The sequence below is a fragment of the Haematobia irritans genome, chromosome 3, assembly GCF_050003625.1.
Source record: "Haematobia irritans isolate KBUSLIRL chromosome 3, ASM5000362v1, whole genome shotgun sequence".
NCBI lineage: Eukaryota > Metazoa > Arthropoda > Insecta > Diptera > Muscidae > Haematobia > Haematobia irritans.
The window spans coordinates 229,639,884-229,690,714 of record NC_134399.1 but is presented as its reverse complement, the minus strand read 5'-3'; the positions used below and the strand labels follow the sequence as shown (position 1 = coordinate 229,690,714).

Genomic DNA, 50,831 nt, shown 5'->3' with positions numbered 1-50,831 from the left:
ATCGGTCGTTACACGAAAAATTGCCATATCTGTGGACATCCATATATATGCACTGAAAAAACAGTGAATCCACCAGAAAGTAAAGTTTTGGTTAATCCTCTAATGCCCAAGCCTGCCTTTAGGCAGGCTTCGTTAAATTAGAAAGCTTTTAGTAAAACACAACTTAAGACAACAAAACTGGGCAAAATAAAAAGAAAACTTATTTGAAACTATTTAAGAGGCTTTGCAGCATATGCTGAATTTTACGGTATAAATTTTTCTTGCTTAGTTCTCTTGCTTTTGTGTCGTTAACATTGAAAATTTAATCAGCTGGCAAAAAATGGGGCATTAGAGGGTTAATTTTAGAAAATTTAGATCATTTTTAGTAAATTTTAATGCTGACATCACCCCGATATCACAAAATAAGTAATTATTTTTCGATAAATTTAAAAAAAAAAAATTATTGGATATAAATAATTTTTTTCATTTGTTAAATAAAATTTTGTAGTTTTAAGGAAAAAATTGGAAGAATGTCTTTGCCATACGAAGTTCAAGATGGACGCATTTGTAGTAAAATGTACAAATTTAAAGAAATCATGAACTATTTTGTGAGAAGTACGAATTTAGTAAATCTTTATGCTTCATTTGGGTATAATTTTTTTTTGTCATATTTTTTAGTTAATTTAACTAACGTACACATGGGAGCCACCGTGGTGCAATGGTTAGCAAGTCCGCCGTGCATACAAACGGTCGTGGGTTCGAACCCAGGTTCGACCAAACACCAAAATGTTTTTCAGCCGTGGACTATCCCCCCTCAGTAATGCTGGTGACATTCCTGAGTGGTTCAAAGTGGTTTCACTGCAATGTGGAACGCCGTTCAGAATCGGTCCCTTGTCATTGAACATAGCATAGAACTCAGTGATAATAGAGAAGTTCACCACTGTGGTAACACAATGGACTGAATGGTCCAAGTGCGCCTGAAATATCGGGCTGCCACTATACCTAACCTAACCTAACGTACGCAAAAAAAAATATTAGAGTAAAAGAAATTTTCTCCAAACATAATAATTCCGTGAACTAGTTCGCTTTTTTTTTGAGTGTGTGTATAGAAACTATAACTAAATCTGAATCGGTATGATTGATATTTTACAAATATTAAATATCAAAGCTTGAAGACCGTGCATAAATAGCACTTTAGTATATAATACGGAGAATTTTAACATCCTCTTCATAATTAGATTTCGTCTTTGAATGAAAAACTCGAATAATTAGGAAAAATAAACATAACTGCACGTTCATATTCTAATAGCCCAAAATGGTCAGGAAAAAATGATAATTTAAGTAGCCACCAAACAAACAAGACAAGAATCGAATGATCACTACAAGACCATTTTCCAGATCTAAAATTCATACCGTGCACGGCATACAGAAGTTTACATTGAAATGCAAGACACCCGCCCTCTTGAAGAATATTACACATGTCCAATAAAGTGTTGGACGTGAGTCACACAAAGTCCGTTCATTTCTCTCCCTTTCTACATTCAAATACAAACCCAGCCCATGTGAGTTTGTAGAGTATTTGGTATTCCCTTATCCCCGATTATTGCTCAGATGAAGAAGAAAGAAGGAATATTTCCATGATATAATTTATAAACGAAATTAATTTCAATGAATTGGTGTACAACAGGCAGTCGTTTATACCACCATACATCACACAATTGCCGGAGGCTACTGAGTTATTGGTTTGTATGGCAAACACTTTAATTTATGTGGACTTGAGTCTTTGTTTGAAATAGATTGTGGAGAAAAATCGTATATTCAAAAAAATGGGAGTTTTTTTTTTATAAACGTCAACTATTCCTTATGTATATTGGTAATTTTAAATCGATGCCCTTTCTTAAAGGGATTTTGTAACATAATTTCGTTTCACCGTCTTTGCTTGCTTAAAAATGCCATATTTTGTTTATGTCTACATATACACCAAAAAGTTAGATTAATTGCTAGCCAATATCTTTCTTTCAGATTCAATTTAAGTCTTAGTTTAAAAATAATTTATTTTACTTTTAAAGACTAATGTATAGTATTAATGTTATATATACGTGGATCTAGGTTACATAATCTCATTAGCGTAGCTAGACAATTTTCCTAGGGGGGGCTATAGCCCCCCTAGCTAAATATTTATAGACTGAACTTATAGGTTCAATTAATGTTTTATTTCATAAAATTGAATAAAAAATTGGACATCAAAATAACTCGACAATTAATTTATAATAAAGCAACTAAAAGTAGTTCCACACTTTTCCCAGCAAGAAAATTGTGAGTTGTTCTAAAGGCACAACTTTAAAAGTACTTCCAAAAATGTCCTCAATTATTTTAACTACTTCATTTTTTTTCATATTTTAATGTATAATTTTTTGTTTTATTTTTTTTTTTTTTAAATAGTTTAAAAAAAGAGTAAGAATAAATAAATTGGTACAAATTATTCAAATTTTGCCACAAAACTGCTAAATCCATTATAGAAAAATCGATAAGTTTGGAAATTATTCGAGGAAAAACGTTTCAAACAAGCGTCAGAATGCATTAAAAATCATAAAATCTATATAAAAATTATTTATTTGGGAAAATATCACAAAATTTTTTAATTCACATTCAAAACACTGAATTCGGATCTCACCTTAAGAAGTGATGCAAATTCATTGCAACGCCTGTTGAAACCGTGAACATTTGCCCTATGACAAGCTCATATTACATTCATTGCTTTTCCGCCAATTTTGCACCACTTCTAGACCCAAAAAGAACAGTTTCAAATTCTGGGGGGGGCTAAAATTTTTCTGGGGGGGTCTAAGCCCCCTCCCCAGAGGCCTTCCTACGCTTATGCATAATCTTTATTTTTACAGTATTCCCGCTTACATACTTTCACGTTTAATTCCCAAAATTCCTGTATCCCTACACCCTCAAAAAAAATCGCTTCTTTAACATATGTTCCAAACATATTTTGCAGGAAGCACATATATTATTGCATACTGCCGAAACATTAATATGTTTGTTTTATGTGAACATATTATATGTTTGGAAGCATTTTGAGCCAAAAATATTATATGCTTGGAAGAATTTTTCCCAAACACGATTGTGCTCATTCCCTAACATACTCGTAATTTTCACTTCCACGAAATTTTTTAGTTATTGGCACCTTTTTCTGTAATACAAATAATGTTGAAGAAATTATTCACTTTTATAAATTTTTTAAATTTTACCTTTCGCCTGCACGGAGAATCGAACCGAGGACCATACAGTTTGTAAGCCAACACACTATCCACTGGGCTACGTAGCTGTTATAGTCACCAGTAGATAATTATCGTTTTAAGTTACATTTATATAGCATAGTTTGCAGCGCCCACGAGCCCATGCAAACATAACATTATTTAACAGAAACATACATTTGTTTGCCACGTGGAGCAGTGGTTAGCATGTCTGCCTTGCATGCAAAGGGTCGTGGGTTCAATCCCTGCTCCGACCGAACATTTTTTTGTTTTTTTGTTTTTTTTTTTAATTTACACATTTATATTTATACTATATTATTTTTTTTTTAATGAAACTTCGAAATATGCGTTATTAAAGATTTATAGTCAGTAACAGTGCTTGATATAAACGAAATTTACTGATTTTTGGATAAAATATTATTTTTTATTGAAAAAATAACAATCTTGTAATAAAAAACTGTTTTTGTACAAAACTTTAAAATTTGGAAGGAATTCAAAAACTAACAAAAGAAGAACGTGGAGTCGAGTATAAACATACATACATAATTTTATAATATAAACATAAATTTATTTAGGAGTGAACAGTTTTTTACTAGCATTTAACACCATCGCTCTAAAATTCCTTTTATTTTTCTTTAATAATTCATTTTAAAGAAAATAAACTTTTTAAATTGTTTTAGCTATAAAACTCGAACTTAATGCCCGCTTTTATATTTGATGGTGTCCGTCAACTCCTCGTGGACTACTTTTTAATAAAGAAGAACTAAAGTTTGTTTTTTTACATTTTACTGTTTAATTTTTCACTATTTCCTCCTTATTTCATTTTACTGTCACTAAAGGGCACTATACTCTAAAAGGAGTATAGTGCCCTTTCGTTATTTTTATGAAGACCCCTGATTTCTTTTAACGAACCAAGAAAAAAATTGTGCCCATAATGCCAAAATGATAAACAAAACACATGTCCACACATACATAAAATGCTGCTCTCAAGGCGAAAACATAAGCTGTTTGTTTTTCAAATGTCTATTCTCTTGGTTCAGAATGTATATTCTCTTTATTCAAATTAAATAATATTTAGACTTAAACACATCAAATTTTTGGCCTTATCATAAAACAGTTTTCCGAAACAACATACAAGCGGTTTCACAGAAATTGTTCTCTTTTGACTCTTTTGCTGTGTTATATTGATATCTTTCGTCAACTCTCCCGGTTTCCATCTCTATTTCTTTCTCTATACTCTCTCTGTCACTTTGAATAAAATATCACAACATATGTATGTTTAGTCGAAATTTGTAAATTTATATATGTTTGTATTCACACATATGATTTTTATGAAACATTCATACCCCAAACATAATATATTCTAACATATTAACATAGATGTCCCAAACATTTAGTGTTAGTTTAGGAACATTACATGTTTGCACTTAAATATATTGTGGTTTAAAATCGTGCCCGAAACACATTTTGTTTAAATCGGAACATATGAAAAACATATTTTTCTAACAGTGTATTTATTTTCCATATTATTTATTAATACAAAAATACACGATTAATTAACGTCCATTAATTTTTAACCTCGATCAACTTCTTAAAGAATTTTATTCCCAGAAGTAAAATACCTTAGGTTTTCATTCGCATAATTGCCCCCTTAATACATAACATTTTTACAAATGTATGGCATGCAAATTTTTGTCTGGTGTACTCGTAATAATTGTTCAAAAAAATTTGGCAACTACAAAAAACTACATTTTGAGTTCAATGTAATTGCCCAAGTATTATGTGCAATATGCTACACTGGAAAAAATATTGTCGTGAGGTCAAAGATTTCATGTCTTTAAAATACGAATACAAATTTTGCTTAGCATAGAAGACGCATTTCTCTAAAATAAAGTTATTTTCCTTGTCCAAAAGTCGATAAACTTTTCAACGAAGTCGTATTGTCCTTATAATTAAGTGATTTGACTTAAAAATGGGTATGTTAACATGAAAGAAAAAAATTATAGGCTAAGGTCAACTTGTCTTTAATAATTCAGAAAAATTCTTTAAATTTAATGAAATTGTCTATAAATTTGTTGTCTTTTTGCATCTTGACTACAAAGCAAAAAATCATTCAAATATAGGACATGTTTTTCAAAACTTTATTTTAAAGAAGTTTTTTACTTCAAACATAGCATAATTTCTACTGGAAGTCGAATCCTAATTCGGAAAATAAAGTTGCCGTTAACTCGTTTTTAAAGGACTTTGATAGCATATGAAGAAAAAAAGCTGAGAAAGCGAAAAATTAAAATTTGCTTCCTAGAAGCAAGTGCACAAAACCTAAATTTAAAAGAGAATTGCGTCTTAAAAGTATCCTTACTTGTATTCTCCGCTTCTTTGGCTCGGAATCAATACCAAATTTTTTAAAGTAAAGACAAAATCTTTGGAACCGAGTATGCTTTTTTTATCAGTGTAATCGATTATGAAATCTTTGAAGAATTGTTCGGTTAAAAGAATTTACTTAAGATAATTGAATTACTGATAGAAATGTCAATGTCGGTTTACAACGGTTACAGACATTTTATGGATTTTAATACCAAAATTCTGAGAACCGAAATCTCAAATACGAATCAAACTAAAATTAAAGATTACTTTAAATAAGACCAAACAATGCAATGTTTCTATATGTTTTTAAGCATCGTTTACTTACCCATGCATACGTTTATTTACCTCTTGAAGATAATAAAGCTAAGATGACTACATACCTCACTCGGAAAATTACCCAAAAGGTTGGAGGTAATTAAACAGGGATTACTGTAAATGTTATTCGTCTTTATTATTATGTCGTGTAGTGTAGGTCTACTAATTGTCGTCAAATAGTACAGAAAACAAACATTTTTCATTCATGAGCACTATTCACCAGATGAAAAGCTCTTCTGTAGTGACATGGATGAAAGCGGTAACTTTAGGTCTTAATATTTTCCTAGAGTAAGGAGACAAACAAAATGACCGATAAAGAAACTGCTCGTAATGGGATTACGTAAAATACACCTCATTGCGAAAATATTTACGGATTGCGTGGACAAAATCCATAATGCAGGACCAAAAAACAAAATCCCCTACAAAACCACCTCAAATGGTTCGAATTGAAAACATCTCCGGGATAGTCCATTTTTAAAATTTTTAGTTTTGTTTGTTTTTTTTTTTAGGGTGCCCGTTTAAAAATTGAAGGGTCTAATGACTGTATTTGATCGGATCCGAAAAATCGCTATACCTGGTTACATGTAACTTAAAGGGAATTGGATTTTATTAGATCTCAAAAATTAGACAGTTCTAATTATATAGATAGTATTAGATATAACATCATATATCGCCAGATCTTATATACGCAGACAAATTTTCCAATTAAAGGTTAGTACTAAGTTCGAGTTTAGTGAAAACTAAATCAATAAAAATGGCATAAAATTATAAATATATGTGGCAAATTGTATTATAAATTGCACTGAAAAAAATATTGTCGTGAGGACAAAGGTTTCATGTCTTAAAAATACGAATGCAAATTTTGCTTAGCATAGAAGACGCATTTCTCTATGTTTTTCAACACTTTATTTTAAAGATGTTTTTTACTTGAAACTGGAAGTCTAGACTTAATTTGGAAAATAAAGTTGTCGTTAACTAGTTTTTAAAGCACTTTGATAGCATATGAAGAAACAAAGCTGAAAAAGCGAAAAATTAAAATTTGCTTCCTAGAAGCAAGTACACAAAACCCAAATTTAAAAAGAGAATTGTGTCTTAAAAGCACCTTTACTTGTATTCTCCGCTTCTTTGGCTCGGAATCAGTACCAAATTTTTTAAAGTAAAGACCAAATCTTTGAAACCGGGCATGCTTTTTTTTCGGTGTGATGAGAATAGCTCAAAGCAATTTTTCACAAAGTTTGCATTCCTTAAAATGGATTATTAAAGAAAAGTAGTCGTGAAAAAATCACTTTCTATTAAAAATTTAATTTAATTCAATCATTTTTTTTAATTAAAACAAAAATCAATAACAAAAATTTTAAATAAATTTTTTAATTGACTTTCAATTTACGTTTTAATTGGTACTATAATTTCTGTGATTGAAGACATTTCAATTAAAATTAATTGCATAAATTAATTTCGTGATTGAAGACAGAAAATGTTTTTTGTGAGTATAGTTATAATGATTTACTTTCACAAATTTTCTATTTTGCCTTAAAGAGGCCCGAAGTAACACTTATTTTTATGCTCTCGCATGCAGAGTGCGTGTGTTCATGAAATTGATCGGTCTGTTTTGGTCACAACGCCAGTTAAATTGAAATTAATTGATTGTGAAACGCCAAACAATGATAGAGCAAAAATAACAATAAAAGTGGAAAAATGAATTAATTAAGAATTTTTTAATAATCAAATTGCATTCAAATGATACGGGGAACACTTACACAAACAAATGTATTCCTATATACATACATGCACTTGTCCCTATTTTCCATAAGACATCAGAATCATCCTCAAATCATGAAATGTTTCAAGTGGCCTCTGATTGCATTTAAGGGTCATAACAGGTTAGACAATATCGAATGCCAATAAAGGGGAGAACTGTTTGTCTACTTCATGCTCAAGAGGTACGACTTTGTTTTTATTTTCAGAACTACATCTCAAGAATATTGAACCAAGTTTATCTGATCAATTTGTGCTTCGCATGAATGTTCATAGTTTCAAGTATCCCATTAGTGCTGGGCCCTTTATTGGGGCCATCTATTTCCAATTACAAATTCATGGATCGATTTTCATTAAGCAACGCCAAGGTAACCTTTATGAAATTTAAAATCAATGTCAGCATCTGAGATATTGTAAGAATAAGTGCTAAATTTAACTAAAATTGACTGAACATTTTTCGTCTTGTAACAATTTCTCCATATCTACTACAACATATAAATGGTAAAGTTCACTTCTTTACATCAATTAAGAGTGTGCAAAAGGAATCCGGAAGTAGTGTAAATGCCATGCACTGAAAAAAATATTGTCGTGTGGTCAAAGATTTCATGTCTTTAAAATAGGAATACAAATTTTGCTTAGCATAGAAGACGCATTTCTATAAAATAAAGTCATTTTCCTTGTCCAAAAGTCGATAAACTTTTCAATGAAGTCGTATTGTCCTTATAATTAAGTGATTTGACTTAAAAATGGGTATCTTAACATGAAAGAAAAAAATTATAGGCTAAGGTCAACTTGACTTTAATAATTCAGAAAAATTCTTTAAATTTACTGAAATTGTCTTTAAATTTGTTGTCTTTTTGCATCTTGACTACAAAGCAAAAAAATCGTTCAAATATAGGACATGTTTTTCAAAACTTTATTTTAAAGAAGTTTTTTACTTCAAACATAGCATAATTTCTACTGAAAGTCGAGTCCTAATTTGGAAAATAAAGTTGCCGTTAACTCGTTTTTAAAGGACTTTGATAGCATATGAAGAAAAAAAGCTGAGAAAGCGAAAAATTAAAATTTGCTTCCTAGACAAAACAAAACCTAAATTTAAAAGAGAATTGTGTCTTAAAAGTATCCTTACTTGTATTCTCCGCTTCTTTGGCTCGGAATCAATACCAAATTTTTTAAAGTAAAGACAAAATCTTTGGAACCGAGTATGCTTTTTTTCAGTGTGGATTGTCATAGGGCATAATAAAATTATATTAGAATAGTTTGCCTTATTTAAATGGGAAGAAAACATTTTCGCTACCCGTTTTTTTTCTTTTTGTGACATGCGAACTTCTTTCCGTGACCCGGATACTTAGGGAATCCTCAAAACACTCTGAAATATCACCAGCAATACTGGGGGGGGAGATAATCAAGTAAAATAAGTTGGTTTCTAGTAAATTTCAAATTGGAATGAGGATCTCTTTCGGAATAGACATTTAAATATAACTCATAATAACCTTGGATAATAAAGTATCTAAATATAAATATCATAATCACTTAAAATCTTTGATTGACTATACTTGAACTCTGTATAACATTGAAATAAAAATTGTAGCAAGCACTTTTCTTACAAGTGTTTAACCGAAGTTTTCAAATAATATCTTGGTATCGGATGAATTGATAAAAATTCGTCAGTGCATATGAACGTCCCTCTTCTGGCATTTACTTTATTCGATGATAATATTGTTCAACGAGATTTGCAAATAATATTATATCACTGGCAATAATTTGTTGCACTTATCCATCGCACAATATTTGTTATATGTGATAAGAAAATATTGAAAATTTACCGCAAACAACAATAAATTATTTCTGTACTCCAACCCAAAACGATATATTCAAGGTGAAGGATATCAGCGTAGAGTTGATGCAATAATTTGTGTTGTACTACCATAGTCGAAAAACTATAATGGAATATAACAATGTTGTTACTCGTATATTACGAGTTTTGATTTTTTTTTTATACCCTTCACCATAGAATGGGCGGTATACTAACTTTGTCATTCCGTTTGTAACGCATCGAAATATTTGGATTCTGATCCCATAAACCGACTCCCAGATCTATCTTACAGAGCTTCTTGGAAGAGCAAATTTCATCCAATCCGTGTGATATTTGGTACGTGAAGTTAGTATATGCCCTCACTGAAAAAAAAGTGATCCCTCTATGAAAGAAAATTTTAGTTAATTTACCAATAATGATGGGCGCATTATTGGTAAAATTTACAAATTTTAAGAAATTCTAAATTATTTTGTAGGAGACGCGAATTTAGTTTATCTTTATGATTCATTTGTGTATAATTTTTTCCTCTGTTTTAGTTAATTTAACTAACGTAGGCAAAAAATTATTAAAGTCATGGAAACCTTGTCAAAACATAATAATTCCATGAACTAAAATGAAATTAAATCGGCTTTAGTGAAATATAGGGTTCACCTTTTTGAGTACTCCAGCAAATATGCACAAATTTGTCCCTATCGGTCCATATATGTTTACAGTGCCTCCTTGAAGGCAAAATCTCATCCGATCCGATTGAAATTCGGTCCATGATGTTAGTATATGCCCTATAACAACCGTGCGAACTTTTATCCATATTGGTCCATATATTTAACTTGTATAGAACGAATTATTTTATGAATGAGAAAATATAGCGATATTTTCGAGAATTCATTTCAATGAATAAATAAGACTATAGCTATGGTGTTTATACGAGTAGGTATTTCCATCGCACACTACTCTTCCTAGTATTTGGTAATCGTCTTTATGAGTTAATTAAATAAGCAATAAAATAGAGAAAAACTTCAAACAAAAAAATATATAACGAACGGCATCAATTACTCGTACCTGTTGCCGCTAAGTACTCTTGTATTTGCTAAGATTTTACGTTTATGGTTTTATAAACTCTCGTCCTACCCTATTCACCAAATTAAGATAAGGAGACAACAAATTTTAACATCAAATATAAAGCTACTTTCGTTTAAAGAAAATAACCTTCCAAATGATGTACATACAACTAACTGTGTTTGCTCTTATCATCTCAATGAATCATTTCTACCTGTCATAAATGACTGGCAATAATTTGGTACTTGGTAGCACTCGCCTGGTGGCTGATAGCGTCATAAATACTCTTTTTTTGGTGAAAATATTTCATAACTATTGTGTGTATGGAATGACATCTGATACTCAATATCAGGATGTTGTGCATATTTATCATAGATTCAAAATTGGTTCAATGGCCCATTCTATTCGAAAGGGATATCTTATCATACGAACGTTGGGGTTTACTCTTAGTTTTTCCTTCCAACGTCATCGTTATCTCTTATAATGATAAAAAACAAATAAACTAAAAGTCAATGTCATTAGTGTCGCGTATGCTCATTGATTGATTGAAAAGTTCAAGTACAAGAGAAAGAGGAGAATATCCCATAATGGGCTATTAAGGATTACATGATACAATATTAGAATATCAGGCAGAATTTTATAGAGCTCATACATTTTAGTTTTAAAGCAAATGCTACATACTATCATATACCATATAATAAAACTGATGAAGATCAATGGCCGCAATGATTGATAATCATGGTTGCTTGAATATCATGCATATATTTACAATATAAGTGATTAAATTGTAATCGAGTTTTAGTGAATACACTGGGAATCGCAGTCACCATCGGTCGTTGCAACTTCCGGAGAATACCCTTGAAATATGTAAACGACAAGAAGTATGTAAAAGAGACGAAGTTATGTTAGGTTAGAGTACTTGGTCTATTCCAATACTAGAAAGAATGTTCTCAGATTCTGTGGAAAACATAAAACAGGGTATAGTTTAATAACAAAAACTCTCGAACTTGGGCAATATTCTTTTGATGTAATAATATAATGGTAATAATATACATGGGAAAATGATGTAATAATAACATATACATGGGAAAATATTAATTAAAAAATTTATTGAAGTTGAAATCGAAATCAATTAAAAAAATTATTGACAAAATTAAATTGTTAAACAAATCAAATTAAATTCTGCAATTAACATTTAAATTAAATAAAAAACATTTAAATTAAATGGGCTACTGAGTCGATATAGCCATGTCCGTCTGTCCGTGAACACAGTTTTAGTCCAATCGACTTCAAATTTGGCACAAGTATGTGTTTTGGCTCAGAATAGAACCCTATTGATTTTGGAAGAAACCGGTTCAGATTTAGATATAGCTCCCATATATATTTCGCCCGATATGGACTTATATGGCCCCAGAAGCCAGAGTTGTACCCTAATTTGCTTACAATTTTGCACAAGAAGAACAATTAGTACTATAGTCAAGTGTGCCAAATTTTATTGAAATCGGTTCAGATTTGGATATAGCTCCCATATATATCTTTACCCCGATATGGACTAATACGGTCCCAGAAGCCAGTGTTGTCCCTAATTTGCTTAAAATTTTGCACTAGGAGTACAATTAGTAGTATTGTCAAGTGTGCCAAATTTTATTGAAATCGGTTCAGATTTAGATATAGCTCCCATATATATCGTTCGCCCGATTTACATTCATATGACCACAGTGGCCAATCTTTTACTCCGATTTAATTGAAATTTTGCACAGGGAGTAGAATTAGCATTGTAGCTATGCGTGCCGAATTTGGTTGAAATCGGTTCAGATTTAGATATAGCTCCCATATATAGCTTTCGCCCGATTTACACTCATATGAGCACAGAGGCCAAATTTTAACTCCGATTTAGTTGAAATTTTGCACAGGGAGTAGAATTAGCATTGTAGCTATGCGTGCCAAATTTGGTTCAAATCGGTTCAGATTTAGATATAACTCCCATATATATGTTTTTCTGATTTCGACAAAAATGGTCAAAATACCAACATTTTCCTTGTAAAATCGCTACTGCTTAGTCGAAAAGTTGTAAAAATGACTCTAATTTTCCTAAACTTCTAATACATATATATCGAGCGATAAATCATAAAAAAACTTTTGCGAAGTTTCCTTAAAATTGCTTCAGATTTAAATGTTTCCCATATATTTTTATTAACATTATGTTCCACCCTGGTGCATTAGCCGACATAAATTTTGAGTCTATAGATTTTGTAGACGTCTATCAAATTCTGTCCAGATCGAATGATATTTAAATGTATGTATTTGGGACAAACCTTTATATATAGCCCCCAACACATTTGACGGATGTGATATGGTATCGAAAATTTAGATCTACAAAGTGGTGCAGGGTATAATATAGTCGGCCCCGCCCGACTTTAGACTTTCCTTACTTGTTGTTGCTCAAAAAATACAAATTGTTTGTTAGTTTTCCAACTTAAATTAAACATATATTTTTCCACCTCACAGGATATCCTCAAACGAGAAATGGTCTACTGTTTGGTTTTTACTTTCAGATATGTTACAAAAATATCTCCTCATCTGACGGCCAGCGACTTGAAGAGCTGATAATCAAATGCATGATTTGAATTTCAATATTTAAAAATTATTAAAATTTTTGTACATAAAATAAAAAAGTTAAGACTTTTGTATATATTCCAATTATAAGAAACTAAAAATATAATAAGATTACATAATTTAACAATTGTTTTTTAAAATAAAATTTTAATTTAATTTAAATTTCACATAATTTCCTAAAAATGAAAAAGCATAGAATTCTTAAAATAAATATAAATTTAAAGCATAATCACATTAATGTTGGTCTACAATTCTATAAAAGAACCTTATAAAAATAAAGATTTAATTCAACTCTACACACAAAAAAATAACCGCAAATAAATATTAACAACTTTATTTGTATGTAAAATCTGCTGATGCTCAACAAATTTGTCTATTGAATATGAGGCATTTGTTGTTGAAATGTGTTTGTAGATGCTTGACAGAGGAAATAATAGAAATATTCTGAATTTTCAACAAATTGGTTTGTTGCGAAATTAGTTGACTGCTATCGATAAGAAAACAAAAACAAAAATACAAGACTGGTTACGCCAAAGACAATAAACTCTAGGAAGATAGGAAATTGGCTACTGAGGAGATTAAACCATTTACCGTGTTAGTTTCATACTCGAGCCAAACGCGTATACGACAAGTATTGACATAGCATTAAAATGCAAATAAAAATAAATTAAGTGCACGAAATAAATTTCCATAAAGGGGAAAATGTAATTTTTTTGTTGTAGCCTAAAATGTAACATTGTTTCATTAAGAAAATTAAGTTTTTCATTTAAAAAATAAAAACGAAAAATATATAAAAAAATTACAAACATGTATGGAACTAACATGGTAAGTGCAACATTTGTTATGACGCAAGCCAATTTCCTATCTTCCTCAAGTTTATTTTCTTTGGGTTACGCGCCCATCGCCTGAAATATGTACGAAAGCTAAAAGAAGTATGCGAAGAATACCGTTAGAACAAAATGAGTATGATCACATGCACGTGCATGATAGCACGCAAAGAGCTCACTCATCAGAGAATACAGAAAAGCATGTATAAATGTTTGCAAAAAATTTATATTTTTCAATTTGGTAGTTTCTTAAATGTGTTTGTTGTATGAGATAATTAATAAAACCATATTAATATCCGGATTAGAGTTAGTACAATTCTAATTAACTAGAATATATAGCACTGGGCAAATAGTTGTCAAAATGCTTGCTAGATCCTGGACTACACAAATTTAAAATCGTCATACATTTACAAAACTGAGTATAGGATTTTCGACACAAAAATGTTACATGTTCCCCGTCCAAAAATAACATTTTGGTCATATTCCTTCTCTGTGTGTACTTAACAAAATATCTCCAAATTATTTACGGCATTTTTGCAATTTGGGTGCAATTCATAGCATAATTCTGTCAATTTTAATTTCAATTTAATTTTTTGTCAATACACCAATAAATTTGTTGCAGGTCATTGATAAACTCCAACAAACCACATACAATTTTTTTCGTTCAAATTCAAAAATATTTGTTGAGGATTAAACGTAGCGTTCAACAACAAATATTTTGTACTGTTGGATGCTCAACAAATAACTTACAAATTATGTTATTGAGAACACAAATTATTTGTTGCATTCTGATGGTAACGATTGGTAACAACTTTTTTGTAATAATGGTTATTAAAAGTACAAATTAGTTTGTTGCAGGAAAATTAACAAATTTTGTTATTGGTTTTCCAACAAAAGTTATTGGTTCTCAAACTTATTTTTATCTGTGTATGAAGAGACAAAAATGCATATTTATTACAAACAGGCTGGGTGGTAGAAAAAATTTACTATACGGTAGTACATCGATTTTGATATTTGAACTTAATATGAGCAAATGTTCTACCTATTGATATTACCAAAAGTATTTCCGAGGGTACAATTGGACTTTAATCAAATATGTTCTTATTGAATTTGTAAACTCCGTACCATGATATATTAACTCATGCACGAGTAAATACTATTTGATGTAACTACATCCCGGGGAAGGAATATAATAAACTCAAATATATTTCAAGAGTGTAATATTGCCTTTTCACGGGAAACATGTACAAAAATTGCAACCGATCTCACGAAATTTGGTACGCTTTATTAACAAATCCATGACCTTCACGAATTTTCGGGCTAATATGTATTAAACAAGTTTTAGCTTTTCCACTGCCTGCGATGTAGGGTATAATACAATCGGCTATAATCGATTTCAATCTTCCTTTATTGAGTTTTTTAGTTTGTGTGGTCCAAAGTAATTTCAACTTTATACTTAGTTGACTTATGATAACAACGCAAACATCAATGGTACCTCAGTATCACGCCCACTTACAAAAAGGCTAACACGTGGCCTATACAGGTAAACAGGACTGTAACGGCGTCTATTATTACGCCCAAGTTCTTAATTAAAGGACTTCCCCACTCTTAAGGATTTACCGCCATCGATCATGGATAACAGCATCGCAAATTTTTCCATTGGCATGCACACGTAGCCGAATCATAATCCAGTCTTCAAGATTTACGGTTTGTGATGGTATCGTCCTCAGTGTTGCCAACTCCCCAAGGCCAAAAAGCACCAAAAATATATTATAAATTCTAACATACCACCTTCCACCACAAAATCGAAAATTAAATGCTCTACTAAAAAAAAAAAAAAAAAAAAAAAAAAAAAAAAAAAAACTTCCAAATATGCTTTATAGAACTGTTGTGAATTGAATTTTAAGAAGTTAAGGTGGGTATTAAGATCGAGTTTAGCTGCTAAAATAGTCATTTTTTCACAATTACAACTTCTTTAATAATTCATTTTAAGGAATACAAACTTTGTGAAAATTTGCTTTTGGCTATAGTTATAATAAAATTTGGAGCAACTCGAACTTAGTACTCACCATTATGAACCGCTATTCAAGTATACACTTTGATCAGTTTTAATGCTTTCGTCCAATTCATTTTGATCAGTGATGTTTTTCAACTTTCAAAATATTAACATATGGAAGGAGTCTATTGCTTATTTCAGTTGTGCGTGCTTTTGTGAATTTAATACAAAGGTTTTTAATGACATCTTTACCAAATTCAAAAATTCGACACTCATCGCTGGACTTTCCTACAGAATACCCTAAATAACAATATTAATTAAAAAATAATCAATACCAACTTCATAACAATCAAATTCTATATTTGGCAATAAATTTGAGTTTCTTCGGCTCTTGAAAGTCTAATCAAAATTTTTGTATCAATTAAACTTAATACTGTTCAAAATAAAAAAGCACCAAAAGCACTAAATGAAAATGACAGAAAGCACCAAGTTGGTGCTTTTTTTGAAAAGGCACCAAAAAGGCAATTTGGTGCTTTTTAGAAATCAAAAAGCACTAAATTTGGTGCTAAAAGCACCAAATTGGCAACACTGATCGTCCTAATCAGTTAACAGAAACAGGCAATGTTAACATATGTTGGTTTACCCATGCACACACTTACACACAATACAGCCTGCCAGCACCGAGTGTCGAGCATAAACTGTGAGTATTTCTCTCCCAGTAGAGAGCGTTAATTTGAGAACAATTCGATTCTTTATCGAAATTCTATAAAACAAACAACCGCTCGCCGTGACTGTTAAGTTGAGCAGTGGGTGCGTAGCAGTAAACATCTCGTGTAGCGCAACGGTAATTTTTGTGATCGCAAAAGAAATTCGAACGACGAATAATTAACAACGAAGAGTGAGATAATCTCGAAACGAGTTTTTCTATCATTGAGTGTGCAAATGTGAAAATATTAATAAAAGCAAATACAATAAATAAGCTTTGCTTTTCGGTTAATTGCGATAGTAAGTCCCAAAAAATTTAATAATGTGTTTTAAATAAATATGTACACGAACAACAAAGCGTCACAGTACTTGAATCAGAGGTTGGACACTTAAAATAACTACAAGAATTTTCGAACACGAATTGGAAATTTTACATATTGGCCCCCGTCGTACTATCTGCTTAATCATTCCGTTTATGTATTGGCATATGTTAAAATCAGTGCTTTAATGAAGAGAAGTGATATCAGAATAATACATTTGAAAAATATGTGTATAACGTTTAAAAGATAATTGTAGTGATTCGAAAAAAACATTACTTTGTGACGACAGCAGTTAGAACATACATTAGGAGAAAATTAAATATTACACAACAACATCCATTTAGAATTCTCCACCCATAGATATCACCCATTAGACAATACGTATTTGGTGGTGAATGTGAGATTATTGTATTGCCAGCCGGAGACTGATTACTAACTAAAATACTCGACATAGCTATCTCCTTACAAAAATACTCTGGTGCCGGCAACGGAAGCGGATTTGGACGGTAATATAAAACGCATATGTTCTTATTAATTGTGAACACGCAAACCTTGGCAATGATCTTTTTGAGATATTATCAGCAACTAGTGTACGACAATAACTGCAACGACACTCTGCATCGACGGCATAGCTTGTACAACAGTGGAATTGATTGCAGATAGGTGAATGAGAAACTTGTTTTTTAATATCGTTTTTTTTTTTGGATATTTATTTTTTATTGTGGATGAATTGCAAATTTTGCTAAAACACATGGGTATCATGACAACAAATCCATCTGAATCTTCTTAAAACGACGAAAAAGCTCGATTGCCGCCAATTCGATTTAGATTTAGCAAAGAAATATCACTACAACATTCAATAGGTTGAGCATGAATACTAGATTTCAGCGACTATATTAATATAGTGGGATAACGGAAATGCTTTTTAATGGTGTCTTAAAATTATCGCCACGCTGTAGTGTAGTTTGCATTAAAAAAATATCACCAATTAAGAACTTAATTGGGATTCAAAAAGGGATTGAATGAAAATATTAATTTATACAATTAATTATTTAGTCAAATATAAAATTTCAATTTATAAAACAATTGAAATAATTTCATATTATATGGTAAGAATGAACTACTAGTGCAAAAATTTAACTAAATTTTACTCCAGTTTTTGTGATTTCTTAATGTGTTATTAAAGTAACAAAAATTTACTGATTTTTAATTACCATATACGAAATTCTTCCTTCTCATAAACATGAACTATTTTTGAGAAGTGTGGGAAAATTTTCTTCTGGTTTACTACACATTGAACTTATTTGTTCGGTCATTGAAATATATACCCACGTTTAATTCATAAAATTTTTGAGGCATAATTAGAGAAGAAAAAAATTTTATTGGGCTTGGTTCAATTTCTTAAAACATTTAAAAATTAGCTAAAACTAAATATATTTTTGTAAATTAATTTAAGCATTAGTTTAATATCGAATTTTTTTTCTCTGCGCTCAAAAAACAGTGAACCCACAAGGAAGGAAATTTTGGTTAATTTTAGAAAATTTTAACTAAAATTTTAATATTTGTTTTACAAACGCCAATATCACAACATTAAGTTTTTTTCGACATTTTACTTTGTAGTTTGAAGGAAAAATTGTAATTCAAAATTGCAGGAATGTCTTTAGAGCCCTACGAAGTTCAAAATGGGTGCAATTGTGGTAAAAATTAAAAATTTTAAGAAATTCTGAATTATATATATAGGAAATACGAATTTAGCAAACCTTTATTTGTGTATAATTTTTCCCCTTTGTTAGTTAATTTAACTACACAAAATATTACTAAAATCAAGGAAAGTCTCAAAACAAAATAATTCCATGAACTAAAATACAGTTAAATTGGCTTTAGTTCCATAGAGGGTTCCCTTTTTTGAATGTGCTGGCGGAAAAAAGCCAATCTCATGCTAAAATTAACTTTTTTTATTTTACGGAGGAATTTATTTTGCTGTAGTAAACTTTTGTATTTTTTGAAGAAATTAAATTTTCCTGAAGAATTTCATGAATGACATTGAACAAATAAGTTCAATAAGTTAACTAAAGCAAACGAAAATTTTCTTTAATTTCTTGAAAATAGTAAGAAAGAACTAAAAGATACATAATAATATGATCATGTTTTTTTTCTTTACTTTTAGTTAGTTTTTTATGAGAAGGGCGAAATTTCTGAATAGCAAATGAGGTCAGTTAATTTTAATTTAACAACCTGTTATTGATATCTCCTCGCGTCATTCATAGGAAGTCAATACCAAAGTCAGCTAAAATATTTTGCTAAACTTGTTTCACTGAAAAACTGTTGGTTGTAATTTTTAAAAGTTTTGAACTTTTTTACTTAACAAGGGGTACTCTACAATGGTTTAAAATTACGAAGAAAGCGTTTTTTTTCTTGTACATATTAAAACATGTTTTTATAGCAGTTTTATAAAAATTATTGATTTTTTCCTAAATGGTCCTCCCGACTGTTGTGTGATGAACTAAACTGAAGTTCAATACTTATTATAAATTGCAAGCTGCACGTAGTATCAATAAAAATAATTACTGAAAATTGTTTAAACCAACACTCATTAAAATTGTATTGTAAATATAAAAAGTTTTGTTACAATAATGAATATAGTTTCTATTGCTGTTTTTACATGAGACAAAAAAAATTGTTAATAGTGTCATGATGGATTTTTCTACCTATAAAGATACAGTGAATTTATTTAGAGGAATTCAGTAGAATTGGAGAATGAATACAATAGTAATGATTTACTTTCGAAGAAATTATAACGCTCTATCCAGAATATAGTGCAACGAATTAGAGTAAGCTCATAGATTATTAGTTTTTGTGTGTTAATATTTTAATGGTGCTGCATTTGTGGGCTATTAAACAAATTTAATTTTATGGATTATAAAAGTGTCTTCTTTACACCCTAAGAAAGTTAAAAAAAAGAAACTTTCACCATAACATCGGTGAGAAGCGTATATTTTAATTGAGACATTCCATTAAATATATTACACCAATTTTTATTAATGATATTTGGAACACATAGTAGTTCCCAAACGTTATAGAAAGCTATAACTTTTACTGGGGTAGTAAAAACCAGGTCAGTTCCAAATGGACATAAAACGTAATATTTGAATTATAAAATTTCACACGAGTTATAAAACTTGAGCAGAATTTAATAATTGTTGATAAAAACAATAAAAAGTAATAAAATCACTTAAGGGAACCCCGCACACAGAAATATATGATAGTTAATTGCTTAATTTGTTTGTTTTATATTTCTGACAATAAGAGTATATAGATAGGATTTTTCGATACTGGTATTTTATTTCAAAATGTATTGCGTATCATACCAAACAGTATCACCATACAAGGGTGCTTCACTTTCTTTTGCTTTTTAGTTGTGGAGAAAATAGGAATGACATTTCGGAAACTAAGCGTAAATTTAAATACACTAAAAAAACATAATTGTTTCGATTCGATTGAGGGGACTTGAAACAATTTGTCGTGTTTCGAATATCAAAAATCGGCTGCAATTTTAATCCAAATGTTATTGGCATCATTTAAATTAGTATATTTTATTATTTGTATTGGAAAATTGTACCATTTCTACTCAGAAAAACGTAGCTCGAAATCTATTAGTTAGTCGCACTTCTTGCACGAAATGTTTACCAATGTTTAAGAAATTTTCTAAGATTAAGTAAAATCATTAACTTAATGTCTACAGTATGGATACTATACCTTTGGTCCTTCCAAATTTATTTTTTTTACTGGGACTGTTCACTTTGCTGTTTGAAAGAAACTTGTGTGTTTAAAACAAAAAATTTAGTCATGATGATTAGCAATTCACTGACAACTACTACTATTTGCCAAAAATGCTTTGGAATGGCCCATACATTGATTTTTGTTTGTATTAAAATCCCATTGATGACGAATTAAATATTTCTATAGATAGAATAGCAAATCAATGACAAAGCATTTCTCATAATTAAAAAACGGGTAGATAATTATAGTATATACTCTACTGTTTGAAATTCTTTTTATAACCACGTTACTTTGCCCCCTTCAGTGTTAACTTAAGCTGAGAAGCCACAAATAAATTTGAAATTGCTTGTTTTTACCTATATTGAAAAACTTGATTTTAATTGGAGCATTCAAAAGAAATTTCAAATTCTATTTGCATGTTTCTACTTAGACTTTAATAGTTATACACGAGTGTTTGTTCAGATGTAGGGTCAATATTTTTCAGTTAATTGAGGTATAGTCACTAGCTAGAAATTAGGAAATTATTTAACAATAGTTGCGTGTTGAACTTGGGCAAATTGTGGAAAATAGAGAACAATGAACGGTAGGTATTATAATTTTAAAATTATGGGTAATGTAAATATCATTTAAATATTTATTTAGCATTAGTCTTAATATTTTACTTAGAATATCGTTTGAAATATTTCCAAATAAAATATTCTTAATATTTTACTAATTCGACTTGTTTAAATGTCTAGCGTTTTCCATGTTTGAAATAACTTCCAAATTAAACAATAGAGAGAAACACTTAAATATGGACCCCATGTAGTTAACACAAATCCCAGTGTTTATTGTTCGAGACACACCCACGAAGAGTGGGTTTCAAACAAAATTTCAAAAATGTCAACTCGCGCCTTGCTGCGACAAACCATTCACAAAGACCATCTCTAAAATGTGTTCCTTATCACCGATAAAATATTCCCCTCACTAATCCATGTTGATTGTGAAACAAATGCAATCTATTTCTCCACTGGCCTTTGCATGTTTATGAAATAGAAAACCTTATGTATGTTTTCAGCATTCCCATTTCTCTTAAACCTCTTAACATCAGTCGTCAATTGACAAAATTTCAACTCCCAAAAACCACACTCCTTTTCCAGACCACCATACAATGGGCATCATCTAAGGGCTACATGAAAATTATATGTCGCCGGGATTAGCGACAACATGACAAAGACACTTATAGTGGTCTGGGGATTAGGTTTCATGTTCCATGGAATCCGCAGTTCACAGTACGTGATAAATTTCATTTTCCACCGATACAACTTGAACATGACCGAAAAAAACATGGCACAAATATAAACAATCGCCACAAAAGAAAAAATATATCCCATCGAATCACCAAAGGAACTCGATGATAATAATACACTACTCCACTACGACGCGAAAGTTAATTACAAAAATATATAAGATCACAGAGCGAATATTTGATTTACTTTAATTAAAAAACAGAACTATTCTGAACTAATGCAGTGAAGCCTCTGAATGGTGGACACAGACTGCCGCCTAAATTTTGTCCACATTTGAGAGGTGTCCAGTTTTCATGTGTTTATATAACAAACGTCCCTACACAACTGTCCACTTTTGGGAGGTGTCCGGTTTTCAGAGTGTCCAAGTATATTACTTCCTATGTTTGTGATTTTTTTTTTGTATTTATTCGGTGGGAGCCCAGAAAATTTAGCTGAGTCATTGAGTGGACTTATACATACAGCACAATATTTGAAGAATTTATATTGATCTGTATGATTTTTCGTTTAGCATTCTCAAACATCGTATTATTTGTGATAATATTCAATGTCAAATCCAGCGATCAGTTTTACATTCCTGGAAATCATCATATTATAAATAATTTTTTCGTTCGAAACCTATAATAAATCGAAGTTTTCCGAATGCATAAAATGAAATTCTAGGAAACGAATGATAATATGACCCAATTGTTTTTAAGCCATAAAATGTTGCATAAAGTTCACATCGGCCGTTGATATATCGTTTCACAATGGGTTTTCGTAGTATTTCATTGTTTTAAAATCTTTGTTCATTCAAACACAAAAAAAACAAACAATGCAAACCGTTATCACTCTTTACATTACAGATTAATTCATTAAATACTCTTCATATATATAATTTTTGTATGACTATTCTAACTGGGCTTTTAGTCAGTCAATTTAGACATGAATTAAATAGAAATAATTTATTTCATATTTTACATGAAAACGCTAAATTGAAGAATTTTAGAATTTTCTATAACAATAATATTTTGAATAAATTTTTACTCAAAAGCAATTTGCAATTTTTTCTACAGAAACAAGCATTGGAAAACAGTCTGATTGCAACTCGTTTTTAAATTGTTGTAGCAAATTAAATGGAAAATACAAATAAATAAATAAAAATCGGATTAGATGACAGAGTTTTCTTTTGACGCTTAACAAAATTTTTAACAGCAAATAAAAAATATGCAAGACAAAGGTTTCATATTTAATCCGGAAATCGGGGTTATTTGCTCATAAAGAAAATACACTAAAGACTATGGAAACTTGCATTAACCAGCAAAGAAACATATGTGTAGTCAGTCTTGTTCGATTGGCATCAGGCGTTTTCTTTTCAATAGCTTCATAATCAATCAATTCCTCAATCTTTCATGTCCAAAAAGCTCGTATTAAAATTGTGAAAATACTTTACATTAAAGGGACATTTTATTTGTCCACAAATTTCGTTTTAGAGAAGAGTATTTTTTCTTTGGGTGTAGAGATGAATAGGGGTTATATTGATTGATGTATTCAAAGGAGAAAAGTTAAAAGTCAGCAATTCTTCTTATGATCGTTTTTTTGACTCAACATAAGTATTATTAACGATATTTTATATATAGATTTATGTAAATTTGGTATCAAAACATTATTTATCAATTAATCTTAATTTATAACAACCGTAGTCATGGTTATATTCAACGAATTTTGTTAGCCACAAAGTTTTTGAGCCAATGTGATTTTTTTGTTATAAATCAATTTATCTCAATTTATGTAAAAACTATATCGAACACTGTTCATTAACCACCACTTGTGGTGATTACATTTATGTGTTACCAATGGCCGGTCAAAATTTAAGGCATTTTACATTATACATCAACTTTCTAGAATCTAGATGCTTATAAAGACTAAAGGAAAATTCGATCAATATGGATTCAATAAATGTGAATGGTCCATCAGAGTATTCAATTAACGTGCTCCATCATCATTACTCACACCTGGCCAAATAACCAATTTTCGCCAAATCCCTTTGTTATTCATGTAAGACTTGCGGCCGTCTGAGGAATGTATATCAAAGAGAGAGAGAGAGCTTTTAATCGAAATCGTTATCGATTGGCGAAGAAGAGGACGCCTCAGTTGACAATGATCGACGTTCCTCATTGATATTCAAACAAGGTGCGAATATTATCATACCGTTGTTAGTTGTTGTTGTGTAAATACAAAATGTGAGAGAACACACTAAGTACATAAGCTCCAATTAGTCTACCCGCAGACACCTTTGGGCATGTGAAATTTAATGTGGTTTTTTCACGATTTTAGAGATGCCGATCTAGATTGTTATTGTAACTATGTAGGGCATAAACACCCTTTAGAGGTGATTCGGGCTTAGGGATTTGTGTAGAAAAAGGTGGAAATGTCATTGAAAACTTAATTGGGTCTGATCGATTATACACAGAAAAAAATTTTTTCAATTAAAATCAATTAAAAAATTAATTACATCGATTAATTTCGCGATTGAATCAGAAAAACATTTTTTGTGTGTATATCAGAATAGAAGCAAAGTAGAATTTTCACTGAAATTTCTTTTGATTAACTGTCTAAAACTTGCATTGAGCACGATCATATTTCTTTAAATCAATAATGGTTGTTTTTAATATTTGAGAATAGCACAATAGTCTACTCAAATCTATGCCAAAAGTTCCTTTTGAAGACCGTTTCAGTGAGGGTAAACTTATTGATTTATTCAAATATTGAAATACAAAAAGTGCAAATAATTTCTAACTATACATTCTTCATACCTTACATTTCCTGAGAATCACTTCCTGTACCGATCTAGGTCTGACTGCTGCTTCTTATATTGGTCTTCTGGTAAATATCGTTGTTCTTTACAAGTAATAAAATCATAAATATTTAACATATTACATAACTCGATTTATAAATATAATATACGAGTATATTTATATAAAATATTTTGCAATATTTTATATAAATATACTCGTATATAAATATTTTTCTGCTTCAATTACGATTATTTTATAAAATTATTATAAATTAAAACAGCTGGTGATAACTCGGTTAATATAGTTGGTTGGTCACCCTAACATAGATATAATCATGGCTGAACAAGAAGGTTAAATCATGGGCCCATATGATTACAATTTTTTTATTTCGACAAAATTTTAAGATGTCAAAATCATATGTTTGGTGATTGCAGCTCTCCAAATGACACAGCATAGCAAATGCATCTTAAACAAACTCGCGCATTCATAGCTGGAGAATTGTTCAAAGATGACTTGAGTATCTTGATAACATATTCCAGACCCAAAATACCAAGCACATCAGTTTTTAAACTGCATCATAAACTGGTTTTGTTAATAGATGGCGAAGATCCATTTTACTGACTTTCATTCTTAACTTTGGTGGGTATTATAGTCTTATTTGTCTCATATCGGCGTTCCTGGGATGAATTATCCACTTCACAATCACTCATAGGTGACACAATTAAATTTGAACCTTTATTTTTCTCTGGATTTGAATTATTTTTTCATAATTGCCACTTTTACCAATGCCATACGATTCTTTTATCAGCTGATTTTGACTTCTTAAAATTGTAAACAACATATTGAAATTTGTTGTTTTTGTTATCGTGATTCAACCTCCTTATTCAGCCATGTATATAATATAGAGATGTACACGTGAGTAATATTTTACTCACGTAAAATCACGTACGAAATGAAAATCCGCACTGACGCACACTCATACACGAGAACTTTTTTAGGGCTCAAACTCCCGAATGGAGAAATGTCGTACTGATGAAAACTCGTCTTACTTAAGACAATTACCGCGACTCATCATTGAGTGTTGCGTTTGAAATTTACTTTTTGAGAGTACCTAGATGCAAATAAGAGGTAAAAAAATTTCGCCGGCAAGAAGAACGTATGTCATATGGTGATAACATGAAAATATGTTATGATTAAAATTGTAATTGAGAGTGGTTAGTTTCGTATTTTTTCGAAATTTGTTTGGTACGCGAACGGACTATTTTCGTAACTAATACACGTAATTTGTTTGGTCACTCACCCTGTGCGACTCACAAGTGAATCATGAAAATTTACGACAATTACATGTCACGTGCACACCTCCAATATGCGGTGTGCACGCGTTTGGCATGGATGATAAAGTTTCTGCTTTTATACTTTTTTTGGTATCTTATGGAATATAAAAGTACCATGGATATTTGGTATTATTGTACATTTCAGTTTAAATCAGGGAGGCGTTTAATATTTTTCGTTCGTCTCTATAGGATATTAAATTATTATTGGTCACAATTTCAGGTTTCTTAATATTTCCTTTTCGAAGTTGGAATTGGTTTGTATTCATTTGCAACTTCCCGTGCGAAGTATTATAACATTATTTTAAATTGAACGAAGAAATTTCTTTTGAAGGAATTGAACCATACATGTACATGGTCCGAAATAGTTTATTTCAAAAGTTTTTGTTTTTTGAAAATTAGTTATTTTGATATGATCAAGGAATTAGAAAAAAACGTACCTGTTTGACTATTTTATCATCCCTGCCACAAAACAATTGTATCGATTTGGATTTTTAAGGAGTTGAGTCTATTGAAAGAGATTAATTTCTTGCACAAAGATCGACACGTTATCGACTTGGTATAGTATAATTATGATGATTATCCCCCATTATTTGGTCATATTATCTCTTTCCCATTCACATTTTCTACAATCCCCACACAAAGACCAGTCACTTCGGTTGTGACCATGTGCTGCGGTTGTGTGGTGCGATAACATGAATATTGGAAATCGCTTGTCATTATGATGTCGCATAGACAAAGCCCAGTGCTATTTTGCTTGGATCTATTCCCACTTTCGTATCTAGAGAATTTACTGTCAAGTCATTCATGATGTGTCATCATCAGTGATCGATGATCTGTGTTCATGCAAAAATGGAAGAATAAAAATTGCTGAAACTAAATCGCATGTCTTGATTTAAGAATAAACATCACCCAGTAAAGGAAGGGAGGGAGGGCTACCTAAGCTCAGACATGTTAACGCATTGTCGTTGGATGGAGCCAACAAGAATTATGGTCCCTGCGGAATGTAAATCGTAAGATTATTATACAAAGAACTTTTAGGGCGTAGTGAACAAATTTTAATTGACAAAACGTCTTCAAGCCCCTTTTCATGCCTGTCTCTCTCTTCATCATGCCGAGTATAACTCCATAGATTAACGTTGCCATTTTTCTTATCATGGAGTTTTAAAATTATATTCTTTTCTATTTTCAGGACTATAAATTAAGACCTCGTTAAGAATGGTGGAGGAGAAATCATCATTGACATCGCCGAACAACACAGTTGTCTACAAAGAAACTACGAAGCCAATAAAGAAAAAGAGGCGCGACAAAAGTGATTTAGGCCCGGACTTTGTAGCCCCCGATGGTGGTTGGGGTTGGGTGGTATGCTTAGCTGCAGGATTTAGCAATGTAAGTAAGACATACGAATATCCGGGGGATAATAACAAAATATTATTGAGCTAGACCAGAATGTAAGCAAATATATAAACAAGAATAGGTGAAGTACACAAAAAATAATAAATTGCCGTTAAGTACAATGGACAGTTGATGTTAAAAATAAACTGCCTATCATAATTTCTTGTATCTATGGCTATGTGTGGTCCAAAATAGATGTCCATACATAATGATTATTATTACTGATTCTGATTACTGATATTTTATTTAGAGAGAGAGAGAGTATAGAGAAAGAAATAGAGATGGAAACCGAGAGGGTTGACGAAAGATATCAACATAACACAGCGAGAGAATCAAAAGAGAGCAATTTCAGTGAAACTGCTTGTATGCTGTTTCGGAACGCTGTTTTATAATAAGGCCAAAAATTTGATATGGTTAAGTCTAAATATTATTTAATTTGAATATTAGAATGAGTATACATTTGATAAAAAAAGCATGTGTTTTCATCTTGAGAGCAGAATTTTATGTATGTGTGGACATGTGTTTTGTTTATCATTTTGGCAATATGGACACAATTTTTTTCTTGGATCGTTAAAAGAAATCGGAACGTACGAGGAGTAAGTCAAAATATTCAGGCAAAGGAAATTAACAAAAACGGCGAAAAATATACAAAAATTACAAAGAGATCATCATAAAAATAACGAAAGGGAACTATACTCCTTTTATAGTTGGGACAGTAAAATGAAAAAAGGAGGAAACAATGAAAAATTAAACAGTAAAATGTATAAAAACAAAGTTTAGTTCCTCTTTATTTCCTCTTTGGTAGTCCAAGAGGAGTTGACGGACACCTTTAAATATAAAAGCAGGCATTAAGTTCGAGTTTTGCAGCTAAAACAATTGCAAAAGTTTATTTTTTTTTAATGAATTATTAAAGAAAAGTAAAAGGCAAAACAAACGATTAATACCGGCCTTAAAGGTAAAAATGAAACTAAATACAAAACACGAAAAGTTTTAAATCCATTTCAAATGGTGTTAAATGCTAGTAAAAAACTGTTCACGCCTAAAAAAATTTATGTGTATATTATAAAATTATTTATGTATGTTTATTCTCGACTCCACGTTCTTCTTTTGTTTTTGAATTTCTTCTAAAATTTCAAACTTTTATACCAAACACCGTTTTTTGTTACAAAATTGTTATTTTTGCAATAAAAAAATAATATTTTATCCAAAATCTCAGTCCATTTCGTCTATATCAAGCACTGTTTCTGACTGTAAATCTTTAATAACCCACATTTCGAAGTTTCATTATAAAAATTTAATATAATATAAATGTGTAAATTAAAAAAAAAATGGTGTTCGGTTGGAGCAGGGATTGAACCCACGACCCTTGGCATGCAAGGCAGACATGCTAACCACTGCTCCACGTGGCCTACAAATACATGTTTCTGTTAAATAATGCTATGTTTGCATGGGCGCTGCAAACTATGCTATATAAATATAACTTATAACGATAATTGTCTACTGGTGACTATAACAGCTACGTAGCCCAGTGGATAGTGTGTTGGCTTACAAACTGTATGGTCCTCGGTTCAATTCTCCGTCCAGGCGAAAGGTAAAATTCAAAAAATTTATAAAATTGAATAATTTCTTCAACATTATTTGTATTACAGAAAAAGGTGCCAAGAACTAAAAAATTTCGTGGAAGTGAAAATTATGTGAAAATATATGTGCAAAATATGTTTGGAGCATATGTTAGAGAAGCGATTTTTTTTTGAGGGTGTAAAGAACATCTGTAAAGAAATTGAAGAGACTGAAAATTGTGGCGTTTTCAACAAGTAATGGAAAATAAAACAATAAAATAATAATTGGGGTAGGAGATCAAACGTTGGGTTCCAAATCAATTTGTAATTCAATCGAGTAAACAATTAATCAATCTAAATAACTAAAAGTTATGTATAATTAGATAGTCTTTGGCGAGTCATACGATCTTTCAAAACCACGGTGAATTCTACATATTTGTATTGACTTCTTAATTTTTGAATTTCTTCATTCTAGTTCTCCCTCTTTCCACCACTGCAACAATATGGACTCATCTATAGACAGCGTATGCAATCTTTTGGATTTGATGCCAAAGAGACTACAACTATTGTCAATGTGGTCATGGCAATCTCATCGTTGATAGGCTTGGTGAATGGTGCCATGTTCCGGAGGTTCACATTTCGACAGGTGGCATTGACGGGAAGTATTCTAGGATTTGCTGGCATATTCCTATCGGCATTTTGTCGGACTTTTGTGCAGTATTTAGTATGTTTCTCTTGCATTTATGGTGAGTTGTAAGAACATGAACCAATGTGGAAAACTTTAATGATTTGGTATTTCATGACATTTTTAGGTATTGGACTTGGTCTCTGCATGGCTGCTAGCTCTTTGGCAGTGAATACGTATTTCAAAAATCATAGGAGGAAAGCGACTGGATTTTCATGGACCCTAACTGGTTTAGGTCCCATAATATTCCCTCATATCTCAACTCTGCTACTGGCATATTATGGAGCTCAGTTCTCAATTTTAACATATGCTGCAATATCATTGAATGCCTTTATTTGCGCCCTAACATTTCAACCTGTCCTAAGACATTGTCCTAAGCCCGATCCTGAAAAAGCAAAAGAAACCAACGGCAACACGATTCAAAATGACCAGGACGATTACGAGTGTAAATATTGTCAATATCAGAAGAGGGATAAAAGAGGTATCTTCTCCTCACAATATCTTTTCAATGATGACGATCCGGAGAGACCAGGCTATGAAATTATTGAGCCAGTGACACCCATGATGGCTCGGGCGAATGATGGTTGGTATGGCTCAAAGCTATCGTTGACCGACAAGGGTACACGCAACCGATCCACCAGAGGTTTAAACCTCATATCAAGAAAAGACAATTGTGAGAACGGCCATGAGACACAGGATCTAAACGAAAGTTCTCTTTACAAACCAAATTATTTTAATCGAGAAAAACAAGAGCTGGACCGTTATGCCAGTAAAATGAGTGTTTACTCTAAGCATGGCGAGGAGAGCTTCCATTGTACCTGTGCTGAGGAAAAGGCCCTTTTACAAAATAAATCCAAAGAATTTATAAAAGAAGAGGAAGCCAGATTAGAGGCTGAAAAGGAAGAAGAAGAACTTAGAAAGAGTCGCATGACCTTTCTCCAGAAAATTGTTCTCTTCTTCGATTTGGACCTTTTAAAGGACTTTACATTTGTCAATTTAGCTGTTGGTATGACAATGATGATGTTTGGTGAAATGAATTTCTCCGTACTGACACCCTTCATCCTCAACAGTTTTGGCTATAGTGATACTCAGATATCATTGGCCATGTCTTTGTTGGGTGGCATGGATATTGCTGTGCGCTTTTTGGCACCGTTTGCCTTGGAGAAGGTCAAACTAGACAATCAGGTTCTTTTTGCTTTCGGCATCATAGCCATATCCATAGGACGCTTGATTGTTACTCTGACAGATTCCTTTACCGTTGTGGTGGCGGTCTTTATATTAATTGGATTTGGAAAAGGATTTCGAACCATATTTTCACCATTGATTATACCGAGCTATGTGCCGTTGAATCGTTTACCAGCTGCTTCCGGAATACAATTAATTTTTAACTCAATATTTTCATTTGCCTTAGGGCCAGTCTTAGGTAAGTCAAGGAAATGCATTGGAAAACATTTCCAATGGATTAATTTTTATATATTTTACAGGTTCAATAACTGATAATTTTGGTTATGCTGTCACAATTCATTGCATTAATACCCTGACCTGTTTGGCTTTGCTGTTTTGGTTACTGGAATCCATTATTCGTAAGACTCTTAATAAAAAATCCACAGCTCCACAAACCTGATCGATTGGACAAGCGAATAAAATCCCACCAGATTAGCCTGTAAGAAATTTTATGCGGAGTTCTCCATGTATTTTATTGTTTGATGTAAAATGTTGTCATTGTATAAAGACCGGTACTAAGTTCATATTTCACGTGTGGAAATCAAAAAGAGGCACTCTTAATTTTCTTTACTTACTGCCATTTTAAATAAAAGAAATTTATTGAATTGAATATTTTGGACTAATGCCTCCAAGTTATGTTAGGTTTTGCAAAGCCTTATTTTATTGTTATTGGTATTTGGTTTCCATTTGTGAAACATGCAATTAGTACTGGCCCCACTTTTGGGATGCACACATAACCTTCGGTATATCATGTAACCTGAAGTTCCAATTTTAATGCAATAATGAATTGTGGTTGTGTGAAAAATAATATGGAAAAATTGATCGAGAAACGGCACAAGGAAAATTTAACAAAATCGATGCAACATAGGAAAAAAATATTTCAATATTATTTTGAGATGTTCACTTAATCAAATGTCGAGCTTTTATAATCCTGACGCCGTATATAAGCAGTAGGTTGTGAGCAACTAATAAATCCTCATTACATTTATGTAGAGTTTTTTTATTATTTACACAACCATTTTAGAGTATATTTAATAAGAAATTTGTATATAGTTAAATTAATGTAAATTTAGAATAAAATCCCTCAAATGTTGTATTTTTGTATCATAAAAAATTTATGTAGGCTGTTTAAAATAATGAGGCCTGTATTACTTACGTACCAACATACAAACATTGTAAATTTCAAAAGAATATTGTATTTATTTTTGTTTTATAAACCAATCTTACTTAATAAGTTAGTTAGTTAATATTTGATCTAGAGCTAATTAAAATATAAACAGAAAACTACTTAGAACATAAAGCAAATAAGATAATAAAACAAGCAGCTATCGTTAATTGTATTAACATGGGGTATCCCCAGGTCTGCGAAACATAATGTACACAAAAATACGTATAAACAGAAAATAAATTCTACATTTCGATTTATTTAATATTCCATTCACATTGTTTTCTTAATTGTTGCAATTAATGAAACATAACATCAATGTTATGTCTTCTAAAAAATTCTGAAGGTTCAGATTTATGTTTCCCAGCAAAAACTAGGAAGAAAATTGAACTATTCTGTACTCCATGTTTTGAGATTTCCACGAAGTATTGTTATAACCAGGGAAATTTTGTACCATGTTGTACTTTTTAACTGTTGTTCTCGAAATTACTCCCTCTCATTGAAGAAAAAATTAACTAAAAGTAAATAAGAAAATCATTGGCGCCAAATCATGACCATTTTAAACATACAGTAGTTCATTCTTACTATTTTTGGGAATCGTACGAAAAGTTTCATTTATTTTAGTTAAAAATTAACTTATGTGTACGGTCATTGAACTTTATACTCGCGTTTAGTTCATAAAATGTTTGAGATATACTTAAAAAAACGAAAATTTCATTGGACCGTGGAAATCTTCGCAAAAAATAATAAAATTGAACTACAAATAATTTTTTGCAATACAAATAAGTTAAATATGGCGTTAGTTTAACGGAAATTTTTTTCTGTGTAAGCACTAGTGATTCTTCCAGTATAACCGGTAATCAAAAACTTGCTACTTGTAGTATTATCTGGGATTTAATGATAATAACTTACCTGTGTAGACCAAAAGTGATTATTTTTATTAATACCAGTAGTTAAAATCACATCTTGAGGTCCGGGTTCGAATCCTGCTGAGACTCTATTTTTTTAATTCATTTTTGTTTTGTTTTTTTCATTCGTATTAAATATTAATTATTTTTTTGTTGAAAATTTGCCTTTTTCTTGACATTTTTTAAATAGAATAACCTTTACAGCGATTGTGGCCCCGCTTATAGTAGCGAAAATTACATTTCAGAAAAAATTGCAACATATTAATTTATAATGCTAACAAAATATACCCTTGATTTCTTAAGTTGTTAATTATGTACTATCATTTATATTGTAAAATTACATCATTGAATAAATCCATGCCGTGGAGAAGGATATAATGTGTTGGATTACAATACAATAGATCTGAGTTCGATTCCTCCAGGCGTCATAGAGATTTTCAAAGGACAAATTGTACCGTAGACATAAACAGAGTGAGAAAAAGGGGTAGTAGAAGACCGAGAATACGAAACTAACTTATAAGAGAGAATAAAATCTATAAATAGATAGGAGAGAATCAACTCACTCGCTCTTTTTGATTCTATTAATAGTAAACCTATTATTTTTGGAGAGCTGGTATGCTTGCGACGAAGTACTTATTTTTCGACTGCTTGTATGCTTGCACCGAAGTACTTTCTCCAATGTCATCCCCATGTCCACGCACAGAAAAAAAAAACGTTTGGAAAACGTGTACCGAAAACGTTTTTCGTTTGTTTGAGTTTTTTTAATGCTTCGAAAATTTTAAACTTTTATCACCAAAAGAATTCGTTTGTTACAAAATTTTATTTTATTTTTTTTTTTTTCAATAAAAAAAAAATATTTTTGAACCAACAACACAGTCCATTTCGTTTATATCAACCACTGTTCTTTTCTGGCTTTAAGTCTTTAATAAGACACATTTTACAGTTCATAGTAAAAATTTAATATAGTAGTATGTAATGCTGAACATATTTCGGAATCTTCCGAACATATCTGGAATAAAAGTAAACAAAAAAAAACTTTTTGATGTTCGGTAGAAGCAGGGATCGAACCCACGGCCCTTGGCATGCAAGGCGGACGTAGCTACCACTGCTCCACGGTGCCCAACTAAATGTATGTTTCTGTTAAATAAAGTTTGTTTAATTGGCTCGTGGGCACCGCAAGCTATGCTATATAAATATAACTTATATGGATAATTGTCTATTGATGACAATAACAGAGAAAAATGTGAGGAAAATGCAATTAGTCAGAGAAGATTGTTTTTTTTTTGGAGTTAGTCTTTATGAAATTGTGATTACATCCTGGAAAAGAATAAACGTTTATCACAAAAAGAATATACTTTTCTTCCAAATTAACTTAATTAACCTTACAGTGAAAAGCAAAAGAGAAACAAACTTTGTTTGTCTAAAATTTCGTTTGGGAGGAAAGAATTATTTTTTGCGTGTAAAAGTATTACTGCTGATATATGTACGAAGAAGTTGTTACACTGTTAGAAAACATGTTTTTCATATGTTTTCCGATATAAACAAAATGTGTTTCGGGCACAATTTTTAAACACAATATAAGTGCAAACATATAATGTTCCTAAACTAGCACTAAACATTTGGGACACATATGTTAATATGTTAGAATATATAATGTTTGGGGCATGAATGCTTCAAAAAAATAATATGTGTGAATGTAAACATATATGAATTTACAAATTTCGAGTAAACATATATATGTTGTGATATTTTATTGAGAGAGCGACAGAGAGAGAGAGAATATAGAGAAAGATATAGAAATAGAAACCGGGAGGGTAGAAAGAGAGCAATTTCTGTGAAACCGCTGTTTTATGATAAGGCCAAAAATTTGATATGCTAAAGTCTAAATATTATTTAATTTGAATATTAGAATGAGTATTCGGAGTACATTTGAAAAAAGCAGCATGTGTTTTCGCCTTAGGAGCAGCATTTTATGTATGTGTTGACATGTGTTTTGTTTATCATTTTGGCATTAGGGGCACAATTTCTTTCTTGCTTCGTTAAAAGAAATCGGAACGTACGAGGAGTAAGTCAAAATATTCAGGCAAAGGAAATTTAAAAAAAAAAAAAAAAAACTGTGGAAAATATACAAAAATTACAAAGGGATCATCATAAAAATAACGAAAGGTCACTATACTATTTTTCGAGTTGGGACAGTAAAATGAAAAAAGGAGGAAATAGTGAAAAATTAAACAGTAAAATGTATAAAAACAAAGTTTAGTTCCTCTTTATTAATAAGTAGTCCAAGAGGAGTTGACGGACACCTTCAAATATAAAAGCAGGCATTAAGTTCGAGTTTTGCAGCTAAAACAATTGACAAAGTTTATTTTCTTTAAAATAAATTATTAAAGAAAAGTAAAAGGGTCATTTTAGAGCGATAATGCCAACTTATTACCGGCCTTAAAGGTAAAAATGAAATTAAATACAAAACACGATAAGTTTTAAATGCATTTAAAATTGTGTTAAAGCTTTTGCTGGGTTATTATATTGTCAAAGGTTTTGGATCTATGACCTTTAACACCCCTTTACAGAAAGGAAATCACCCTTAGTTCGTACTTCACAGCGTCACTGGTTTTTTGGTATTTTTTCTGATACCTAACTATACTGAAAAAAAGCTGTCCAGTTGTAAAGAGTTCATCTTTAAAATGCATCTATCATCTCAGTACATGAATTTAAAGACAAATTAATTAATTTTGAAGAATTTTTCACAATTATTAAAACCAAGTTGGCCTTAATTCAACAAAATTTCCTTTCGTGTAAAGATTCCCAGTCGAATCACCTAAGTCTAAGGACAAAACGTCTTCAATGAAAAATTTATTAACTTTCGGTCAGTTAAAATCGTTGTAGAAGAGAAATGCCTCTTGTATGCTAGCCAAAAATGACACATATAAATACTTTGATTAAGGTCAGTATAAAGTTCGAGTTCTTTGATGAAAATTTTATTTAATCTTGACTTTTCTCAAAGTTTATATTATTTTTAATGGATTATTTGAGAAAAGTAATCGTGAAAGAACGGCCATTTTAGCGGTTAAACTCAACTTAATACTTACCTTTACTCTAAATTTTCAGTGGAGAAACCCCGTTAAATGGTTAAAAATTAAAAATTAAACAATAAATTGCAAAGTAAATTATGTCATTTAATGGTTATAATTACGATTTATATAATCGTAAAGAATAGTCTATAAACATTTTTCCAATCGTGAATTTATGGATTTGATTTTCTGTTGGGTGCTATTATATTGCTCATTAAAAATATGGTGTAGTTTAGAGGTGTGCACGTGAGTAATATTTTACTCACGCACATTCACGAGGGAGAAATCTTATTCACGCACACTTACGCACGATATTTTTTGGTAGGACTAACGCTCACGCACGCTCACGAAAAGAAAATTTGTACTCACGCGTGAGTCACGAAAATTTTCGTGGGTCACGACAATTTGGTGTCACGTGCACACCTCTAGTGTAGTTAGTATTGCTCATATTTTAATTTCAAGCAAATCTAAAAAATAATGCTGCATAATTTTAGGTGCAGCAGTTAATGCAATGGATATTTTAATGGCACAGTGGGTTGGTTCAAAAGAGAAATAAATAAAAATGATATAACATAATTCACGAACATTGCAGAAAAGATTTTATCAAATGCACCCAGAGAGGAAATATGATCACCCCAAACCTATGATCACCCCAAACCTATCAGAATGTTGTATGTAGTAACAAACCGAAATCGAAAAATAAGATGAGGGGATTGTAGTTACATATATGGTATAAAAAATGTTGCGTAGTGGTTGTGGAAAAATGATTCAATTTGGGAATACTAATTGGAGTATGTAATTTCCATAAGAAGTTAGCATATAAAATTCAAAATAAATCATCTCCCCTTGCCAAATCTTTACTAATGGCTATGGAAATTCCTGGCTTTTATAGATTGTATGTGGCATTTTCTTTTCTGTAACTTAGAAATACCAACTCATTCGTCTCAATATCGTTAGCTTGTATAAAAATTGTAATAATATGTACAGTATTAATTTGGACAATAAACCAGTCCGTATTGATATCAGGCTAACCTAAAAAATAGTTTTTTTTTTTTGTGGCGAAGAGGAAAAGAAATTGGCGATATCATACACTAGAAGTAAACCAAGCTGAGAACAAGGTATAAAGGCCTTGTTCGTTTTAAAACATTTTATGGCGTAATGACGATAATATCTCCAAAAGCGAGATAAATCATTGCATTCAGCTTTCGAGCCGAACAACCGCTTTTTCCTACGGTTACGTTTTTAAATGAAATAATTTTAATGGCCAGTATCAAGTTAGCAATATCGTACCGAATCGACAAGTTCTTAATGGCTACTTTTCTTTAATAATTAATGTAGCAGAAAATAAACATTTTCATTTGTTACATTGGATATAAGTTAATTTATTCTGTTTTTGCAGAAGTTTTGACAAAATTTGATACAAATATTTTCGTCGTCATTTACATATATTTTTGCACTTTTATGTTAGAGTTTTAACTATCAATTTTTTTTAAATCAGTGCTTGCATATATTTTATGCTTTTTTAGTACTCATTAGTTATTTACATCCGAAAATTAATAAATTGAAAACGAAGTGATTAAGCCACAAAAAAAAAACATTCGAGCACAGGTAAATGTGTTTTTTTTTTCAACTGACACAAAGAAAAAGTTGCAAAAATCAAACTGATCTTGGATTGATTCATTCTCTGACAGCCACAGTCTATTCAGCTTGGATTAGTTGGTTTATTATTTATGTTTTTAGATAGAGAAAAAGCGACTATACCACATTACTTGTACCACATTTGCTGCACTTAAGCATTAGGTACTGCTTCCCTCTTTAAAATCCTGCCGAAGTAGTGCTCCATTTTTTGCTAGACAATTCTACTGTATACAGTGAAACCTCTCAAAAGTGGATACCCGCGGTCGCCTAAATTTTGTCCACATTTGGGATGTGTCCAATTATGAGAGGTTAATTTTAATGTGGACGACAATTGTCCACTTTTGAGATTTGTCTGGGTTTCAGAGAGTCCAAGTTTGAGAGGTTTCACTATATACGTAAATACACTCAAAAAAAGTGAACTCTCTATTTCACTAAAGCCAATTTAACTTTATGCTAGTTCATAGAAATATTATGTTTGGAGAAAGTTTCCATTACTCTAATAATTTTCTAATAATAATAATCTAATAAGTTAACTAAAAAACGGGAAAATTCTTATTTTTCACAAAATAGTTCATTATTTCTTTAAATTTGTAAATTTTACTACAAATGCGTCCATCATGAACTTCATATGTCACTAAAGACATTCTTGCAATTTTGAAATCCAATTTTTTCCTTCAAACTACAAAATTTTCATTATCAAGTGAAAAAAATTATTTATGTCTAATAAATTTTCTTGAATTTGTCGAAAAATATTTACTTTTTTAGTTAAAATTTTATAAAGATATTCAATTTTTTTTTTTAAATTAACCAAAAGTTTTCTTCCTAGTGGGTTCATTGTTTTTTCAGTGTATTTACATAAATTGGCAAAGGAGATACAGCACAACCAAAGAGAATGTATATCATATATTGCTCTTATTTTTTCTTGATGTATCTATAATGTTTGCAAGTTGCTATACGTCGATTGAGAAAAGAGAAATTTCAATTGCTAAAGTGTCACAGTGAACAATGCAAAGGGTTCTGCATTTGTGGGGGTTGTTTTTCTTGTATTTGCGCATATCACAAAAGTATTAACAATTGATTCTCTTGCTCGCATTGCGAACAGTAGTCGGCTAATAGACTTGGCCAAATAAACATGTGCGAATTTCAAATCGGTAGTTGATGTGACTGATACGCATACAATTATTGTTGACCGTCGCGGGGTAAAGAAACGAACGCATTAACCATTGATTTACATAAGAATCATAACAGTAAAAATTTATAAAAAATAAAATAAAATATTGTAACGCGAGTGACAGATGCTCATGAAAGGCATGTGATAGTTATTTCATTGATGCCAACAAACCTAAACACATATGGTAATGATATCTATCGTTTGGATACAAATTTAAATTACAACAATAAAAACATTCGAATTATATTCGGAAACCTTGAACTTGTACGATTCACGTGTGAAGCCATTTCCCCCCAAAACACCGTCAAACGACGACAATTAAAAAAACTTTTGCCCAATCTAACGAAAATCCATCAACAAGTGGAAATGATGAAGATATTTTTAAAATAGCAAAGGATGAAGTGAAATTGGTCTGTGGGTAGAAGAGGGCAGCCATATGACGTTCTAATCGGAAGGCACACAAAACATTACCGCCATATACATCTCGCTCACTATGACATGTTATTATGGTCATGAGAATACGGAATCGAGAGCGAGTATTTTCTGCATACACTGTGGGGAAATGTTAGCCCCATAAAGTTCACTCAAATGTTTTGTGAAAAATCAAAGCCTTATTATTGTTTTTTATTTTTATTTAAAGGTGATTACAAAAATTTTGCTCTGATAAAAATGAGTGTAAGGAAACACTCAAAGAAAAAATACTCTCTTCCGGAACGAAATTTTATAAAAACGAATTGCCTTTTTGTTTTAATGAATTTTCCGTTAGCGTTAGAGCAAATAAGCGCAAATGTAGAATGAGCGGTGCAACAATTCTCACTAATCTTTTTTAATAGCTTTTAAATAATATTTTTTAACGTCAGAATGAAACAATATTTGTTTAAAATTTCGTTCCACAGAAAAGAAAACTCTTCTTTCAGTGTAAGAAAAGCTGTATCATGCGAAAAAGTATTGATATCTACTTTCCAATTTGGTGTTATAAAAACATCTTTATAGCAATAACCGTTTTATGATTTCAATTAATACATTTAAGTTTTACACACAATAAAAAAACAAGACAAACGCCCGCACGCAGAGAAGAAACATGATTGTCACAATCATATTCGAAGAGCAAAATAATATGATAGGAGCTATTTTTGCGGCGACCATGTAACATTTTAACCTGCAACTATGTTGGCTCAGTGAACATGGTTATAAGAAAAATGTAATTGTTCTCATCTAAAATGTTATTATATTGAAAAAAAGAATTTTGTTTGAATGAAAAAACAATGGTCACGATTTAAAATGTTATGGTATTCATTAAAAATGTTTTTCTCCTAGTTAAAAGAACATGGTCACAACCTAAAATGTTTTGATCTTTATGAAAAAACTTTTTTCATCGTCGAAAAAAGGACGCCACTTGAGAAAAGAAAACACATTAATTAATTTTATTTGTTTGTTTTTATTTATTTATAAACTAATTCATTGTTTAATTGTATTTATAATGCCGTTCAAGCAAATATCATATATTTTTACACACTCTATTTTATTTCAATTTCAACAATAAGTAATTATTCCATATTTACATCGAGCCTATCAAATGTACAAACGCAGACATCATGTAACTGCAAATAAAAATAAATGATACCATATAGCAAATATTCACATAAAACCACGTGCCACTTCTGAATAAATAAATTAACACAAAACACAGTAAATCCGTATTCTCCGTCCATTCCAAGAAACAATCAACACACGACTGACGCGCAAAATGAAAATCGTATGTACCTGCTCAATGTTTTTATAAAATTCTTTTCGCTGCAAACAAGTTAAAAAATTAAATGGTCACGAAAAAATGTAAATGGTCTTTATGGCCATGTAATGGTTCTAGACATGTCTATACTTAATCTATAAAAATACTGTAAAAAAGTAAAAAAATTGAATGGTCAGGTACATGATTTTCCCGACCATTTAATGGTCTCAAATTCTATCATTTAAATGATAGAACATGTTTGCGGTATTTGAGAACCATTCAAATGCTTATTGCCACCATACATTTTTCTCCGCTCGAAAACTATTTTTACAAAGACAAAATACATGGTTTTCACTGCAATTACATGCTCTAGATAAGCATTAAATGGATGCGGCAACCATATCCAAACATGGTTTTTCTGTGCGTGCGGAGAAGGCTATCGAAAACGTTGTTATTTTCTTGCTTTTTTAGTTTTTATTTCAAAATCACATTTCATTTCGTTTATATCAAGCAGTGTTGCCACTTTCATCCCAAAAAATCCCCAACTTAAATTAAAATTCCCCACAAAAATCCCCAATACAATTGTGACAACTTTTTATGACAAATAAATAAAGATTTATTTATTTACCTTTTGACATTTAAATTCGTGGAACAACCGAACATTATAAAATTCTTAATAATTTAAAAATTGGACAAAAGGTATAAAGTCTTCTTTATGTCAGTTTGCGAGCTTCATTTCAGATGAGAAAACCTAGAAACCGGTGAGCAAAATATCATTCAATACAAACCGTAATCAGAAATTTCAATTTTATAAAAGTTAATGACTGTTTGTCTTAAGTGGTAGTCAAATAAACCATGATTTGGCTCTTAAGACAGTTTTACCGTCAGTAAGTTCATGTTTTTGCTTGGTGCACGAAATTTATACCAGTTTTAAAGTTTTTTCTACGGTCAAGTAAAACCATTGACTTGATTCTAATACCACGTGATCCGAAATTTCGTTTCTCAGAAAAATAAATGTTAAATAATTTTTTTTGGGTGTAATTATTCCAATAATTGTATTTCAGTAGATGTGTACACTCAGAAAAAAGTGAACTCACTATTTCACTAAAACCAATTTAACTATATTTTCTTATTCATGAACTTATTATATTTGGTGAAAGTTTCATTTACTCTAATAATTTTTTGCGTACGTTGGTTAAATGAACTAAAAGATAGGAAAAAATTATACACAAGTTAAGGATAGAGATTTACTAAATTCGTATTTGTTATAAAATAGTTCATTATTTCTTCAAATTTGTAAATTTTACTACAAAAGCGTCCATCATGAACTTCGTATGTCACTAAAGACATTCATGCAATTTTGAACTCTAATTGTTTCCTTCAAACTACAAAATTTTCTTTAAAAAGTGTTGGTTAAGCTACACTTGTAGTTTAGTCAATGCATGGCTTTAAGCTGAGATCAAAAACAACAATAACGATTGAAGAGAAGCCAACAATAACAAACAAAACGAATGAAGATAGAGGAAGCACGCTCAAAAACAACCCCAGCCAAATACATTCAAATCGATGATTTGAGTTTGGCAAAGGGAAAGAGATATGCTGGCAAATTTGTTTAGGCAGTAGCCGACTATCAAACCCTTTTTCGGGAGGTTCAAGTGTAGTTCACTTTGGGTTGAGTAAATTACCCGAATTTATTCTGATAATTGGTTGATAGTTTTGCTGCAAGTAGAGGATGCTGATGAGGAATGTGGTAATTCCGAAACAGCTGTACATCCAACCATCTTGCAGTCTATAGGGCTTTGCCCAAATAAATTTGACAAGCATACTTTTCCTCTGTTGGTTAAGCTACACTTGTAGTTTAGTCAATGCATGGCTTTAAGCTGCGATCAAAAACAACAATAACGATTGAAGAGAAGCCAACAATAACAAACAAAACGAAAGTGAAAAAAAATTATTTATGTCTAATAAATTTTCTTGAATTTGTCGAAAAATATTTACTTATTTTTGTGATATCGGCGCGATGCCAGCGCTTGTAATACTGTTTAGTTAAAAATTTCTACAAATATTCAAAATTTTCTAAAATTAATCAAAAGTTTTCTTCCTGGTGGGTTCACTGTTTTTTCAATGTAGCTTTAATATATAGGGTATAGAATTTATAAATATATATACATTTAAAAATAGCAATAAACTGGAACATCGGTAGCAGTCCTGTGACAGGTCCACCAGTGACAAATTAAGACAAAGGAGTGATATAATTGAAAACATGCTCAAGTTAGAATTTAGATTTTTAATATAAAAGTATAAAGTTGAAAAAATTTAATTTAGACGTATAGTATAATAATATTTTTTCAGGGCATCTTACACATTAAAGGTAACAATTCTACACTAATATGATTAAATATGAAACGACCAAACATTTGATATTACTTTGAAGTTTTGATGAATACCCTCTATAACCAAGTAGGTTAGTTAATGTATAATATTTAATCATTTACGACTGTACGATGACCTAGGTTAATATGCCTATAGAAGAGATAGGTGGTAGGATTCAATAATATCGAAGTATACACGTGATATAGTTTCTGGTTGGTCATTTAGTAGCTAAAAAAGTGAAAATGTACCGAGGTATGGTGGGTTATCAGGTATCAATGCCTCAAGTGGTACGGCTTTATCTATGGTTGATAGTTGTCTTGCTTTGTTTGCTAAAATGCCAATAACATGATCTAAATAAAAGCAAGTGAGCTACGAGTAAGGTCAAACTCCAACAAAAGGTTTGTTTTTTCCCTACACCCTAAACATTACTTATCAGCAGTTAAATTATGAAATATTTAATGGAAAATATGAAATATGTAAATCCAGTTTCGTTAATTACTTAAAATTGTATAAATCATAATTTGAGTTAAAGAAAATATGAATTAAAAATAAGTAAAGAAAACTTAAGCGCTTAATTATTACCATGAGGTGCCCAACTAAAGTAAAAGTTTACTTTTAAAGACATCCCATGTAGTTAACTTGACTCAAACGCTAAGCAAAATAATCCCCGAAAACCCTAAATTACCTTTTTCATCATTATGAATTGATTGCAAATTAATTTCATTTAAAAATTCACTCGTCAATAGATGTCACCCGATTTCCAATTTGAATTATTCGTGTTCTCATATTACTCACCGAAATAAAAACAAAAACTAACCTAAACATTTGACATATTGTCATACGTTTTATCAACAACTTGGGTATAGTATGCTGTCATCGTATTTGGACATATTTCCAGTATCATTGGTACGATCCATCAATGTCCAATTTCATTTTCTCATAAGACATATTACAAATGAAAACAAATACATACATACATAAGGAAAATTAGGTTTCCCTTCACCAGTGAGAAAGAAAAGAGAGAACATTTCTCTTAAAAGAGTGCAATTCAATTGTCTCATCATGATCCTTGAATAAAAAAAAATAATTGAGTCCTGCGAACAATGTCAATTAAAGTTTTAATTGATTCAATTAAAACATTAATTGAAGAAATCGATTAATTTGTCAATCAACAAGTTTTAATACTTAAAAAAAAAAACATTACTTATGGTCCATCGTACTATTATATTTTCAGCTTCCGATAGTCGCCATTGCATTTGTTTTATCAGTTAATGGAATCTTCGGAAAAAATCAAAAAGAATGCCTACATATCGGTATACCAAACCACTACAGAGCCTCTTGGGACAAAGACAAAGAAAAAACGAAGACGTGACAAAAGTGATCTCGGTGATGATTTCATAGCACCCGACGGTGGTTGGGCCTGGTTGGTGTGCATCGCAGCTGGGATATCTAATGTAAGACTTGAGAATCAGAATCAAAAATGTCATTTGTATACGATTCTATTTTTTTTACTTACAGCTTTCCATCTATCCATGTGTCCAACAATTTGGTTTCATGTTCAGAGATCGTTTACAAGAATTGGGTTTGAGCAGTTCAGAAGTTACCACAATCATTAACACAAATCCAGCCATATCAGCCTGCACAGGTGATTTTAATTACAGATGCCCTTGGGACTTTTGTTTAAAAATATCAAAAATTAATTTTCTTCAGGACTTTTAAATGGACCAATGTTCAGACGTTTCACATTTCGCCAAGTGGCTTTGGTGGGATCCCTATTCGTCTTTACTGGCATCATGCTAACAGCGTTTTGTGAAACTTTCCTTGGCTATATGATATCCTATTCTCTACTCTTTGGTATGTCTATATAAATTCAAATTCAGTTACCAAATGGATAATGGACTTCTCCAACAGGTTTCGGCATGGGCATTAGCGTATCGGCCTCCTCATTGGCCATTAATACCTACTTTAAGAAGAAACGAAGAAAGGCAGCTGGATTTTCGTGGACAATAACGGGCATAGGACCAATTGTCTTGCCACATTTGGTTACTTTCCTGATTTCTGTCTATGGTGTCCAAGGCACGGTTTTCATATTTGCAGCCCTTTCTCTGCATGCTTTCATGAGTGCCCTTATCTATCAGCCAGTACAGAAACATGTCAGTCGTAGTTCCAATGAATCCACTAAACCTACTGCCGTGCTGGAGGAAAATTCGCAGCACTTATGCCAGTATTGTGAAATGCAATTGCAGAAACAGAAAGGCATATTCTCCTCACAGTACCTGTATCAGGATGACGATGAAGATAAGCCGGGATTTGAGATCATTGAACCTGGCACTCCTATGTTATCCAGAGCCAATGATGGCTGGTTTGGATCGAGAAAGTCACTAGCCTCAGTGAATCCACATCAGCGCACAATATCGCATAACAATGACTTTGATATTCCAAAACATAAAAGTCACCTCACCATGGAAGAAGAAGACGAGGAGGAGCTAAAACAAAAATCTCTTCTTAAACCAAACAATTTTAACAGGGAACGGGAATGTAATCTAAAACAAGGATACTTACAAAGCAAATATGGTGGTGGCCCTCTCAAGTGTACCTGCGCTGAAGAGAGGGCTCTTCTCGAATTAAAGAAAATCCAGCCATTCGATAGGGATACAAAAAATGTATCCCAAACTTCGTGTGATTCTGATTTAAATGCCACCAAAATGACATTTTTACAAAAACTTGTGGCTTTCTTCGATTTGAATTTGTTGCGGGATTTTACATTCGTTAATTTAGTTATTGGTCTGACCATCATAAATTTCGGTGAACTTAACTTCTCCATACTGACCCCGTTTATTCTCAGCGATTTTGGTTTTGAAACATCACAGATGACTTTGTCGATATCATTGCTAGGTGGTTTGGATATAACGACACGTTTCCTAATGCCCTTTTTCACGGAAAAAATTCCTTGGGATAATCGCATATTTTTTCTTATTGGAGTTGTGGGCATAGCCATGGGCCGAACTGTTGTTGCCTGCACTAGATCATTTCCGGTGATTTTGGTTACATTTGCTGTCATTGGGGTATTCAAAGGCATTCGCACAATCTTCTGGCCCCTAATAATACCAAGTTGTGTTCCATTAAAAAGACTGCCAGCAGCATCCGGTCTACAGTTATTAATTTCGGGACTTTTTACTTTAGCTGCTGGTCCATTTGTAGGTAAGCATCACAGAGAGTAGAGTGTAATAATGGGTGACTAAGTTGTTGTTTGTTTCAGGTTTAATACGAGATCGTTTCGATTATGCCGTAACTCTACACTGTCTCAATATGATGACATTTTTCGCGGCCCTATCATGGACTGGTGAGGCATTAATACGAAAATACCTAAGAAAGCCAAGTACATTAAATTGTGATTAAGATACTACACTGTTAAGATTTTAAGAGTTTATATTACATATTTTTAGCGATTTTTATGAATTATTTTTTAATAAAATCAATTGCAATACAAATGATTTGAATTCAAATTGGGAAAAACGTTTTTCTCACGACTTGAAAAGTACAGCATACTTTTAGGCTGCAAAATTATACTTTGTATGATGAGGTTGCCAGAGTTTGTATTCAAAGGTAACAATACAAGACAAGAAATTACCCGTAATAAAGTCAAGATGTTCACGCAGAGATCGCTTCATGTTGAGTAAAATCAAAGTAAGCGGCTATGTTCTTATTACATTTAATTTCCACTTCACACTTTTAAATACTCATCATACATTCATAAACAATTAGTACTGATTAATTATACACACAATTCTGTTAATCATTGTTACAATTACACTGAACAACATTGAAACAATTTATCGACAGTTTATTGAACGAATATTTATGGCTTGAAGTTTTTTTAACTTTTTTGTATATGGGGGGAAGTCGATAAACTTTTCAATAAAGTCCTTTTGTCCTTATATTAAAGTGGTTCCACTTACAAATGGTTATCTATACATGAAAGAAAGTTATGTTTAATTAAGATTAGCTTGGATTTAATAATTAGAAAAAAATTTTCAAAATGTATGAAATCGTTTTACACTTTTTTGACTTTTTGTCAACAAATTGTAAGACGTTCATCACTCATTTAAAGTTGTGTAATTCGCCATCCAAAGAACCCCCACTTTCACTGAGGAAGGCTGGAAACTTCTATCATGGCGGGTTCATTACATAATTATTTACCATTAAGGCTACCACTGAGAAAGAAAATGTTATATCTAAATCTTTGCCCTTGATATTTTGCATTTCCAAGGGCCACAGAGGTCAAGAATTCTGTGAATTTTAATTTGAAAGCTTATGTTTATCTTTCCCTAAAATGCGTATATCGAAAAAGAACAATTAAAAATTCGACAAATTTTATATCTACTCAAATTTTATCTATACACTGAAAAAAAACATGATCTGTTCCAAAGATTTTTTCTTTACACTAATGATTTTAGTATTAATAACAAGCCAAAAAAAAAAGCGGAGAATGGAATTAAGAACATTTCTGGAACATAATTCTCTTTTAAACTTGAATTTAATGTATTTGATACTAGGAAGCAAATTTGAATTCAAAGGTTTTCTTCTGCCTATTTCTTCATGTGCTATGTATTAAATTTCAAAAAATTCTCCACAGTTAAAAGATTTTTAACTTTAAACACAACTTCATTGTAAATATGGACAAAATTTAAATTTTCCCATCTACTTAAAAAAGCTTGGGTGTCCTAAGATGGACATTTTTATACCCTTCACCACTACTGTGGTACAGGGTATAATAAGTTTGTGCATTTGTATGTAACGCCAAGAAGGTGTAATCATAGACCAACCTTTTAGTATATGGATCGGCTTAGAATTAAATTCTGAGTCGATTTAGCGATGTCCGTCCGTCTGTCTGTCTGTCTGTCTGTCCGTCTGTCTGTCTGTCTGTCTGTCTGTCTGTCTGTCCGTCTGTCTGTTGATGTATTTTTGTGTGCAAAGTACAGCTCGCAGTTTTAGTCCGATTGTCCTAAAATTTGGTATAGGGTCCTGTTTCGGCTCAAAGACGATCCCTATTGATTTTGGTTCAGATTTAGATATAGCTGCCATATATATTTTTCACCGATCTGGTCATAATTGGCGTGTATATCAACCGATCTTCCTCAAATTCCGTACATCCAAATATTTTATGAGTCTGGAAAAACTTGCAAAATATCAGCCAAATCGGTTCAGATTTAGATATAGCTCCCATATATAGCTTTCGCCCGATTTACACTCATTTGTCCACAGAAGCCAATTTTTTGCTCCGATTTAGTTGAAATTTTGCATAGGGAGTAGAAGTAGCATTGTAACTATGCGTGCCAAATTTGGTTGAAATCGGTTCAGATTTGGATATATCTCCCATATATAGCTTTCGCCCGATTTACACTCATATGACCACAGAGGCCAATTTTTAACTACGATTTAGTTGAAATTTTGCACAGGGAGTAGAATTATCATTGTCGCTATGCGTGCCAAATTAGCTCCCATATACATGTTTCTCTGATTTCGACAAAAATGGTCAAAATATCCACATTTTCCTTGTTAAATCGCCACTGCTTAGTCGAAAAGTTGTAAAATAGACTCTAATTTTCCTAAACTTCTAATACATATATCGAGCGATAAATCATAAATAAACTTTTGCGAAGTTTCCTTAAAATTGCTTCAGATTTAAATGTTTCCCATATTTTGTTACTAACATTGTGTTCCACCCTAGTACATAAGCCGACTTAAATTTTGAGGCTATAGATTTTGTAGAAGTCTATCAAATTCTGTCCAGATCGAGTGATATTTAAATGTATGTATTTGGGACAAACCTTTATATATAGCCCCAACACATTTGACGGATGTGATATGGTATCGAAAATTTAGATCTACAAAGTGGTGCAGGGTATAATATAGTCGACCCCGCCCGACTTTAGACTTTCCTTACTTGTTTAATTAATTTATTTATTTCATGTTTATACACATAAGTAAATAAGAAACATAAAGTCGATGAAGCGATGCATTTGCAGGTCTTAAGGTTTAGCAAACTCGTTCATGTTTACACATAAATTGAATATTTTGTAATCTTTACTCTTAACTCCATATATAGTTTTTTCTCAATAAAGGCACAAAATAAAACAAAAATTGTGAATACAATTTTAAGCAGACACCTGATGCTCATTTCCATGCCAAAATTGTATGATCCCTTTTAAATCACCTATTTTATGCAACAACAGATTCCCATAAAACTTCACAAATATTTTCAAAATTTAGAGGATTTGTAATCAGAGAAAGTAATAGCATAACTCAATGAGCTGTCTCAACTTGCCCAAGTCCTAACCAATATTGTCGACATTGGTTGCATAAATTCCATAATACATCGGCATAAAACGCATGTGCACAAATCGCAAACGCTCTTTGGCAAATTAGCGAACAATTAAATAATCTAATGGCTCAATTGCTACAATGTGGCTACGCATTGTGGCCCGTGGACTTTTGCTCTGTTTACTCATTTCGCAAAAACCCATATCGATTGCTTTTAGTTATTTGGCCGATGATTTGTTTGCGTTCTATTAAAATGCAAAAACGAAGCCGGGAATGCAGTCCAAACACGTCCACATCACTAAACCCGTGTCACGGCCTTTATAATGCGTCTCCTCTGTTGGAAAACCTACTTTGAGTTCCAGTCCCTATTACTTAATCGACGAAGCGCTTCAAAATACGTAATCGCTGAGAGCCAAGCATTTTTATATGCCATTTGGACGTGATGGCAATGTCAAGTGCGTGGTAACTCAAATCAAAGGTTGTACACTCGCACCACTCATCTTGGGCCGAGTGGAGTACTAATTTCCAGTGGAGATCTCAATTCATAATGGCACTGCTTTGTTGATCATCTTCGAAGACTATTGCAAATCTGGCTGTTTGCTCTGTCAGATCACACTTTAGTAGCCAACAAAAAACTAATCCAAATGACACCGATTGTTTTCCATCGGCCCTGCTAATAAAGAGATACAATAAATAAAGAAATGAACAATGAAGTAACAGATGCTTCTTTGGAATTTTGTCTAAAAGTCCGGCACTTTAGCGTCATTACTATTCCCCCAACGCAACTGGTGTGGATGATGAACACCCAGTTTTTCCATTACAATTTGAAGGGGGATTTTTGTATGGCTGATTACCCAATGGACGTTTGGTATTTTTATCACCTTTGCCTTAAGGTGTAATTGTGCCGCACTGCCTTAATATTGTGGATAATAAAAATATAATTCTTTCGTTTTGCCGGAATATGTAAGCAACACACTTCTTCGGTGTTAAGTAATCTTGTTATGTTTTCCGCAATAACAATTTTCTATTCTTCTTTAGTGGATGTTTAAAGATTGTCTGAACTGTTAGTGGTAACATTAAGCTCAATTCGAATTAATATTATAGTTCAAGTGTACCGAAACCATCATACACTGAAAAAAAAGCATGCCCGGTTCCAAAGATTTTGTCTTTACTTTACTCTGTTCAGTTCATATGCTATCAAAGTCCTTTAAAACGAGTTAACGACAACTTTATTTTCCAAATTAAGACTCGACTTCCAGTAGAAATTATGCTATTTTTCAAGTAAAAAACGTCTTTAAAATAAAGTGTTGAAAAACATGTTCTATATTTGAACGATTTTTTGCCTTGTAGTCAAGATACAAAATGACAACAAATTTAAAGACAATTTCATTAAATTTAACGATTTT

General features: G+C 31.6%; 2 protein-coding genes across 6 annotated transcripts; both read left to right on the top strand.

Moving 5' to 3' along the window:
- The first annotated feature begins 16,794 nt into the window (after positions 1 to 16,794).
- LOC142228055 (uncharacterized) lies at positions 16,795 to 32,483 on the top strand. Of its 5 annotated transcripts, none has more exons than XM_075298347.1 (5): positions 16,795 to 16,989; positions 27,376 to 27,572; positions 29,613 to 29,883; positions 29,950 to 31,245; positions 31,307 to 32,483. In XM_075298347.1, the coding sequence occupies exons 2-5, from the start codon at positions 27,402 to 27,404 to the stop codon at positions 31,444 to 31,446; spliced, it is 1,878 nt and encodes a 625-aa protein (XP_075154462.1). In that variant the 5' UTR covers positions 16,795 to 16,989; positions 27,376 to 27,401; the 3' UTR covers positions 31,447 to 32,483. The 5 variants fall into 5 exon arrangements, with proteins under 5 accessions (XP_075154462.1, XP_075154465.1, XP_075154467.1 ...); XM_075298350.1 differs by lacking the exon at positions 16,795 to 16,989 and adding an exon at positions 17,048 to 17,515; XM_075298352.1 differs by lacking the exon at positions 16,795 to 16,989 and adding an exon at positions 17,545 to 17,672.
- Positions 32,484 to 38,938: 6,455 nt separating this feature from the next.
- Positions 38,939 to 46,592, top strand: LOC142228052 (uncharacterized). Its single transcript, XM_075298342.1, has 6 exons — positions 38,939 to 39,183; positions 44,336 to 44,555; positions 44,620 to 44,746; positions 44,812 to 44,955; positions 45,013 to 46,302; positions 46,361 to 46,592. The coding sequence occupies exons 2-6, from the start codon at positions 44,373 to 44,375 to the stop codon at positions 46,498 to 46,500; spliced, it is 1,884 nt and encodes a 627-aa protein (XP_075154457.1). The 5' UTR covers positions 38,939 to 39,183; positions 44,336 to 44,372; the 3' UTR covers positions 46,501 to 46,592.
- The last annotated feature ends 4,239 nt before the right edge of the window (positions 46,593 to 50,831 follow it).

What these genes read in the sequence shown, in the direction of transcription:
- LOC142228055 (XM_075298347.1), top strand. Translation starts at nt 27,402, where the DNA reads ATGGTGGAGGAGAAATCATCATTGACATCGCCGAACAACACAGTTGTC. An exon ending in TAGCTGCAGGATTTAGCAAT is followed by an intron (nt 27,573 to 29,612) that starts GTAAGTAAGACA and finishes TCTTCATTCTAG; the next exon opens with TTCTCCCTCTTTCCACCACT. An exon ending in TGCCTTAGGGCCAGTCTTAG is followed by an intron (nt 31,246 to 31,306) that starts GTAAGTCAAGGA and finishes TATATTTTACAG; the next exon opens with GTTCAATAACTGATAATTTT.
- LOC142228052 (XM_075298342.1), top strand. Translation starts at nt 44,373, where the DNA reads ATGGAATCTTCGGAAAAAATCAAAAAGAATGCCTACATATCGGTATAC. An exon ending in AGCCATATCAGCCTGCACAG is followed by an intron (nt 44,747 to 44,811) that starts GTGATTTTAATT and finishes AATTTTCTTCAG; the next exon opens with GACTTTTAAATGGACCAATG. An exon ending in ATCCTATTCTCTACTCTTTG is followed by an intron (nt 44,956 to 45,012) that starts GTATGTCTATAT and finishes CTTCTCCAACAG; the next exon opens with GTTTCGGCATGGGCATTAGC.